The sequence below is a fragment of the Triticum urartu genome, chromosome 7A (assembly GCF_056163025.1).
Source record: "Triticum urartu cultivar PI428250 chromosome 7A, HENAU_Tu73, whole genome shotgun sequence".
NCBI classification, from domain to species: Eukaryota; Viridiplantae; Streptophyta; class Magnoliopsida; order Poales; family Poaceae; genus Triticum; species Triticum urartu.
The window spans coordinates 138,860,611-138,932,699 of NC_141879.1; the positions used below are offsets into that span (position 1 = coordinate 138,860,611).

The following is a 72,089-nucleotide window of genomic DNA, read 5'->3' on the forward strand; positions in this document are numbered from 1 at the left end:
TTTGGCAGATGGATGTCAAAACTGCATTCCTGAATGGATTTCTGGAAGAAGAGTTGTATATGATGCAACCGGAAGGTTTTGTCGATCCAAAGGGAGCTAGCAAAGTGTGCAAACTCCAGCGATCCATTTATGGACTGGTGCAAGCCTCTCGGAGTTGGAATAAACGCTTTGATAGTCTGATCAAAGCATTTGGTTTTATACAGACTTTCGGAGAAGCCTATATTTACAAGAAAGTGAGTGGGAGCTCTGTAGCATTTCTGATATTAGATGTGCATGACATATTACTGATTCGAAATGATATAGAATTTCGGGATAGCATAAAGGGATACTTGAATAAGAGTTTTTCAATGAAAGACCTCGGTGAAGCTGCTTACATATTAGGCATAAAAATCTATAGAGATAGATCAAGACGCTTAATTGGACTTTCACAAAGCACATACCTTGACAAGATTTTGAAGAAGTTCAAAATGGATCAAGCAAAGAAAGGGTTCTTGCCTGTGTTACAAGGTGTAAAGTTGAGTCAGACTCAATGCCCGACCACTGCAGAAGATAGAGAGAAAATGAAAGATGTTCCCTATGCTTCAGCCATAGGCTCTATCATGTATGCAATGCTGTGTACCAGACCTAATGTGTGCCTTGCTATAAATTTAGCAGGGAGGTACCAAAGTAATCCAGGAGTGGATCACTGGACAGCGGTCAAGAACATCCTGAAATACCTGAAAAGGACTAAGGATATGTTTCTCGTATATGGAGGTGACAAAGAGCTCATCGTAAAAGGTTACGTTGATGCAAGCTTTGACACTGATCCGGACGATTCTAAATCGCAGACCGGATACGTGTTTACATTAAACGGTGGAGCTATCAGTTGGTGCAGTTCTAAACAAAGCGTCGTAGCGGGATCTACATGTGAAGCGGAGTACATAGCTGCTTCGGAAGCAGCGAATGAAGGAGTCTGGATGAAGGAGTTCATATCCGATCTAGGTGTCATACCTAGTGCATCGGGTCTAATGAAAATCTTTTGTGACAATACTGGTGCAATTGCCTTGGCAAAGGAATCCAGATTTCACAAGAGAACCAAGCACATCAAGAGACGCTTCAATTCCATCCGGGATCTAGTCCAGGTGGGAGACATAGAGATTTGCAAGATACATACGGATCTGAATGTTGCAGACCCATTGACTAAGACTCTTCCATGAGCAAAACATGATCAGCACCAAGGCTCCATGGGTGTTAGAATCATTACAGTGTAATCTAGATTATTGACTCTAGTGCAAGTGGGAGACTGAAGGAAATATGCCCTAGAGGCAATAATAAAGTTATTATTTATTTCCTTATAATCATGATAAATGTTTATTATTCATGCTAGAATTGTATTAATCGGAAACATAATACATGTGTGAATACATAGACAAACAAAGTGTCACTAGTATGCCTCTACTTGACTAGCTCGTTAATCAAAGATGGTTATGTTTCCTAACCATGAACAATGAGTTGTTATTTGATTAATGAGGTCACATCATTAGTTGAATGATCTGATTGACATGACCCATTCCATTAGCTTAGCACCCGATCGTTTAGTATGTTGCTATTGCTTTCTTCATGACTTATACATGTTCCTATAACTATGAGATTATGCAACTCCCGTTTACCGGAGGAACACTTTGGGTACTACCAAACGTCACAACGTAACTGGGTGATTATAAAGGAGTACTACAGGTGTCTCCAAAGGTACATGTTGGGTTGGCGTATTTCGAGATTAGGTTTTGTCACTCCGATTGTCGGAGAGGTATCTCTGGGCCCTCTCGGTAATGCACATCACATAAGCCTTGCAAGCATTGCAACTAATGAGTTAGTTGCGGGATGATGTATTACAGAACTAGTAAAGAGACTTGCCGGTAAAGAGATTAAACTAGGTATTGGATACCGACGATCGAATCTCGGGCAAGTAACATACCGATGACAAAGGGAACAATGTATGTTGTTATGCGGTCTGACCGATAAAGATCTTCGTAGAATATGTAGGAGCCAATATGGGCATCCAGGTCCCGCTATTGGTTATTGACCGGAGACGTGTCTCGGTCATGTCTACATTGTTCTCGAACCCGTAGGGTCCGCACGCTTAAGGTTACGATGACAGTTATATTATGAGTTTATGCATTTTGATGTACCGAAGTTAGTTCGGAGTCCCGGATGTGAACACGGACATGACGAGGAGTCTCGAAATGGTCGAGAGATAAAGATTGATATATTGGAAGCCTATGTTTGGATATCGGAAGTGTTCCGGGTGAAATCGGGATTTTACCGGAGTACCGGGAGGTTACCGGAACCCCCCGGGAACCATATGGGCCTTAGTGGGCTTTAGTGGAAAGGAGAAAGGGGCAGCCCAAGGTGGGCTGCGCGCCTCCCCCCTCCCCTAGTCCCATTAGGACAAGGAGAGGTGGCCGGCCCCCTCTCTCTCTTTCCCCCCCGAGGAATCCTATTCCAACTAGGATTGGGGGGGGGCATCCTACTCCCGGAGGGAGTAGGACTCTCCTGGCGCGCCCCTTGTGGCCGGCCAGCCTCCCCCCTTTGGTCCTTTATATACTGAGGTAGAGGCACCCTAGAACACAGAATTTGATCCACGTGATCTATTCCTTAGCCGTGTGCGGTGCCCCCAGCCACCATAGTCCTCGATAATACTGTAGCGGAGTTTAGGCGAAGCCCTGCTGCTGTAGTACATCAAGATCGTCACCACGCCATTGTGCTGACGGAACTCTTCCCCGACACTTTGCTGGATCAGAGTCCGGGGATCGTCATCGAGCTGAACGTGTGCTCGAACTCGGAGGTGCCGTAGTTTCGGTGCTTGATTGGTTGAATCGTGAAGACGTACGACTACTTCCTCTATGTTGTGTCAACGCTTCCGCAGTCGGTCTGCGTGGGTACGTAGACAGCACTCTCCCCTCTCGTTGCTATGCATCACATGATGTTGCGTGTGCGTAGGAATTTTTTTGAAATTACTACGAAACCCAACAACGACGAAGATAGCATTATTCCCTCTCTTGGTCTTGGGAAACCCAGTAATGAACTCCATACTGATTTTATCCCATTTCCACTCAGGAATAGCCAAAGGTTGTAGGGTGCCAGCAGGCCGTTGGTGCTCTGCTTTAACACGACGACAGACGTCACAACTAGCAATGTATTGAGCAATTTCTCTCTTCATTCTAGTCCACCAAAACCTCTGGCGTAGGTCTTGATACATCTTAGTACTACCGGGATGAATGATGAGAGGGGATTCATGAGCTTCCTTAAGGATCAGTCACCTCAGGTTTCGTGCCTTGGGAACCACTAAGCGGTTTCCAAAGTATACGACACCTTGATCATCAACGGAGAAACAATTCACGACTCCTTTCTTAATGTTTCTCTTAATACGAGAGATTCCCGGATCTACCTTCTGTGCCTTGATGATCTGATCCGTAAGGGTAGGTTTCGCCACCAGGGTGGACAGGAATCCTCGAGGAACAATGTGAAGATTAAGCTTACAAAATTCCTCATGGAGAAGTGGTTGACTTTGTTGTAACATCAGGTTGTTACAATAAGATTTACGACTTAGCGCATCAGCCATGACATTGGCTTTGCCCGGGGTGTAAGTTATTCCTAAGTCGTAATCCGAGATCAACTCGACCCAACGTCGTTGTCTGAGATTCAAATCCGGTTGGGTGAAGATATATTTCAAACTTTGGTGATCGGTGAAGATCCCGCAACGATTATCGAGAAGGTAATGTCGCCAAGTTTTGAGTGCATGGACTACAGCTGCAAGCTCTAGATCATGTGTGGGATAGTTTTCCTCATGTGGGTGTAATTGCCGTGAGGCATAGGCAATTACCTGACGATCTTGCATGAGTATGCAACCTAGTCCTTGTCGCGAGGCGTCGCAATAGATAATAAAGTCCTTGGAGAAATCTGGTGGTACCAGTACGGGGGCAGATGTCAGGCGTCTTTTCAGTTCCTGAAAGCTGAACTCGCACTGTGGGGTCCACTCGAACTTTTTATCTTTCTTGAGGAGTTCAGTTAGAGGTTTAGCAACCTTGGAGAAATTCCCGACGAAGCGGCGGTAGTAGCTCCCTAAGCCAAGGAAGCTCCAAACTTGCTTGACCGTCTCAGGTGGAGTCCAATCAAGGACGGCTTGAACTCGCTCGGGATTGACAGCAATACCCTTACCAGAGATTACATGGCCTAGATAGGTCACTTCTGGCAACCAAAATTCACACTTGGAGAATTTGGCATAAAGGAGATGCCGTCGAAGTTTCGTCAATACCAGCCTTAGATGTTCGGCATGTTCCTCTTCATTCTTGGAGTAGATGAGTATATCATCGAGGTATACTATGACGAATTTATCCAAATACTCCATGAAGACCGAGTTCATTAACCGAGAGAAGGTGGCTGGGGCATTGGTTAAACCAAAGGACATAACACTGTACTCGTATTGTCCATAACGAGTAACAAAGGCCGTTTTGGGAATGACCCCATTTCTGATTTTGATTTGATGGTAGCCCAACCTCAAATCCATCTTGGAGAAGACTGAGGATCTAGCGGCCTGGTCATACAGATCGTTGATCCTGGGAAGCGGATACTTGTTCTTGATAGTGACCAAGTTGACAGGTCGGTAATCTAGAACCATCCGATCCGTTCCATCCTTCTTCTTGACGAAGAGGACGGGGCAAGCCCAAGGAGAGGAACTAGGACGGACGAAACCCTTTTTCAAGGACTCATCGAGTTGGTTCTTAAGCTCGGCTAGTTCTAAGGGTGCCATCTTATAGGGTCTTCTAGAAATTGGAACGGTTCCTGGAACAAGGTCTATCACAAACTTGACATCCCTGTCAGGTGGAACACCTGGCAGTTCTTCTGGAAAGACATCCAAAAAGTCCCGGACTACCGGAATATCTTCAAGGTCTGGAAGGGGGTTGGCATTTAGGGAGTAAAGCTGGCGCTTGGCCACTCGAGTTAAGACATTGACTGTCTTGCCCGATGGGTGAGTAAGTTGAACGGTTCTAGTGGCATAATCAATCTTAGCATAATGAGCTGACATCCAGTCCATACCCAAGATGATGTTTATGTCCGAGGACTTTATTAAGGATGCAAGGAAGACAAGTCTATCGACAATAATTTCATTCCCATGGCTTACTCTAGAGGTTTGCCATCTAGAGCCAGGGGTTTGAATTTCCATGGTAGTGGGCATGTCATAGAATGTTGTGTTATGCAATCGAGCATAGCTCTCAGATATGAATGAATGAGATGCTCCAGTATCGAAAAGAACAGATGCCGGATGGCAATTAACAAGGAGCGTACCAAGGACGACGTTAGGATCCTCATGAGCCTCCTCGGCTGAGACATAGTTGACATGGCCACGTGCGGTGGTGACCGGCTTGGCGTAGAATGTCTTTCCCGCTGGCTTACCACGACCAACAGACTTTCCAGACTGATTGGGGTTGTTGTTCTGGGGACACTCTCGACTATAGTGTCCTGGCTCTCCACACTTGAAACATGTCACAACATTGGGGCGTGGAGCAGCATTAGCAGCGGGGCCACCATAGGGCTTGGACGGTGCAAACTGCTGGTTGGGACGAGGCGCCTCAAAGGATGGCCTCGGAATGAACCTGGGTGGAAGTGCCGTGCTTGGAATCCACGCCCGGCGCTTCTGAGACCCAGAGCCGGATGAAGAGCCAAAATCACGAGAGTGCTTGCGTGAAGCGTCATAGTCAGACTGGCCTGTCTCAACACTGATGGCTTTATTGACCAGCTTCTGAAAGGAGGTGCACTCATGCAGACGAAGATCACGGCGAAGCTCGGGGCTAAGTCCCTTGCGGAACCTTGCCTGCTTCTTAGCGTCGGTGGATACCTCTTCAGGAGCATATCGTGCCAGATTCCCAAATTCACGACTATATGCATCCACAGTCAGTCTTCCTTGGGTGAAATTGCAGAACTCTTCCCTCTTGCGATCTATGAGACCTTCCAGGATGTGATGCTCACGGAAAGCCTCACTGAATTCAGTCCAAGTAGTGATTTGGCCGACCGGGCGCATAGCCTCAAAGTTTTCCCACCAAAGGCTAGCAGGGCCTTCGAGGTGATAGGCAGCATAAGTAACCTTATCAGCTTCGGCTACGTTGGCAGAACGTAGCTTGTGTGTGATGCTACGGAGCCAGTCATCCGCGTCGAGGGGCTCGACGAAATGATTGAACTTTGGTGGGTACAACTTGATGAAATCATTGATTGACACTAAGTCATTTCGCTGATGGCGTGCAGTGTTCTTCTCAATCCGCTCCAGCAAGCGGTTAGTCTCATGCTTGTTTCTTTCCGCCTCCAGCATCACTTCGGCCAGAGAAGGCGGGTGAGGCAGATTTTGACCCCTAACTGCACTAGCTTCCCCCTGCTCCGAGGCAGCAGGGTTGCTGCGGGTGTTGACCATCCTAGGAGAAAACAAGACAACGGTTTAGATAAGGATGGCACAAACTTAGCAAGGAAGTGCAGAATGTAATGGATAACATGGAATGCTAAGATGTGCATTGCACGACATGGTAATATAGAAACTGCCATATATATACCATTGGTCATACACACCGTACATAGTTTAGTACAAGCCCAAGCTAGAGTACAACTACGGTGAAAGACACTACATCTCATCGAAGGCATTCCAAGCTCCTATACATTATTTTTCTACACCTCCGAAGTGTGATACACACCAAGTTGTATCCCACGGTCATGCAGGACTGTGGAGAATACAACTACTACAATACTAGTGAAACTACTACTAGCTCAGACGGCTCCGTAGTAATCCTCATAGAAGTCGCCACCAAGGCCTGGAAGTGGAACATGATCATCTGGGAACAGACGGTCCTGCGGAGCCTGCGGACCATAGGGACTCGGATGTGGCCTTGGTCCCACAGGTGGTGGCAGACGGGGACCATGAGGAGGGGTGATGCCTCGTACATCGCGCCAGTCCATACAATCTGGCAATCCAGACCGTACAGGGTACAGATCCCTCATGTCCATGTATCCTGCCTACACCGCAGGTGCAAACCGAGTCAAAGTGGCCTAATGATCAGAACGAGTGTGGAAAAGCTTCATACGCAAGGCCCGATTTTCGCGGTCCTAATCCTCGAGCATCTCGGAAGTGGTGCGGAGTAGTGACTCCTCATGTGTAGAGTCATAGTACAAGGCCTGATAGTACCCCTGTGCTCCGGGAAGTGAGGCTGGCATGTATCGGAAATCGGTGTTCTGTAGCAAGGCAGTCCTAGCTCGAATGATAGTCATCATTGAATAGGCTGCATCCTGCACCGACATCTCAATAGTGACCCCAAGTCCATAGGAACAGTGAAGGGGCTCAGTGGCTCTAGGATAAGAGGGATATATCCTGACGGTACAGAGGTACTGGCTCTGGTTGAAGTCTCTGAACTGCTCCTCGACGGTATATTCCGGATACCACCGATAGCCTGACTCAACCATCACTCGAACCAACATGGCCGTGTGGCCGGGCACATCAAGGCACCGGGTCAGACGAACCACTTGGTTCTGCGAACGGGTGGCCATCTGAAAGCACAGAATAATGCAAAGGCATTAGAATTTTCTAGGGAAAATCAGACAACATAATGGCTATAAATGCTCAGAAAAAGATTTGAGACATCCACAACAGTTTGCAATACCACTCAACAACATCATACCAAGGTTCTGATTCAACTGGCAACATACTAAAAGTAGTAGAAACTGTACTGAGGCTTGTGACAACAATCCTATAAGCTACTACGGATTAGTAAAACGTGAACCTGATAGAAGAAGAGAGCCTAGTCCTTAACCCACATTGAATGAGAAGAGAATGACTCAGATCAGAGGGCATAAGGTAAAGGAGTAAAAGAGCCTTACGTTCCCTCCCACAATCAATTCCCCTACATATAACTAAAGCATTTCTACACTCAACATCGACCGGTTTGGCTCAACTAACCTACATGCGGTCCAGCTCTGATACCAACGCTGTCAGGACCCCAATTCCATGTCACATAGATCTAGCCGCTAACATCTCATATCACATTGCGGCCTCACGCACGGTATCCCCACGGGTGTCGCCTTACCATGGCCCGGGACCGTTTGCGCCTTTTGGCTCACGTATATGATAGTGTCGCTAGCATCCATATGACACAGAATGCGGGCCGACATGGCTAGTTGTGAACCCAAAGCGGCACAGACCTATGGAGACAGGCATACATGAATCACATCGAGCATGTCAGTCATCAGCGAGTGACTCTGGGCTGTAGCACTGGGCTAACAGGACTCCGAGGAACCCGGGCTGTAGCAGGCTAGGCAGGACTCCGGAAGTCACCGCGTGACATTTCCCCAAAGGGACAGACATAGGAACGAAGTGAAACACATGCCAGCCAGTCAAGTGCCCTGAGCAGTAGTGCTGGGCTAGCAGGACTCCGGTGAACCGGGCTGTAGCAGACTACTATGGCTCGAGGAGCACTAGACTACATTTCCCCATAAGAAAGGCTGCCAAGGATAAACAACTAGATTGTCGGATCCCACACATACCAAGCATTTCAATCATACACACAATATGCTCGATATATACAAATACAACATGGCATCACAACAAAACTCTACAACTCAAGTACTTTATTTAAAGGCTTCAGAGAGCCATACATAACATGTTCATACAGGTAGGGGTCACATGACCCGACACTCAAGTCATACAAGCACATGCGGAAGCAAATAGTCTGAGTACAGACACTAGAAAGAAAGAAGGCTTCTCGAAGCCTGTCTATCTACATAGGGCCCTCCATGGCCAGGATCACCACCCGGGTGGCAAGTCACTCATCGATGTCGAGATCTACATAAAACCCATCGGAGGGGGCGGTGTTGTCGTCTGAAAACAGTAATTAAGCAAACATGAGTACAAAGGTACTCAACAAGTCTCACATCAGAACCTACTATACATGCTCATTCTCAAGAAGGTGGTGGAGTTATTGCAGCAAGCCAGCTTTGACTCTTGGCTAAGCTATCCTACGGGACACCACTAGTAAAATAGTTTTCGCACACGAGTCCACTAATCACCAACACAATACTCCACCGGGGATCCTCCCTCATCATCCTACGAGAGGGCCATCCTCGGTACTCACACTTATCTTGAGTATTTTAGTAGTATCCATTAACTTGTCTATGAACTGTATAGGCAACCAAGTAGTCCTTTACCGTGGACGCGGCTATTCGAATAGATGATGTTAACCCTGCAGGGGTGTACTTCTTCATACACGCTTTCACCACTTACCGCCGTTTACATGACATGTACTCGGCAACCTTCAAGCAGAAGCCCAACGAGGGTGTCGGCCACGGCCTACCTAAACACTCAAGTCTCTAGTCCAGGTTTATTGCCTATCCAGGTTCCATCCGCAGGGAGTCCGCCCGAGGTTTCCACATACGGCCCCGAACGATGTGAACAGGGTCCCGAGACGTCAAACGGGCGCCCGGCATACCCGGCCACGGTGTATCTACCGCAACATAGCCCACCCTGAAGGAAATATGCCCTAGAGGCAATAATAAAGTTTTTATTTATTTCCTTATATCATGATAAAAGTTTATTATTCATGCTAGAATTGTATTATCCGGAAACATAATACTTGTGTGAATACATAGACAAACTAAACGTCACTAGTGTGCCTCTACTTGACTAGCTCGTTAATTTAAGATGATTATGTTTCCTAACCATAGACATGTGTTGTCATTTGATTAAATGGATCACATCATTAGGAGAATGATGTGATTGACATGACCCATTCCATTAGCTCAGCACCCGATCGTTTACTATGTTGCTATTGCTTTCTTCATGACTTATACATGTTCCTATGACTATGAGATTATGCAACTCCCGTTTGCCGGAGGAACACTTTGTGTGCTACCAAACGTCACAACATAACTGGGTGATTATAAAGGAGCTCTACAGGTGTCTCCAAAGGTACATGTTGGGTTGGCGTATTTCGAGATTAGGATTTGTCACTCCGATTGTCGAAGAGGTATCTCTGGGCCCTCTCGGTAATGCACACCACATAAGCCTTGCAAGCATTGCAACTAATGAGTTAGTTGCGAGATGATGTATTACGAAACGATTAAAGAGACTTGCCGGTAACGAGATTGAACTAGGTATTGAGATACCGACGATCGAATCTCGGGCAAGTAACATACCGATGACAAAGGGAACAAAGTATGTTGTTATGCAGTCTGACTGATAAAGATCTTCGTAGAATATGTGGGAGCCAATATGAGCATCCAGGTTCCGCTATTGGTTATTGACCGGAGACATGTCTCGGTCATGTCTACATTGTTCTCGAACCCGTAGGGTCCGCACGCTTAACGTTACGATAACAGTTTCATTATGAGTTTATATATTTTGATGTACCGAAGTTTGTTCGGAGTCCCGGATATGATCATGGACATGATGAGGAGTCTCGAAATGGTCGAGACATAAAGATTGATATATTGGACGGCTATATTCGAACACCGGAAGTGTTCCGGGTGATTTCAGAGAAAACCGGAGTGCCGGAGGGTTACCGGAACCCCCCCGGAGAAGTAATGGGCCTTATGGGCCCTAGTGGAGAGAGAGAGGGGCTGCCAGGGTGGGCCGCGCGACCCCTCCTCCTCTGGTCCGAATTGGACTAGGAGAGGGGGGCGGCGCCCCCCCTTTCCTTCTCCCTCTCCCCCTTCCTTTCCCCCTCCTAGTAGGAGTAGGAAAGAGGGGAGTCCTACTCCTACTAGGAGGAGTACTCCTCCTCCTTGGCGCGCCCAAGGTCCGGCCGGCCTCCCCCCTTGCTCCTTTATATACGGGGGCAGGGGGGCACCTCTAGACACACAAGTTGATCCTCGTGATCGTTTTCTTAGCCGTGTGCGGTGCCCCCTTCCACCATACTCCTCGATAATATTGTAGCGGTGCTTAGGCGAAGCCCTGCGACGGTAGAACATCAAGATCGTCACCACGCCATCGTGCTGACGGAACTCTTCCCCGACACTTTGCTGGATCGGAGTACGGGAATCGTCATCGAGCTGAACGTGTGCTAAAACTCGGAGGTGCCGTAGTTTCGGTGCTTGATCGGTCGGGCCGTGAAGACGTACGTGTTGGGTTTCATGGTAATTTCAAAAATTTTCCTACGCACACGCAAGATCATGTGATGCATAGCAACGAGGGGGAGAGTGTTGTCTACGTACCCAACGCAGACCGACTGCGGAAGCGATGACACGACGTAGAGGAAGTAGTCGTACGTCTTCACGATCCAACCGATCAAGCACCGAAACTACGGCACCTCCGAGTTCGAGCACACGTTCAGCTCGATGACGATCCCCGGACTCCGATCCAGCAAAGTGTCGGGGAAGAGTTCCGTCAGCACGACGGCGTGGTGACGATCTTGATGTACTACAGCAGCAGGTCTTCTCCTAAACTCCGCTACAGTATTATCGAGGTATATGGTGGCAGGGGGCACCGCACACGGCTAAGGAATAGATCACGTGGATCAACTTGTGTGTGTAGAGGTGACCCCTGCCTCCGTATATAAAGGAGTAGAGGGGGGGAGGCTGGCCGGCCAAGGAGGAGGTTGCAGGAGAGTCCTACTCCCTCCAGGAGTAGGATTCCCCCCCCCCCCAATCCTAGTCGGAATAGGATTCGTGGAGGGGGAAAAGAGGAGGAGGGGGCCGGCCACCTCTCCTAGTCCTAATAGGACTAGGGGAAGGGGGAGGCGCACAGCCCATCTAGGGCAGCCTCTTCTCTTTTCCACCAAGGCCCACTATGGCCCATATAGCTCCCGGGGGGTTCCGGTAACCCTCCCGGTATTCCTGTAAAATCCCGATTTCACCCGGAACACATCCGATATCCAAACATAGGCTTCCAATATATCAATCTTTACGTCTCGACCATTTCGAGACTCCTCGTCATGTCCATGATCACATCCGGGACTCCGAACAACCTTCGGTACATCAAAATGCATAAACTCAAAATGTAACTGTCATCGTAACCTTAAGCGTGCGGACCCTACGGGTTCGAGAACAATGTAGACATGACCGAGACACATCTTCGGTCAATAACCAATAGCGGGACCTGGATGCCCATATTGGCTCCTACATATTCTATGAAGATCTTTATCGGTCAGACCGCATAACAACATACGTTGTTCCCTTTGTCATCGGTATGTTACTTGCCCGAGATTCGATCGTCGGTATCCAATACCTAGTTCAATCTCGTTATCGGCAAGTCTCTTTACTCGTTTCGTAATACATCATCTCACAACTAACATATTAGTTGTAATGCTTGCAAGGCTTATGTGATGTGTATTACCGAGAGGGCCCAGAGATACCTCTCCGACAATCAGAGTGACAAATCCTAATCTCGATATACGCCAACCCAACATCTACCTTCGGAGACACTTGTAATGCTCCTTTATAATCACCCAGTTACGTTGTGACGTTTGGTAGCACCCAAAGTGTTCCTCCGGCAAACGGGAGTTGCATAGTCTCATAGTCATAGGAACATGTATAAGTCATGAAGAAAGCAATAGCAACATACTAAACGATCGTGCGCTAAGCTAATGGAATGGGTCATGTCAATCAGATCATTCAACTAATGATGTGACCTCGTTAATCAAATAACAACTCATTGTTCATGGTTAGGAAACATAACCATCTTTGATTAACGAGCTAGTCAAGTAGAGGCATACTAGTGACACTTTGTTTGTCTATGTATTCACACATGTATTATGTTTCCGGTTAATACAATTCTAGCATGAATAATAAACATTTATCATGATTATAAGGAAATAAATAATAACTTTATTATTGCCTCTAGGGCATATTTCCTTCAGTCTCCCACTTGCACTAGAGTCAATAATCTAGATTACACTGTAATGATTCTAACACCCATGGAGTTTTGGTGCTGATCATGTTTTGCTCGTGGAAGAGGCTTAGTCAACGGGTCTGCGACATTCAGATCCGTATGTATCTTGCAAATCTCTATGTCTCCCACCTGGACTAGATCCCGGATGGAGTTGAAGCGTCTCTTGATGTGTTTGGTCCTTTTGTGAAATCTGGATTCCTTTGCCAAGGCAATTGCACCAGTATTGTCACAAAAGATTTTCATTGGACCCGATGCATTAGGTATGACACCTAGATCGGATATGAACTCCTTCATCCAGACTCCTTCGTTCGCTGCTTCCGAAGCAGCTATGTACTCCGCTTCACATGTAGATCCCGCTACGACGCTTTGTTTAGAACTGCACCAACTGACAGCTCCACCGTTTAATGTAAACACATATCCGGTTTGTGATTTAGAATCGTCCGGATCAGTGTCAAAGCTTGCATCAACGTAACCTTTTACGGTGAGCTCTTTGTCACCTCCATATACGAGAAACATATCCTTAGTCCTTTTCAGGTATTTCAGGATGTTCTTGACCACTGTCCAGTGATCCATTCCTGGATTACTTTGGTACCTCCCTGCTAAACTTATAGCAAGGCACACATCAGGTCTGGTACATAGCATTGCATACATGATAGATCCTATGACTGATGCATAGGGAACATCTTTCATATTCTCTCTACCTTCTGCAGTGATCGGGCATTGAGTCTTACTCAATTTCACACCTTGTAACACAGGCAAGAACCCTTTCTTTGCTTGATCCATTTTAAACTTCTTCAAAATTTTGTCAAGGTATGTGCTTTGTGAAAGTCCAATTAAGCGTCTTGATCTATCTCTATAGATCTTAATGCCTAATATGTAAGCAGCTTCACCGAGGTCTTTCATTGAAAAACTTTTATTCAAGTATCCCTTTATGCTATCCAGAAATTCTATATCATTTCCAATTAGCAATATGTCATCCACATATAATATCAGAAATGCTACAGAGCTCCCACTCACTTTCTTGTAAATACAGGCTTCTCCGAAAGTCTGTATAAAACCAAATGCTTTGATCACACTATCAAAACGTTTATTCCAACTCCGAGAGGCTTGCACCAGTCCATAAATGGATCGCTGGAGCTTGCACACTTTGTTAGCTCCCTTTGGATCGACAAAACCTTCTGGTTGCATCATATACAACTCTTCTTCCAGAAATCCATTCAGGAATGCAGTTTTGACATCCATCTGCCAAATTTCATAATCATAAAATGCGGCAATCGCTAACATGATTCGGACGGACTTAAGCATCGCTACGGGTGAGAAGGTCTCATCGTAGTCAATCCCTTGAACTTGTCAAAAACCTTTCGCGACAAGTCGAGCTTTGTAGACAGTAACATTACCATCAGCGTCAGTCTTCTTCTTGAAGATCCATTTATTCTCTATTGCTTGCCGATCATCGGGCAAGTCAACCAAAGTCCATACTTTGTTCTCATACATGGATCCCATCTCAGATTTCATGGCTTCAAGCCACTTTGCGGAATCTGGGCTCACCATCGCTTCTTCATAGTTCGTAGGTTCATCATGATCTAGTAGCATGACTTCCAGAACTGGATTACCGTACCACTCTGGTGCGGATCTTACTCTGGTTGATCTACGAGGTTCAGTAGTATCTTGTTCTGAAGTTTCATGATCATTATCATTAACTTCCCCACTTATTGGTGTAGGTGTCCCAGAAACAATTTTCTGTGATGTACTACTTTCCAACAAGGGAGTAGGTACAGTTACCTCGTCAAGTTCTACTTTCCTCCCACTCACTTCTTTCGAGAGAAACTCCTTCTCAAGAAAGTTTCAGAATTTAGCAAGAAAAGTCTTGCCTTCGGATTTGTGATAGAAGGTGTATCCAATAGTTTCCTTTGGATATACTATGAAGACACATTTCTCCGATTTGGGTTCGAGCTTATCAGGTTGAAGCTTTTTCACATAAGCATCGCAGCCCCAAACTTTAAGAAACGACAACTTTGGTTTCTTGCCAAACCACAGTTCATAAGGCGTCGTCTCAACGGATTTTGATGGTGCCCTATTTAACGTGAATGCAGCCGTCTCTAGAGCATAACCCCAAAATGATAGCGGTAATCAGTAAGAGACATCATAGATCGCACCATATCTAGTAAAGTACGATTACGACGTTCGGACACACCATTACGTTGTGGTGTTCCGGGTGGCGTGAGTTGCGAAACTATTCCACAGTTTTTCAAATGTACACCAAACTCGTAACTCAAATATTCTCCTCCACGATCAGATCGTAGAAACTTTATTTTCTTGTTACGATGATTTTCAACTTCACTCTGAAATTCTTTGAACCTTTCAAATGTTTCAGATTTATGTTTCATTAAGTAAATATACCCATATCTGCTTAAATCATCTGTGAAGGTGAGAAAATAACGATATCCGCCACGAGCCTCAATATTCATCGGACCACATACATCGGTATGTATGATTTCCAACAAATCTGTTGCTCTCTCCATAGTACCGGAGAACGGTGTTTTAGTCATCTTGCCCATGAGGCACAGTTCGCAAGTACCAAGTGATTCATAATCAAGTGGTTCCAAAAGTCCATCAGTATGGAGTTTCTTCATGCGCTTTATACCGATATGACCTAAACGACAGTGCCACAAATAAGTTGCACTTTCATTATCAACTCTGCATCTTTTGGCTTCAACATTATGAATATGTGTATTACTACTATCGAGATTCAATAAGAATAGACCACTCTTCAAAGGTGCATGACCATAAAAGATATTACTCATATAAATAGAACAACCATTATTCTCTGATTTAAATGAATAACCGTCTCACATTAAACAAGATCCAGATATAATGTTCATGCTCAACGCTGGCACCAAATAACAATTATTTAGGTCTAATATTAATCCCGAAGGTAGATGTAGAGGTAGCGTGCCGACCGCGATCACGTCGACTTTGGAACCATTTCCCACGCGCATCGTCACCTCGTCCTTTGCTAGTGTCCGCTTATTCCGTAGTCCCTGTTTCGAGTTGCAAATATTAGCAACAGAGCCAGTATCAAATACCCAGGTGCTACTGCGAGCTCTAGTAAGGTACACATCAATAACATGTATATCACATATACCTTTGTTCACTTTGCCATCCTTCTTATCCGCCAAATACTTGGGGCAGTTCCGCTTCTAGTGACCAGTCTGCTTGCAGTAGAAGCACTCAGTTTCAGGCTTAGGTCCAGACTTGGGTTTCTTCTCTTGAGCAGCAACTGGCTTGCTGTTCTTCTTGAAGTTCTCCTTCTTCTTTCCTTTGCCCTTTTTCTTGAAACTAGTGGTCTTGTTGACCATCAACACTTGATGCTCTTTCTTGATTTCTACCTCCGCAGCTTTCAGCATCGCGAAGAGCTCGGGAATAGTCTTGTTCATCCCTTGCATATTATAGTTCATTACGAAGCTCTTGTAGCTTGGTGGCAGTGATTGGACAATTCTGTCAATGACGCAATCATCTGGAAGATTAACTCCCAATTGAATCAAGTGATTATTATACCCAGACATTTTGAGTATATGCTCACTGACAGAACTGTTCTCCTCCATCTTGCAGCTATAGAATTTATTGGAGACTTCATATCTCTCAATCCGGGCATTTGCTTGAAATATTAACTTCAACTCCTGGAACATCTCATATGCTCCATGACGTTCAAAACGTCGTTGAAGTCCCGATTCTAAGCCGTAAAGCATGGCACACTGAGCTATCGAGTAGTCATCAGCTTTGCTCTGCCAGACATTCATAACATCTGGCGTTGCTCCAGCAGCAGGCCTGGCACCCAGCGGTGCTTCCAGGACGTAATTCTTCTGTGCAGCAATGAGGATAATCCTCAAGTTACGGACCCAGTCCGTGTAATTGCTACCATCATCTTTCAACTTTGCTTTCTCAAGGAACGCATTAAAATTCAACGGAACAACAGCACGGGCCATCTATCTACAATCAAACATAAACAAGCAAGATACTATCAGGTACTAAGTTCATGATAATTTTAAGTTCAATTAATCTTATTACTAAAGAACTCCCACTTAGATAGACATCCCTCTAATCCTCTAAGTTATCACGTGATCCAAATCAACTAAACCAAGTCCGATCATCACGTGAGATGGAGTAGCTTCATTGGTGAACATCACTATGTTGATCATATCTACTATATGATTCACGCTCGACCTTTCGGTCTCCGTGTTCCGAGGCCATATTTGTATATGCTTGGCTCGTCAAGTATAACCTGAGTATTCTGCGTGCGCAACTGTTTTGCACCCGTTGTATTTGAATGTAGAGCCTATCACACCCGATCATCACATGGTGTCTCAGCACGAAGAACTTTCGCAATGGTGCATACTCAGGGAGAACACTTCTTGATAATTTAGTGAGAGATCATCTTATAATGCTACCGTCAATCAAAGCAAGATAAGATGCATAAAAGATAAACATCACATGCAATCAATATAAGTGATATGATATGGCCATCATCATCTTGTGCCTGTGATCTCCATCTCCGAAGCACCGTCATGATCACCATCGTCACCGGCGCGACACCTTGATCTCCATCGTAGCATCGTTGTCGTCTCGCCAATCTTATGCTTCCACGACTATCACTACCGTTTAGTAAAAAAGTAAAGCATTACATCGCGATTGCATTGCATACAATAAAGCAACAACCATATGGCTCCTGCCAGTTGCCGATAACTCGGTTACAAAACATGATCATCTCATACAATAAAATTCAGCATCATGCCTTGACCATATCACATCACAACATGCCCTGCAAAAACAAGTTAGACGTCCTCTACTTTGTTGTTGCATGTTTTACGTGGCTGCTACGGGCTTAAGTAAGAACCAATCTCACCTACGCATCAAAACCACAACGATAGTTTGTCAAATAGACTCCGTTTTAACCTTCGCAAGGACCGGGTGTAGCCATACTTGGTTCAACTAAAGTTGGAGAGACAGTCGCCCGCAAGCCATCTCTGTGCAAAGCACGTCGAGGGAACCGGTCTCGCGTAAGCGTACGCGTAAGGTTGGTCCGGGTCGTCTCGTCCAACAATACCGCCGAACCAAAGTACGACATGCTGGTAGGCAGTATGACTTGTATCGTCCACAACTCACTTGTGTTCTACTCGTGCATATAACATCAACATAAATAACCTAAGTTCGGATGCCACTGTTGGGTTTCATGGTAATTTCAAAAAATTTCCTACGCACACGCAAGATCATGTGATGCATAGCAATGAGGGGGAGAGTGTTGTCTACGTACCCAACGCAGACCGACTGCGGAAGCGATGACACGACGTAGAGGAAGTAGTCGTACGTCTTCACGATCCAACCGATCAAGCACCGAAACTACGGCACCTCCGAGTTCGAGCACACGTTCAGCTCGATGACGATCCCCGGACTCCGATCCAGCAAAGTGTCGGGGAAGAGTTCCGTCAGCACGACGGCGTGGTGACGATCTTGATGTACTACAGCAGCAGGGCTTCGCCTAAACTCCGCTACAGTATTATCGAGGTATATGGTGGCAGGGGGCACCGCACACGGCTAAGGAATAGATCACGTGGATCAACTTGTGTGTGTAGAGGTGCCCCCTGTCTCCGTATATAAAGGAGTAGAGGGGGGAGGCTGGCCGGCCAAGAAGGAGGGCGCAGGAGAGTCCTACTCCCTCTAGGAGTAGGATTCCCCCCCCCCCAATCCTAGTCGGAATAGGATTCGCTGAGGGGGAAAAGAGGAGGAGGGGGCCGGCCACCTCTCCTAGTCCCAATAGGACTAGGGGAAGGGGGAGGCGCATAGCCCATCTAGGGCAGCCTCTTCTCTTTTCCACCAAGGCCCACTATGGCCCATATAGCTCCCGGGGGGTTCCGGTAACCCTCCCGGTATTCCTGTAAAATCCCGATTTCACCCGGAACACATCCGATATCCAAACATAGGCTTCCAATATATCAATCTTTACGTCTCGACCATTTCGAGACTCCTCGTCATGTCCATGATCACATCCGGGACTCCGAACAACCTTCGGTACATCAAAATGCATAAACTCATAATGTAACTGTCATCGTAACCTTAAGCGTGCGGACCCTACGGGTTCGAGAACAATGTAGACATGACCGAGACACGTCTCCGGTCAATAACCAATAGCAGGACCTGGATGCCCATATTGGCTCCTACATATTCTACGAAGATCTTTATCGGTCAGACCGCATAACAACATACGTTGTTCCCTTTGTCATCGGTATGTTACTTGCCCGAGATTCGATAGTCGGTATCCAATACCTAGTTCAATCTCGTTATCGGCAAGTCTCTTTACTCGTTCCGTAATACATCATCTCACAACTAACATATTAGTTGTAATGCTTGCAAGGCTTATGTGATGTGTATTACCGAGAGGGCCCAGAGATACCTCTCCGACAATCGGAGTGACAAATCCTAATCTCGATATATGCCAACCCAACATCTACCTTCGGAGACACCTGTAATGCTCCTTTATAATCACCCAGTTACGTTGTGACGTTTGGTAGCACCCAAAGTGTTCCTCTGGCAAACGGGAGTTGCATAGTCTCATAGTCATAGGAACATGTATAAGTCATGAAGAAAGCAATAGCAACATACTAAACGATCGTGTGCTAAGCAAATGGAATGGGTCATTTCAATCAGATCATTCAACTAATGATGTGACCTCGTTAATCAAATAACAACTCATTGTTCATGGTTAGGAAACATAACCATCTTTGATTAACGAGCTAGTCAAGTAGAGGCATACTAGTGACACTTTGTTTGTCTATGTATTCACACATGTATTATGTTTCCGGTTAATACAATTCTAGCATGAATAATAAACATTTATCATGATTGTAAGGAAATAAATAATAACTTCATTATTGCCTCTAGGGCATATTTCCTTCAGTACGACTACATCAACCGCGTTGTCATAACGCTTCCACTGTCGGTCTACGAGGGTACGTAGACAACACTCTCCCCTCTCGTTGCTATGCATCACCATGATCTTGCGTGTGCGTAGGAATTTTTTTGAAATTACTACGTTACCCATTAGTGGCATCCGAGCCTAGGTTTTATGCGTTGATGTTGTGCACGAGTAGAACACAAGTGAGTTGTGGGCGATATAAGTCATACTGCTTACCAGCATGTCATACTTTGGTTCGGCGGTATTGTTGGATGAAGCGGCCCAGACCGACATTACGCGTACGCTTACGCGAGACTTGTTCTATCGACGTGCTTTGCACACAGGTGGCTGGCGGGTGTCATTTTCTCCAACTTTAGTTGAACCGAGTGTGGCTATGCCCGGCCCTTGCGAAGGTTAAAACATCACCAACTTGACAAACTATCATTGTGGTTTTTGATGCGTAGGTAAGATTGGTTCTTGCTTGAAGCCCATAGCAGCCACGTAAAACTTGCAACAACAAAGTAGAGGACGTCTAACTTGTTTTTGCAGGGCATGTTGTGATGTGATATGGTCAATACATGATGCTAAATTTTATTGTATGAGATGATCATGTTTTGTAACCAAGTTATCGGCAACTGGCAGGAGCCATATGGTTGTTGCTTTATTGTATGCAATGCAATCGCCCTGTAATGCTTTACTTTATCACTAAGCGGTAGCGATGGTCGTAGAAGCATAAGATTGGCGAGATGACAACGATGCTACGATGGAGATCAAGATGTCGGGCCGGTGACGATGGTGATCATGACGGTGCTTCGAAGATGGAGATCGCAAGCACAAGATAATGATGGCCATATCATATCACTTATATTGATTGCATGTGATGTTTATCTTTTATGCATCTTATCTTGCTTTGATTGACGGTAGCATTTTAAGATGATCTCTCGCTAATTATCAAGAAGTGTTCTCCCTGAGTATGCACCGTTGCGAAAGTTCTTCGTGCTGAGACACCACGTGATGATCGGGTGTGATAGGCTCTACGTTCAAATACAACGGGTGCAAAACAGTTGCACACGCGGAATACTCAGGTTATACTTGATGAGCCAAGCATATACAGATATGGCCTCGGAACACGGAGACTGAAAGGTCGAGCGTGAATCATATAGTAGATATGATCAACATAGTGATGTTCACCAATGAAGCTACTCCATCTCACGTGATGATCGGACTTGGTTTAGTTGATTTGGATCACGTGATAACTTAGAGGATTAGAGGGATGTCTATCTAAGTGGGAGTTCTTTAGTAATATGATTAATTGAACTTAAATTTATCATGAACTTAGTACCTGATAGTATCTTGCTTGTTTATGTTTGATTGTAGATAGATGGCCCGTGCTGTTGTTCCGTTGAATTTTAATGCGTTCCTTGAGAAAGCAAAGTTGAAAGATGATGGTAGCAATTACACGGACTGGGTCCGTAACTTGAGGATTATCCTCATTGCTGCATAGAAGAATTACGTCCTTGAAGCACCGCTGGGTGCCAGGCCTGCTGCTGGAGCAACACCAGATGTTCTGAACGTCTAGCAGAGCAAAGCTGATGACTACTTGATAGTTCAGTGTGCCATGCTTTACGGCTTAGAATCGGGACTTCAACGACGTTTTGAACATCATGGAGCATATGAGATGTTCCAGGAGTTGAAGTTAACATTTCAAGCAAATGCCCGGATTGAGAGATATGAAGTCTCCAATAAGTTCTATAGCTGCAAGATGGAGGAGAACAGTTCTGTCAGTGAGCATATACTCAAAATGTCTGGGTATAATAATCACTTGATTCAATTGGGAGTTAATCTTCCAGATGATTGCGTCATTGACAGAATTCTCCAATCACTTCCACCTAGCTACAAGAGCTTCGTGATGAACTATAATATGCAGGGGATGAATAAGAAAATTCCCGAGCTCTTCACAATGCTGAAAGCTGCGGAGGTAGAAATCAAGAAGGAGCATCAAGTGTTGATGGTCAACAAGACCACTAGTTTCAAGAAAAAGGGCACAAAGAAGAAGAAGGGGAACTTCAAAAAGAACAGCAAGCAAGTTGCTGCTCAGGAGAAGAAACCCAAATCTGGACCTAAGCCTGAAACTGAGTGCTTCTACTACAAGCAGACTGGTCACTGGAAGCGGAATTGCCCCAAGTATTTGGCGGATAAGAAGGATGGCAAGGTGAACAAAGGTATATATGATATACATGTTATTGATGTGTACCTTACTAATGCTCGCAGTAGCACCTGGGTATTTGATACTGGTTCTGTTGCTAATATTTGCAACTCGAAACAGGGACTACGGATTAAGCGAAGATTGGCTAAGGACGAGGTGACGATGAACGTGGGAAATGGTTCCAAAGTCGATGTGATCGCGGTCAGCACGCTACCTCTACATCTACCTTTGGGATTAGTATTAGACCTAAATAATTGTTATTTGGTGCCAGCGTTGAGCACGAACATTATATCTGGATCTTGTTTGATGCGAGACGGTTAGTCATTTAAATCAGAGAATAATGGTTGTTCTATTTATATGAGTAATATCTTTTATGGTCATGCACCCTTGAAGAGTGGTCTATTCTTATTAAATCTCGATAGTAGTGACACACATATTCATAATGTTGAAGCCAAAAGATGCAGAGTTGATAATGATAGTGCAACTTATTTGTGGCACTACCGTTTAGGTTATATCGGTGTAAAGCGCATGAAGAAACTCCATACTGATGGACTTTTGGAACCACTTGATTATGAATCACTTGGTACTTGCGAACCGTGCCTTATGGGCAAGATGACCAAAACACCATTCTCCGGTACTATGGAGAGAGCAACAGATTTGTTGGAAATCATACATACAGATGTATGTGGTTTGATGAATGTTGAGGCTCATGGCGGATATCGTTACTTTCTCACCTTCACAAATGACTTAAGCAGATATGGGTATATCTACTTAATGAAACATAAGTCTGAAACATTTGAAAAGTTCAAAGAATTTCAGAGTGAAGATGAAAATCATCGTAACGAGAAACTAAAATTCCTACAATCTGATCGTGGAGGAGAATATTTGAGTTACGAGTTTGGTGTACATTTGAAACAATACGGAATAGTTTCGCAACTCACGCCACCCGGAACACCACAGCGTAATGGTGTCTCCGAACGTCGTAATCGTACTTTACTAGATATGGCGCGATCTATGATGTCTCTTACTGATTTACCGCTATCATTTTGGGGTTATGCTTTAGAGACGGCCACATTCACGTTAAATAGGGCACCATCAAAATCCGTTGAGACCACGCCTTATGAACTGTGGTTTGGCAAGAAACCAAAGTTGTCGTTTCTGAAAGTTTGGGGCTGCGATGCTTATGTGAAAAAGCTTCAACCGGATAAGCTCGAACCCAAATCAGAGAAATGTATCTTCATAGGATATCCAAAGGAAACTATTGGATACACCTTCTATCATAGATCCGAAGGCAAGAATTTTGTTGCTAAAATCGGAAACTTTCTAGGGAAGGAGTTTCTCTCGAAAGAAGTGAGTGGGAGGAAAGTAGAACTTGATGAGGTAACTGTACCTGCTCCCTTATTGGAAAGTAGTACATCATAGAAACCGGTTTCTGTGACACCTACACCAATTAGTGAGGAAGCTAATGATGACGATCATGAAACCTCATAACAAGATACTACTGAACCTCATAGATCAACCAAAGTAAGATCCGCACCAGAGTGGTACAGTAATCCTGTTCTGGAAGTCATGCTACTAGATCATGATGAACCTACGAACTATGGAGAAGTGATGGTGAGCCTAGATTCCGCAAAATGGCTTGAAGCCATGAAATCTGAGATGGGATCCATGTATGATAACAAAGTGTGGACTTTGGTTGACTTGCCCAAAGATCGGCAAGCAATTGAGAATAAATGGATCTTCAAGAAGAAGACTGACGCTGACGGTAATGTTACTGTCTACAAAGCTCGACTTGTCGCAAAAGATTTTCGACAAGTTCAAGGGATTGACTACGATGAGACCTTCTCACCCGTAGCGATGCTTAAGTCTGTCCGAATCATGTTAGCAATTGCCACATTTTATGATTATGAAATTTGGCAGATGGATGTCAAAACTACATTCCTGAATGGATTTCTGGAAGAAGAGTTGTATATGATGCAGCCAGAAGGTTTTATCTATCCAAAGGGAGCTAACAAAGTGTGCAAGCTCCATCGATCCATTTATGGACTGGTGCAAGCCTCTCAGAGTTGGAATAAACGCTTTGATAATGTGATCAAAGCATTTGGTTTTGTACAGACTTTTGGAGAAGCCTGTATTTACAAGAAAGTGAGTGGGAGCTCTGTAGCATTTCTGATATTATATGTAGATGACATATTACTAATCGTAAATGATATAGAATTTTTGGATAGCATAAAGGGATACTTGAATAAGATTTTTTCAATGAAAGACCTCGGTGAAGTTGCTTACATATTGGCATTAAGATTTATAGAGATAGATCAAGACGCTTAATTGGACATTCACAAAGCACATACCTGGACAAAATTTTGAAGAAGTTCAAAATGGATCAAGCAAAGAAAGGATTCTTGCCTGTGTTACAAGGTGTGAAATTGAGTAAGACTCAATGCCCGACCACTACAGAAGATAGAGAGAAAATGAAAGATGTTCCCTATGCTTCAGCCATAGGCTCTATCATGTATGCAATGCTGTGTACCAGACCTGATGTATGTCTTGCTATAAGTCTAGCAGGGAGGTACCAAAGTAATCCAGGAGTGGATCACTGGACAGGGGTCAAGAACATCCTGAAATACCTGAAAAGGACTAAGGATATGTTTCTCATATATTGAGGTGACAAAGAGCTCATTGTAAATGGTTACGTTGATGCAAGCTTTGGCACTGATCCGGACGATTCTAAATCGCAAACTGGATACGTGTTTACATTAAACAGTGGAGTTGTCAGTTGGTGCAGTTCTAAACAAAGCGTTCTAGCGGGATCTACATGTGAAGCGGAGTACATAGCTGCTTCGGAAGCAGCAAATGAAGGAGTCTGGATGAAAGAGTTCATATCCGATCTAGGTGTCATACCTAGTGCATCGGGTCCAATGAAAATCTTTTGTGACAATACTGGTGCAATTGCCTTGGTAAAGGAATCCAGATTTCACAAGAGAACCAAGCACATCAAGAGACGCTTCAATTCCATCCGGGATCTAGCCCAGGTGGGAGACATAGAGATTTGCAAGATACATACGGATCTGAATGTAGCAGACCCATTGACTAAGCCTCTTCCACGAGCAAAACATGATCATCACCAAAGCTCCATGGGTGTTAGAATCATTACTGTGTAATCTAGATTATTGACTCTAGTGCAAGTGGGAGACTGAAGGAAATATGCCCTAGATGCAACAATAAAGTTATTATTTATTTCCTTATATGATGATAAAAGTTTATTATTCATGCTAGAATTGTATTATCCGGAAACATAATACTTGTGTGAATACATAGACAAACTAAACGTCACTAGTGTGCCTCTACTTGACTAGCTCGTTAATCGAAGATGGTTATGTTTCCTAACCATAGACATGTGTTGTCATTTGATTAACGGGATCACATAATTAGGAGAATGATGTGATTGACATGACCCATTCCATTAGCTCAGCACCCGATCGTTTAGTATGTTGCTATTGCTTTCTTCATGACTTATACATGTTCCTATGACTATGAGATTATGCAACTCCCGTTTGCCGGAGGAACACTTTGAGTGCTACCAAACGTCACAACGTAACTGGGTGATTATAAAGGAGCTCTACAGGTGTCTCCAAAGGTACATGTTGGGTTGGTGTATTTCGAGATTAGGATTTGTCACTCCGATTGTCGGAGAGGTATCTCTGGGCCCTCTCGGTAATGCACATCACATAAGCCATGCAAGCATTGCAACTAATGAGTTAGTTGCGAGATGATGTATTACGAAACGAGTAAAGAGACTTGCCGGTAACGAGATTGAACTAGGTATTGAGATACCGATGATCGAATCTCGGGCAAGTAACATACCGATGACAAAGGGAACAAAGTATGTTGTTATGCGGTATGACCGATAAAGATCTTCATAGAATATGTGGGAGCCAATATGAGCATCCAAGTTCCGCTATTGGTTATTGACCGGAGACATGTCTCGGTCATGTCTACATTGTTCTCGAACCCGTAGGGTCCGCGCGCTTAACGTTACGATGATAGTTTCATTATGAGTTTATATATTTTGATGTACCGAAGTTTGTTCGGAGTCCCGGATATGATCACGGACATGACGAGGAGTCTCGAAATGGTCGAGACATAAAGATTGATATATTGGACGACTATATTCGGACAGCGGAAGTGTTCCGGGTGATTTCGGAGAAAACCGGAGTGCCGGAGGGTTACCGGAACCCCCCCGGGAGAAGTAATGGGCCTTATGGGCCCTAGTGGAGAGAGAGAGGGGCAGCCAGGGTGGGCTGCGCGCCCCCTTCCCCTCTGGTCTGAATTGGACTAGGAGAGGGGGGGGGGGGCGGCGCCCCCCTTTCCTTCTCCCTCTCCCCCTTCCTTTCCCCCTCCTAGTAGGAGTAGGAAAGAGGGGAGTCCTACTCCTACTAGGAGAAGGACTCCTCCTCCTTGGCGCGCCCAAGGGCCGGCCGGCCTCCCCCGTTGTTCCTTTATATACGGGGGCAGGGGGGCACCTCTAGACACACAAGTTGATCCTCGTGATCGTTTTCTTAGCCGTGTGCGATGCCCCCTTCCACCATACTCCTCGATAATATTGTAGCGGTGCTTAGGCGAAGCCCTGCGACGGTAGAACATCAAGATCGTCACCACGCCATCGTGCTGACGGAACTCTTCCCCGATACTTTGCTGGATCGGAGTCCGGGGATCGTCATCGAGCTGAACATGTGCTAAAACTCGGAGGTGCCGTAGTTTCGGTGCTTGATCGGTCGGGCCGTGAAGACGTACGACTACATCAACCGCGTTGTCATAATGCTTCCGCTGTCGGTCTATGAGGGTACGTAGGCAACACTCTCCCGTCTCGTTGCTATGCATCACCATGATCTTGTGTGTGCGTAGGAATTTTTTTGAAATTACTACGTTACCCAACACACCCCTAGGGTCAGCGCTACGCACGGCCGCCAACACATAACCTACAAACACCAGAAACTATTTGCAACTCCTAGATAGAGTACTAGGGTGATCAAGAAGCCGAGAGGGTCCATTGGTTTGGGGCCCAACATATGGTAGTAACTAAATCTTAAATCACACATACATATCTCAGTTCTTATGTACGACCTTAATGAAACAACCCACCATGTACTCCTACATGGCCTCTCATTGATACCTTTACCAAATCATGTTCAACACATTCCTCACATTACCGACATAATCATTTCACTCTAGCCCATCACCCAGATGAACCAGACCTGACACAACTCTAAGCATAGCAGGCATAGCAAGGTAGGAAACACAAACATGGCTCAATCAACTCCTACACATGCTAGTGGGTTTCATCTAGTTACTGTGGCAATGACAGGTCATGCAGAGGGTAAGGGTTCAACTACCGTAGCACACATCAGTTTGAAATGATGTTGTCTTAATGTAGTAAATGAGAGCATAGGCGAGAACATGGGATTGTATCGATATGATCAATGGGGATGCTTGCCTGATGGAGTGGTAGTAGGGTACTGCCCTTCAGTTGGATACTCGGAGATATCCTCGGAGGAAGAACCTACCACGAAGGACACACAGAACATAATCAACACATGACAATATGCGACAATATGATGCATGCTATGACATGGCAAAATGATGTGTCCTGCCTAATGCAATGTGAAACAAGTTGAAATGGGTCCATTTGAACCAAAGATTCAAATGGAAGTTAAAGTTCTTATGCATAATAAGTATGTTAGCTTGTTTCACCTAAACAGCAAGGTTAAAGTGGTTTGTCATGCATGAGACCATTACAGATCGATATATTGAATTTTTTTGATCATTTTTCATATATAATTTGTTTGATTTGGAGCTATGGTTGATTTTCTATGATTTTTAGAAGTCTTGGTTATTTTCTGGAATTTCCTATATAAAAATAAATCCAGAAAATGAATAATTGCGTCAGCACTGCGTCACTGTGACGTCAGCGAGTCAAAGGCGCCAGGGCCAGTCAAACCTGACTGGTGGGCCCTGTCTGTCAGTGTCTCAGCTAACTAACATAATTAAGTTAGTACTAATTAACTGTCAGTGGGGCCTGGGCCCACATGTCAGTGACCTAAACTAACTAAAATTAGTTAACACTAATCCTAAAATAATTAACAGGCCGGCCCCACCTGTCATAGGCTCAGGGGGGAGTCAACCTGGGCCCACATGGGTCAGGCATGGTCAACTCGCCGGTCAGCGGGTCAAAGCCTGCCGGCGTTTAGCTGCCGGCGAGGCCAGACGCGGCGGCGCGCTGCGGGATTTGCCCACAGGGCATCATTTGCTGCGCGGAGAGCAGCTACGGGCAGTTGGTGCTCGCCCGCATCCAGCCATGGTGATGGCTTGGCCGGGGAGTGGCCGAAGCATCGCCGGCGATGAGCTTGGCGGAGGCCGAAGCTCAGGTCAGCTCGTGCGCGTGGCTGCAGTGGCCTAGGCGGCGTGGCGCTAGCACCTACAACACCTACGCGATGCGGTGAGCATGCTGGAGGTGCTAGCGGGACCGCTAAGCGGCCGGAGCTACGTCGGCGACGAGCTCAGGCGGCCGTGTGTTCGGACGGAAAAGGCACGGCGGCTATAGAGCTCTAGCGACGAAGCGGAGAGAAGGGGGAGGAGCAGTAGCTCACTGGGAAGCCACAGAGAAGGTCAGCATGCTCGGGGAAGGCTCGGTGCGGTCGGAACGGCGATGGGAGCTCGGCGGCCTGAGGTTCAAGACGACGGCGGCGGGGACGATGCAGGGGCTCCTGTGTCGTGCGGCTTGGCTAGTCGACGGAGTCGACAATGGCGAACCATCCGGACACGGTGAGAGGGCGCGGGGACGGCGTTGGACGTGGCTGCGGCGGGCGGCGGCGACGGTGACGTCTCTGGCGACGTCGGGGAGGGCGAGAGAGAGGAACGAGAGGGAAGAGCGAATGTCTGCGAGGTCGGGGAGAGAGAGGGGGGTCATCCCACGTCGACAGCTCGATGAGGGGAGTGGCGAGGCGGCGGGCAGATGCGTGGCGCGCATGCTGTGCTCGCCGTCGAGCAACTGCTTGCCTGTCTGGCCAAGCCAAGCAACTCGCTGGAGCTTTGGCTGGGCTGGGCCGGCAAGTGGGCCTGCTGAGTGGGCGCTAGGTAAGCTTTTCTCTTTCTCTCTTTCCTGTTTGTTTTCTTTTTCTATTTTTCTGTAACTTTAGGGCTTTATTAAAAATACTTATGCACTTGCTAAAATCCTGAAAATAATTGTGGGCTCTGTTGGGATTATTCCTAACAACCCTCACTTAACTCCAGAATTATTTGGGCATTTAAAATATTTTATAGCATTTAAATGCCCAAATTCAAATACTTATGATTTAATTCAAAGAATCCAGAATGTCCTAGAAAAGAGTGCACCATTTTTGCCAGGGGTTTTAACCCAATCCAGAAATGATGAACATTTTGTGAAGGGCATTTTGGGTTCATTGAAAATAATTTAAGTAAACCCAAGTTGTTTCAGGGGGGGTTGCTAGGGGTTCTGTCATCCCCATTTCAAGTTTCTGTGGAAGTAGACATGATGCAACACTCTAATGCATGAACCAGCTAGGGTGTGACATTGCGTTGAGACAAGAGAAAAGAAATGATTCAATATAAAAAGATGTGTGTGATACACGGCAAACAGGTCTGTAATTAGAAATGTGTGTGAATACCAATAATAAGAGAAACAGTTCCCTAGTGTGGTCCGTGTTCATCTGATCATCATCTCCTTCTTGTGCTAGCTCGATGTTCCTTCTATGTAAGTTTCCATTAATTGATGGCGTTTTATGAACACGCCACCGTTTCCCGCCATTTCCTCACCTGTTTCCTGCCACCCAGCGATATTGCGCATTGGCGGCGCGCGACGCACGGAGGCGACAAGCTTAGCCTGTAGCACATCCACCTTTTCCAAGCATGCCAACCCACCAAAGTGCCGCCTCTGCCATCAACTTCGTCGAGGAGGAAAACAAGCAGGCGCCACGGCCCATCGAGGCCGAGGCGCTCCTCAACAACGCGATGGACGACGCTGTGATGCGTGTCATTGCCAGGGTTGAGCAGACCTTTGGCGCATGGCGGTTGAGCGTCGCGGATCAAGATAGGCATGTCAGCGCCGATAGGCTGCAGCTCGCCGCACAACATGATCCATGGCGTGCCGCAGGGCAAGCTAGGCACGTCCATGCCGATAGGCTGCGGCTCCCCGCACGGTGAGACCGTTGGAGCGCCGCAGAGCAAGAGGTGCGCCGCGCCGCACAACAAGAGTGGATCTATCGGCGCTTGCCTGTTGTTGACACGGCGTGGTAGCTGGGTACATGTCCGGTCAGTACCCCCATTCCTCGCCAGGAGTGGGCAGAGGCCCTCAGCACCGTACTTGCACCAGAGGCCGGCCGCGCCGTATCTGCACCGGACGCCCGCTGCGCCGTTCGCCTTGTCCGTGCCCCGCTGGATGCCAACGCGCTGGTCCGTAGGCTCGACTGCCTCCTTGGACCAGGTGTCCACCTGTGCGCAGTAGAGGAACATGGCCGTCGCATCCTCGAGCTGGTGATCTTCGACGAAATAGCCAACTTGAAGCTCGAGTTCGCGCTCCAGATGTACAGCGAGCGTGTCGGCCGCTTAGACGAACGCCTGCACGAGTTCAGGCAGAGCCAAGAGCTACTGTAGGCAATGGCTGTTGGTCATGGTCTCATGGACGCGTTTTGTTTTGAAAAGTCGTTTCGACGTGGATAGCTATGTATTCACAACAATCATAGTATTGCTCTGTTTATTGCTCTGTTTCAATGTGTGTATATGTTTTCCATTTCTATATGTTCTGTTTCAATGTGTGTATATACACTTTCCATTCTATATATGTGGATGATAACAGCTAGATTCAAATTAGTATACAAAACAGATAGAAAATGGGATTCATAATATATATATATTAATTATTCATTAGTTCATCACAGAATATATATATATATAATATCATCGCATATACGTGATGATACTTAACTACTAGGTACAATGCATAAAATTGAAAACAAAAATACTAAAACTAATAATCCCTCCAGTGGCCAGTATTCCAGCAGCCCCTCGCCAGCAACTCACTGGTGCGCGACGTCTTCCCAGTGCAGAGGCAGTACTCCGTCTCCTTTGCCTCGCAGCGGTTGACGTACCGATCTGCCTCTTGCTGGCGGATGCGCATGGCCGATCTTGCCATTTTGTTAGGCGCCCAGCGGAGCTCCTCGTCGGTGGCACGCTCGAGCTTATCGGCCTACCTCCACGCAGCGATGAGGCGCCCAGCGCCTATGACCTTCCTCGTGAAGTACCCGTCTTCGTACACCTCCTCGGCACGAGGACGCGCCCGCCCCCAAAGCTCCGCGGCCTCCTTTTCCAGGTGGCATCACGGGCTTCACAAGCCGCCTGGTACCTGGCTTCCTCCTCCGCTATCTCCTTCTTGAACGACACTTGCCTGGCTTTCTCAGCCGGCGGCAGCGACTTCCACAAACAAAGATTGTACTAGCCCTAAAACCAATCCAAAGTTGGGGGGTCTGGCGCAACCTCGTCAGGCGGCGCGTAGGGGTCCTCGGGGGGCGGCGACTCCTCGTCGGCGCGTGGGTAGACCGGCGGCGCCATGGCAGAGATTTGAGAGAGCAAGAGAGAGAGAGGGAGAGCGAGGGGAGGATGTAGATGAGAATGCAGGCGGGACGATGTGAGCAAGGTAGTATTTATTGGCGTCCGGAATCTAGATCAACGGGGACAGTACACACGCCGGTCGCCGAAATTTACAAGTATTGTAGTTTGAACTACACACGATTCCCGCAGGAAAAACCGTGTGTGAACATAATAGCCAAAATCTGTGTGTGAACATAATAGCTGACGGTTTCCAATGCAGAACCGTGTATGATTAATGATCCCCGCCACTCACCTACCAAACCTCGAGCCACGAGATAGAGTGCCAATCGTGTGGGGGCCGGTTGTTTTGCCAGATCTTTACACCGTCTGATGATTTTTTAACTTGCGAACAAGTACACAAAAATATAATTTTTCCAACTGTTAAGGTTAGGCATTGCATGTAGATGTAGTTCAAATTTTAATTACGGTCATTAAATGATTAGAAAATCACTTAAATGTCTTCAAAAGGTCAAATGACCCCTGGAATTTTCCAAATTTTCACATGACAGTTGTATTAGTGCACGTTAAACGTAGAAAAAAATTTGAAAGCCGTAAGAGGAAGCTATCTCCCGTTCGTCATCAATCATGCATTGTTCTCTCTCGGAACCATGAATCTTAGTGAGTTGCTCCGGTTTGTGAGGGGTGTGTGTCCAAACTTTCGTCAAACAGGCCAATTTTTTTACCACATCATCTTGGCGGCATGACATCAATTCAAGCAAGGTTTCATGTTTTTCTAATCATTTTTCATTTTTTGGAATTAAAATGCCATGGCACTCCATGCATGTGTGCCCATGCCTTGAGACCAATATGTTTGAAAATTCCTTCTAATTTACTGCACATGGAATTAACTCGACACAAGTAAACAAAAATATGATTTTTCAAACCGTTATGGTTAGGTGTTGCATGTAGATGTAGTTCAAATTTGAATTACGGTCATTAAATGGCTAGAAAATCACTTAAATGTCTTTAAAAGGTCAAATGACTCCTGAAATTTTCAAGAATTTCACATGACAGTTGTATTAGTGCATGTTAGACGTAGAAAAAAATTGAAGGCCATAAGAGGAAGCTATCTCTCGTTCTTCATCAAACATGCATTGTTCCCTCTCAGAACCACGAACCTTCTAGTGAGTTGCTCCGGTTTGTGAGGGGTGTGTGTCCAAACTTTCGTTAGACATGCCAATTTTTTACCACATCATCTTGGTGGCATGACATTAAATCAACCAAGGTTTCAAGTTTTTCTGATCATTTTTTTAATTTTTTGGAATTAAAATGCCATGTCACTCTCCATGCATACGTATGCGTGTGTCCATGTCGTGAGACCAACATGTTTGAAAATTCCTTCTAATTTACTGCACATAGAATTAACTTACACACAAGTACGCAAATATGATTTTTCAAACCATTTTGGTTAGGCGTTGCATGTAGATGTAGTTCAAATTTGAATTACGGTCATTAAATGGCTAGAAAATTAATTAAATGTCTTTAAAAGTTCAAATGAGCCCTAGAATTTTCAAAAAATTCACATTACAGTCATAGTTGCGCACGTTAGACGTAGAAAAAATTGAAGACATAAGAGGAAGCTATCTCCCGTTCGTCATCAAACATGCATTGTTCCCTCTCGGAACCACGAGCCTTCTAGTGAGTTGCTCCGGTTTGTGAGGGGTGTGTGTCCAAACTTTCGTCAAACATACCAATTTCTTTATCACATCATCTTGGTGGCATGACATAACATCAACCAAGGTTTCATGTTTTTCTTATCATTTTTTAATTTTTGGAATTAAAATGCCATTTCACTCCATGCATACGTATGCATGTGTCCTTGGCGTGAGACCAATATGTTTGAAAATTCCTTCTAATTTACTGCACATGGAATTAACTCGCACACAAGTACATAGATATGATTTTTCAAACCGTTTGGTTAGGCGTTGCATGTAGATGTAGTTCAAATTTGAATTACGGTCATTAAATGGCTAGAAAATCAGTTAAATGTCTTTAAAAGGTCAAATGACCCCTATAATTTTCAAAAAACTGACATTACAGTTGTAGTAGTGCACGTTAGACGTAGAAAAAAGTTGAAGGCCGTAAGAGGAAGCTATCTCCCATTCGTCATCAAACATGCATTGTTCCCTCTCGGCACCACGAGCCTTCTAGTGAGTTGCTCCGGTTTGTGAGGGGTGTGTGTCCAAACTTTTGTCAAACATGCCAATTTCTTTACCATATCATCTTGCTGGCATGACATTACATCAACCAAGGTTTCATGTTTTTCTGATCATTTTTTTGGAATTAAAATGCCATGTCACTCCATGCATACGTATGCATGTGTCCATGTCGTGAGACCAATATGTTTGAAAATTCCTTCAAATTTACTGCACATAGAATTAACTCGTGCACAAGTACACAAATATGATTTTTCAAACCATTTTGGTTAGGCGTTGCATGTAGACGTAGTTCAAATTTGAATTACTGTCATTAAATGGCTAGAAAATTAGTTAAATGTCTTTAAAAGGTCAAATGACCCCTAGAATTTTCAAAAAATTCACATTACAGTTGTAGTAGTACAGTTGGACGTAGAAAAAAAATTGAAGGCCGTAAGAGGAAGCTATCTCCCGTTCGTCATCAAACATGCATTGTTCCCCCTCGGAACGACGAGGCTTCTAGTGAGTTGCTCTGGTTTGTGAGGGGTATGTGTCCAAACTTTCGTCAAACATGCCAATCTTTTTCCACATCATCTTGGTGGCATGGCATTACATCAACCAAGGTTTCATGTTTTTCTCCTTATTTTTTTAATTTTTTGGAATTAAAATGCCATGTCACTCAATGCTTAATTGTGTCATAGCCGTTAGACGAATATGTTTGAAAATTCCTTCCAATTTACTGCACATGGAATTAAATCGCAGACAAGTACACAAAATATGAGTTTTCAAACCGTTATGGTCAACTGTTGCATGTACATGTAGTTCCAATTTCAATTATGGTCATTAAATGGCTAGAAAATCACTTAAATGTCTTAGAAGGTTAAATGACCCCTAAGATTTTCCAAAATTTGACATGACAGTTGCATTAGTACAACAAAATTTCTCGTACATTTAAAACACCATCCGTTCCCACTGTACTCCAAATTTGTCTTTCGCAGCTAATAAAAAATATCTACAACATCACACACAGTTGTTTTCTAGGAACCGTTTGCGATGAAAATATCTGGGTCTATTTAAGTCTCCCTCCTTAAGCTTCGCCGGCTTGTCTGCTCCAGTGCCGGCAACCCCCGAATCCACGAATCCCGACCGCCATTCCGGCACCCCCTTCCTGCAAAGAAGACATCGTGGAAACGCTCCATGAAGGCCCGTATGATGGCCGCGTCCCCCCCGAGCGCCGCTGCCTGCGCCGAGAATGTGGCCGCCTATGCCGGAAGTGCCGCCGCATCCGCATTGAGCGCGCCCGCTTCCACTGAGAGGGCGTCTGCGACAGCCGACAGGGCAGCTGCAGCAGTCGAGACGGCTACAGCTACTGCTTCGATGACGGCTGCAAATGCCAAGAGCGCTTGAGCTGCCGTCCGTGCCGCCGATGTCGCCCTGGCCCGGGTCGAGGCCATCCATGCCAAGATCGAGGATGCACACGCCAAGACATTCCACGCCACCTCAGACTCCAGCATGCAACCCACGTCTGAAAAGGCGGCGGTGGTCATGGAGCACCTGCTTCCTCATGAGGTCGCTGAGCGGGAGCTAGAGATGCAGGAGACAACGCAGATCAAGGAGCGCCGGGAGGAGGAGTTGCGCATGGCCGAGGTCCAAGTAGATAAGAGTCTGTCCATCGAGGAATTGGTGGTGGAGTACCAACGCGAGCTCTGGCGCAGCCACTACTACGGGTACTACAACCTTGAGGGCGGCGCCGAGGACGAGGACGAGGACGCGGTCGACTTCAGCAGGGGGGACGCAGAGTGCACCAAGGGCAGCATGTCGCCGGGACAAGTCATCGACATCTCATCTCACACCGGCGATGCATAGGCTGGTGCGGCGGCCGATTTGTTAAAATTATGCGTACTTAGGCTTTTTTTAATGCCGGTATTTTGTTAGAGCAATGTTTAGGTCAATCGGCTCTGTTTAATTACTAAAATTGCTCGATTCAGTAAGTGTGGTGCTACCTCTTGAGCACTGCGTTGGTTTTCCCTTGAAGAGGAAAGGGTGATGCAACAAAGTAGCGTAAGTATTTCCCTCAGTTTTTGAGAACCAAGGTATCAATCCAGTAGGAGTCCACACGCGAGTCCCTCGCACCTACACAAACAAAAAAAACCTCACAACCAACGCAATAAAGGGGTTGTCAATCCCTTCACGGTCACTTACGAAAGTGAGATCTGATAGATATGATAATATAATATTTTTTTGGTATTTTTATGATAAAGATGCAAAGTAAAGAAAGAAAAATAAACGGAAAAGGAAATAGCTTGTTTCACTAGTGGCTTCTCTCGAGAGCATAAGTATTACGGTGGGTAAACAAATTACTGTTGAGCAATTGACAGAATTGAGCATTGTTATGAGAATATCTAGGTATGATCATGTATATAGGCATCACGTCCGAGACAAGTAGACCGACTCCTGCCTGCATCTACTACTATTACTCCACACATCGACCGCTATCCAGCATGCATCTAGAGTATTAAGTTCAAAAGAACAGAGTAACGCTTTAAGCAAGATGACATGATGTAGAGGGATAAACTCATGCAATATGATATAAACCCCATCTTGTTATCCTCGATGGCAACAATACAATACGTGCCTTGCTACCCCTACTGTCACTGGGAAAGGACACCGCAAGATTGAACCCAAAGTTAAGCAGTTCTTCAATTGCAAGAAAGATCAATCTAGTAGGACAAACCAAACTGATAATTCGAAGAGACTTGCAAAGATAACCAATCATACATAAAAGAATTCAGAGAAGATTCAAATATTGTTCATAGATAAACTTGATCACAAACCCACAATTCATCGGTCTCAACAAACACACCGCAAAAGAAGATTACATCGAATAGATCTCCACAAGAGAGGGGGAGAACTTTGTATTGAGATCCTAAAAGAGAGAAGAAGCCATCTAGCTAATAACTATGGACCCGAAGGTCTGAAGTAAACTACTCACACTTCATCGGAGATGCTATGGTGTTGATGTAGAAGCCCTCCATGACCGATGCCCCCTCCGGCGGAGCTCCGAAAAAGGCCACAAGATGGGATCTCACGGGTACAGAAAGTTACGGCGGTGGAATTAGGGTTTTGGCTCTGTATCTGGTAGTTTGGGGGTACGTATGTATATATAGGAGGAAGAAGTACGTCGGTGGAGCAACGTGGGCCCCATGAGGGTGGAGGGCGCGCCTGGGGGGGGGGGGGGGTAGGCGCGCCCCCTACCTCATGCCCTCCTGGTTGCTTTCTTGACGTTGGGTCCAAGTCCTCTGGATCATGTTCGTTCCGAGGATCACGGTCCCGAAGGTTTCATTCCGTTTGGACTCCGTTTGATATTCTTTTTTTGCGAAACTCTGAAATAGGCAAAAAAACATCAATTCTGGGCTGGGCCTTCGGTTAACAGGTTAGTCACAAAAATAATATAAAGTGTATAATAAAGCCCAATAATGTCCAAAACAGGATATAATATAGCATGGAACAATAAAAAATTATAGATACGTTGGAGACGTATCAAGCATCCACAAGCTTAATTCCTGCTCGTCCTCGAATAGGTAATGATAAAAATAGAATTTTTAATGTGGAATGCTACTTGGCATAATTTCAATGTAATCTATATCTATATCTATATCTATATCTATCTATCTATATCTATCTATCTATCTATATCTATCTATCTATCTATATCTATCTATCTATCTATCTATCTATCTATACCTATACTAATTTTCGACTCCCTAGAAAATCCCACATTAACTAGAAATTAAGAGCCGTTAATGTTGTGGGGCCACTTTTTACGGCCTAGATTAACCCGTCTAATTCTCTGTCGTATAACTGTAAAAAGGAAAAAAAATAAAAGGCCCACGAACCAATCTGTTTGTAACATATATATATATACCTATACTAATTTTTGACTCCCTAGAAAATCCCACATTAACTAGAAATTAAGAGCCGTTAATGTTGTGGGGCCACTTTTTACGGCCTAGATTAACCCGTCTAATTCTCTGTCGTATAACTGTAAAAAGGAAAAAAAAATAAAAGGCCCACGAACCAATCTGTTTGTAACATATATATATATATACCTATACTAATTTTCGACTCCCTAGAAAATCCCACATTAATTAGAATTAAGAGCCGTTAATGTTGTGGGGCCACTTTTTTACGGCCTAGATTAACCCATCTAATTCTCTGTCATATAACTGTAAAAAGGAAAAAAAATAAAAGGCCCACGAACCAATCTGTTTGTAACTAAACTAGAATCCTAACTACGCAATCATCCCTTCAAAAGAAAAAAAAACCAGCCCTCCCTATCCTTAATTAACTCTCTCTCCCGTGTAAACACGTCACTTTTACCCAAAAAAATGTAAACACGATCCCTTCATCTCTCTGTTCTCTCTCCCCCGTATATTCCTCTCTCTCTCTCCCTCACACGTATCTTCCTGTCCCTCTCCTCTCTCTCTCCCTCTCTCTCTAAACCCTAAAAACTATCTTGCCGACCCTTCCTTTCTCAGAAGAAATTTCCGCGCATCACATCTCTCCATTCTCTCTGTTCCCACAGGGAAAACGAAATCATCTTCTCTACACAAACTGAAGCAAGGGAGTTTTCGGCATGGATCCAGCTGATCAATGATCGTAATGCATCAAATTTTGGCTCCTCATCTGGATCTAAAAAACATCGGGATCAGGTTTGTTTCTCACACTATTTTTACCAAGATTTGATCAAAGTTTCATACTCCTTCTTTCCAATTTGTGCATTGAATAAAATTCAAAAATTGTGTTCCTTTGATCTGTTATATTAATGTTATCCTTTCTTTGTTTTCTGCAATTTAGCATCTAAAACAGTGGCGACAACACAAAACAAACCCGGAAAGTACGCGGACACATATTGATATATCAGTTCACATTATTGAATATCCGCAACACTGTATGGAATATTTTTCATAGGTTCAGAACCTACAAGTAAGCACTTTCAATTTGGCAGCTTTTTTAGTTTCTTTCCAAGATAATTGGTGTAGTTGATTGATTGCTTGACCAAAGAATTGAACGTCACAAACTGATTAGAAATGGACCAGTTTGTGGGTTCCAAGTTTCTAATTATTATTCAGATGATATATGTAGTTGGGCAGTGCTACATCTTCGGTTTTTCCAATCTCCTCAACTTATATGCTTGATCACACTGTAATCCATGATGGACGATGCAGTGGAGAAGGGTTGACGCAAGGCAAAGCTCCAGGTTCCGTTTGTTAATCTGGTTTATCTAGCGTCCGACTATCGGTCATCTCAGCAAACTATGTGGGCAGGTGTTTCTCAATGGGCAGGAGTTTCCTCTCCACCTGTGCATCTCCATGGTCACTCCCAGCTGCCGGTAGGTAGGCCCATTATTGTCTTTAGTACGGCCCTAACAACCACCAGCATACCGATTACAGCCTGTCTATTTCTAAAAAAATTCCTGCACTTTTCTTGCACCAGGGAAAAGACGAGAATCAGACCAACTAGATAGGTTGGTGTTCACTCTAATGTGAATTCATGTATACTCCTCTTTAAGTTTTACTGTCTGTCAATTTTTTTCGTTCAATAGTTAGTTTGATCCTCTATTTACAGTTTAATGCCGACTAGCAAAACATCTTACTTCTTTTAGCAAAACGAATCTATAGGTTTTCCACCAACAACAAATGCAGATTTGCATTGAACAGACTCCATGTACGTGTTACAAGACTGAACGGCCCAAATCCTTTCTTCGAATTGACACATGTGGGGAAAAAGCATGCACTTCCCTTGAGCAGGGAGAAGATGAGAATCAGACCAACTATATAGGTTGGTCTTCTCTCGAATCTGCCTTCAGGTTTACTCCTCCTTAAGTTTTACTTTTTGTCGAAATTTGCCGATCTAGGGTTAGTTTGATCCTCTATTCACAGTTTATGCCCGATAAGCAAAATATATTACTCTTTTTAGCAGAACTAATTTATCTTGGTGTTCACCAACAAACATATGAAGATATGCTTTCAACGAATCCCATGTATGTGTGTTGCTCGATAGATAGGCCGAAAACCTGTGCTAATAATTGTTGCTCATGGAATTTTCACTCACAAAGAAGAAGAAACTCAATAGCATCTACATTGATTGATCATTTTTTCCTACAGATTGTGCACTATTCATAGTTTTATTTCCACAGTCATACCATGGTTTATCTGTCTATCATTAGAGCACATGCATTAGTGACCATACGGTATCTCTTCATTTTCTGTCATATGGAATCCACTATTTGAATGCTCGAGAAGATGATTAGTCTTACCTACGATCAGCATTAAGACGAATTACTGTGTTTGTACATATGTTTCTCGACTGTCAGGACAGTGGGTTTAGGAAAGTTGATGCGAGCGGCGTCTATACAGCGGATGCTGGATGCACACTTAGCGGAGATGTCGATGCAATGGCACGGGACGAGGGATTCATATGCGGTGGCAGCTAAAGGCTGCGGCAGGGTAGTCCGGCATGGGCTCGCGGAAGACTGGAAATCTGGAAGACGATGGGCGAGGAGGACATAGAGAGGCAAACCGGACACGGTGAGGGTCAGATACATGGCACGTCTACACGTTTTTTAGAGGTTGCTTCTACATTTTTTGTTGTTGGACTACGAACAACAGAATGTATACAGTTTGCATGTCTCCATATCTAGGACTTTAGCCACAAACAACATTTTAGATGTCATCTACAGTTTTTTTTATTGAACAGATTGGGAGTTTAAAATAGCTTGAGATATAAGTTATTTAAATTATATTTAAGATTTTCATGGAGGATTTCATGAGTCGATACTGCATAATAATATTGTTTTGAAATACGAGACAGAAAACAAAGCGGGTTCCTCTACTTGGGAGATCGAGGAGATCGAAAGCAACTTTGAACATGCATCTACCTTTTCTACTATGATGTTCTATGATTTTTATACCTATTGCATTCCAAATTATATTTATAATAAATATTTTACGGAAGTTAACACGGGTTTGGTCAGGTTTTTGTAGAAGCATGTTAGCGATGATAAACTAATTGGGAAGAAAAATCAAATGACTAGAACCAACAGGACAGTTGTATTGCACATATGATGGTAATGAGGATAGAGATGGATCCATATTCAAGGAATCAAGACTTCAGATAAATCTTACATTAACTCGCATATGTGGCGCGTACGTAAAATACCAGTATAAATATTGATGTTGCACATTGAAAGAAAAAAAGAAGTTAAATTATTCGAAGACCGACAAAAAGGTACTGTCACTAACAATGGAACTAAAAGGATAAACATGTAAGATTTTTTGGTGCATTTCCATGTTCTTTCATAATATAAGTTTCATAGTGTTTTTAATAAACAATCAGCAACCAAAGAATTTCTGAAGCTAGAAGCATCAAGACGTCGAAAGATAAGCGGTGTATTGATGTATATTTTAATAAAAACAAGGATTTAACAGAATATATGGGAGCGTACGATTTGTACTTTACATATATACTTCGTTGTTAATCCCTTTCTTTTGTGTCACGAAGTAAGAAAAAAACATTGGCCATCTGCTCTCATCACCACCAAGCATAACATAGTACACGACCTAGCACACCTTGACATCATCGGGAAGTGCAGTTCTCTCCCAGGTGTCTACTCCATGTGCTAGCTAGAGTCGCATACATTGTTTAAATCTCACTATACACTTTGTTTTGATTACAAATTAACAAGGTAATTAGATCAATTGGGCATGGTAACTAATGACGGGTTAAAGGAAGGTACATCTACTAATAATCTACATTGCCAACCAAGAGAGCACTCCACCTAGCTCTATCACGTGTAACCAACCATGACAAAAATCTGGAATAGAATTAAATATTATTTTCACAGTGAGGAGATACAGATAAGCATAAGTCATACTTGACAATACACACGGCTACACATGAAAATAGGAAACGTATTCTGTACATCCTAGAGTTGAACCAAATTTTAATTATGCACTAAAGGTAAGTGTTTTATGCAACGTGCACCAAGTTGAATAAATTCATAGGCCAGTTTTCAAATAGGGCGACATACTTTTAGAATTGCTATAAATACATTATAATATGTACTGAAACAAATGGATAAATGAGAAATCATGTAAGTGCCTTCTATGAAAATTAATGTTAGCAGCAACAATCAGATGATTAAGTTACTAAAGAAATCATCAAGTAATAATAGCTAACTTATAAGGTATGTTTATAAATGCTCAAAGGTAGTATTTTCATGCTAGCCCGTGCGAATGCACGGGTTGACGACTAGTTCTCTTAATTGTGGTATGAATATTCAGATCCGAAAGATTCAAGACAAAAGTTAAATATTGACATAGAAATAATAACACTTCAAGCATACTAACTAAGAAATTATGTCTCTTCAAAATAACATGGCCAAAAAAAGTTATCCCTACAAAATCATATAGTCTGGCTATGCTCCATCTTCACCACACAAAGTATTTAAATCATGCACAACCCCGATGACAAGCCAAGCAATTGTTTTATACTTTTGGTGTTCTCAAACTTTTTCAATCTTCACGCAATACATGAGCGTGAGCTATGGACATAGCACTATATGTGGAATAGAATGGTGGTTGTGGAGAATACCAAAAGGGAGAATATAGTCTCACATCAACTAGGTGTATCAACGGGCTATGGAGATGCCCATTAATAGATATCAATGTGAGTGAGTAGGGATTGCCATGCAACGGATGCACTAGAGCTATAAGTATATGAAAGCTCAACAAAAACAACTAAGTGGGTGTGCATCCAACTTGCTTGCTCACGAAGACCTAGGGCATTTTGAGGAAGCCCATCATTGAAATATACAAGCCAAGTTCTATAATGAAAAATTCCCACTAGTATATAAAAGTGATAACATAGGAGACTGTCTATCATGAAGATCATGGTGCTACTTTGAAGCACAAGTGTGGAAAATAGATAGTAGTATTGTCCCTTATTATTATTATTTTGGGACTTTTTTATTTGGCCTTTCTCCTTTTTTTGGGACAATACTCTATGCATGATGATCATCACACTTCTATTTATTTACAACTCAATGATTACAACTCGATACTAGAACAATGTATGACTCTATATGAATGCCTCCACTGGTATACTAGGATAGCAATGATGCATGAGTGACTTGTACGAAAGAATTATGAACGGTGGCTTTGCCACAACTAAAATGTCAACTACATGATCATGCAATGCAATATGACAATGATGGAGCGTGTCATAGTAAATGGAACGGTGGAAAGTTGCATGGCAATATATCTCGGAATGGCTATGGAAATGCCATGATAGGTAGGTATGGTGGCTGTTTTGAGGAAGGTATATGGTGGGTGTATGATACCGGCGAAAGGTGCGCGGTATTAGAGAGGCTAGCAATGATGGAAGGGTGAGACTGCGTATAATCCATGGACTCAACATTAGTCATAAAGTACTCACATACTTATTGCAAAAATCTATTAGTTATCGAAGCAAAGTACTACGCACATGCTCCTAGGGGGCTACATTGGTAGGAAAAGACCATCGCTCGTCCCCGACCGCCACTCACAAGGAAGACAATCAATAAATAATTCATGCTCCAACTTCTTCACATAACGGTTCACCATACGTGCATGCTACGGGAATCACAAACTTCAACACAAGCATTTCTCAAATTTACAACTACTCAACTAACACGTCTCTAATATCACCATCTCCATATCTCAAAACAGTTATCAAGTATCAAATTTCTCATAATATTCAACACACTCATAAGAATTTTTTCATTAATCTTGAATGCCTAACATAATTAAAGCAAATTACCACGCTGTTTTGTAGGACTCTTAAAATAATATAAGTGAAGCATGAGAGAACAATAGTTTCTATAAAACAAATCCACCATCGTGCCTTAAAAGATATAAGTGAAGCACTAGAGCAAAAACTATATAACTCAAAAGATATAAGTGAAGCACATAGAGTATTCTAACAATTTCCGAATCATGTGTGTCCCTCTCAAAAGGTGTGTACAGCAAAGATGATTGTGGTAAACTAACAAATAAAGACTCAAATAATACAAGACTCTCCAAGCAAAACACATATCATGTGGTAAATAAAAATATAGCTCCAAGTAAAGTTACTCATGGAAGTAGAGGAAAGAGGGGATGCCTTCCGGGGCATCCCCAAGCTTGGGATTTTAGGTGTCCTTAGATTATCTTGGGGTGCCATGGGCATCCCCAAGCTTAAGCTCTTGCCACTCCTTGTTCCATAATCCATCAAATCTTTTACCCAAAACTTGAAAACTTCACAACACAAAACTTAAAGTAGAAAATCTTGTGAGCTCCGTTAGCGAAAGAAAACAAAACACCACTTCAAGGTACTGTAATGAACTCATTATTTATTTATATTGGTGTTAAACCTACTGTATTCCAACTTCTATATGGTTTATAAACTATTTTACTAGCCCTAGACTCATCAAAATAAGCAAACAACACATGAAAAACAGAATCTGTCAAAAACAGAACAGTCTGTAGTAATCTATAGCTAACGCAAGTTCTGGAACCCCAAAAATTCTTGTCGGAGTAAATGACCATGGGTAGCCTAGCCGGCTTCCCCTGGTACTTCAGAAAAATTACAGACCGATCAAGCCTCCAAGCGTCCAAGACACGGGGCCGCCTTCCCCTAGCCGGCTACCTCTCAAGCCGGCTGCGCGAAGGCGGCCCAGTCCTGAAATCTTTGAGAAACAAGACCACGAGAAGGCCGACTCCTAGGAGCCGGCCCCTCAGCAGGCGGCTAAGATCTTGCCCTCAGAGTCTGCACCCACATAACGGCGACAAGACGGGGCGTGGCTACAGAAAAGCCTGCCACCCCCGAATCCCGGCGCACGCCTGGCCACAATGCACCGTACGGGGCGGCCATCCCCGTCCGGCGCAGCACTGTTGCCACAATGATCGTGATGTCACCCACGGGGAGCGGCCAGTACGACCCGTGGGTGGCGGGCCCCCTTGGTCAGGGAGATCCCAAAGGCGGCTGGGCTTCCCGCAGCCAGCCAGGGATATGGCCGGCTTCCAATAGCCGGCCAACTTTCTCCCTCCAAGGAGGAGCTTCATTAAGGAGACAAGAGAAGGTAAGGTTACAGTGATGAGCTGCCTCGCGGCGGCACTGTAGCCATGCTTACCACGATAAAGCCATCGTCACCAGGGGCAAGGTAACAGTAACCAGCCCCTGACAAGACCCCTGGGCGGTGGGGCCGGCCTGTCGGCCAAAGGGTCAGCAGTCGGCGGGCCCACCAGTCGACGGGCCCCACCAGTCGGCGGAGAAGCCAGCGGGCGTAGACACAGTCGGCTGGGGCCCATGCCCAGCCGGATTACCATTGTACCCCTGGGGGGTAGGCCTATATAAACCCCCCAGGGTTCCCATGCAGGGGAGATCGCTCTTTGGATAGATTTTAGACACCACAAGGAGAAGAGGAGCGGGCTAGCCTGGCCCTCCTTCATCCTTTCACCAAACAACTCAAGGAGCATTCTGTAGCTACCCTTCGAGCTAGTGATCATGCGGAGACCCCGCAGAGCAGCATTAGGGGTGTTATCTCCACGGAGAGCCCTGAAGCTGGGTAAGATTCGCCGGCATGCATGTCTTCGCCTTATCCCGTTTCCAGGCACCGGCAATGTTTTATTGGCTCCCACAATGATAAGCCATCCATTGGCATATGTCGCACCAACCACCCGACATTTGGCGCCCACCGTGGGGCTAGGTGCACTGTCGTCCGGAGACCTGCTCTGGACGGGAACCCTTTTCCTTCCCAACGTGCGTAGCCAGCCTGGCACGCCCGATGGCGCTTGCCCCGACGCGCTGCAAGACGTCGCCGACGCCTGTGCGGCGAGCTGCCTCGCCGATCTTCTTGGCGAGGCTCGCATCTCTGACGAGTCCGCATCCGACGCGGGCACAGACTGCCCCGAGAGCCACCTCGTCAGCCTCCTCGATCAACTCCACGTCTCCGGCAAGCTTGCCGCGGACTTGGAGTCGGTTGGCTCCACCGACCCAATGCTTGTCGACTTCGACACGACATCCCTTGACGCCTTCCCCACCAACGTGGTGGTCATCAACGGTCCTCTTCCTCGAGCCGACAGCAGCGGCAGTGCCATCACCGAGGTACTGGTCATCAGCCACGACGCCCCCTCAGGCGAAAACGCCCACGACGCTCTGCAGACGGCGCTGCACGACTTGTCCGTCCCGGTCCCGGCCGACACTGACGCCAAGACATTGGAGGCGCGCCGCCTCGCCCTCGTTGCGGAGGGCCAGAGGCTCGCCACCATGAGACGCCTCACTGAGGCTCATCAGCGCGAGGTCGACCATGCCGCCTTCAGCACGCCGCCTCCCGATGGGCCGAGCCGCGTCAGTATCGTCAAGAAACACGGTGCGGCTATCGCCGACATGCTGGGAGCAGACCACCCAGTCTATGCCACACCTCTCGAGAACTTGCGCGCCGCCCAGGCGGCCGCAGACGAGTTGAATGGGCTGGGGCCTGATGAGCTCCCTTATATGACCAGACGCATCCAACAACTTACCGACGTGGCCACAGAGTGGCATGAAGCCGGCGTCCGCGCTGAGAGTCCTCCCTCGCGCCGAGAGCAAGGAGCGATGTCCCGAACACCGATCGCGGGCAACACCCGCGTGAGAAAAGAAAAGGAGCCGGCTGCCAGCCGCAGCCGGACTCGAATCTCCATCGAGCGTGACGCCGAGGGCTGCCCTCGAGCCGTGGAGTGGCGGGGCAACCCTCCTCCTCCTCCGCCTCGTGGGGAAAGATACCCTACCCCGCCGCCTGTCATGCATCCGACTCTCAGAGGCCGGCTGGGTCGCCGCGAAGGAGTCGGCGAGAATGATGCCCGCCACCGTATCGACCGCCTTGCGCGATCCCTGGCTCTGGAAGAAGAAGATGAGGTCGTCCCGTCTTGCTTCGGCCCCCGCATCCGCGACGAGCCCTTCCCCAAAGGGTTCTCGCTCCCAAGAGACACGCCCAAGTACAACGGCTCTGTGAAGCCGGAGGATTGGTTGATCGACTACTCCACCGCGGTTAGCATCGCAAACGACAACAGGCGTGTTGCCGTAAAATATGTGCCCCTCATGCTCCAGGGCACGGCGCGCACCTGGCTTAACAGCCTCAAGCCTTACAATGTCAACAACTGGCTAGACTTCACTGAAGCCTTCATACGCAACTTCACCAGCACCTACAAGCGGGCTCCTAAGCCCCGACAGCTCTCCTTGTGCGCCCAAGGGCCCAATGAATCGACTCGCGACTACCCCACGCGCTGCTTGGCCGACCCGCCCTGGCCAAGTTCATGGCTATACCCCATTATGCCTACCTCAAGATGAAGATACCAAGTTCCAAGGGCATCATCACCGTAGCCGGAGACTACAAGAAATCCTCCGAGTGCGCGGCTACCAGCAGCCGGCTGGCCGAGTCCCTTGTAATTGCTGAAGAGAAGAAGATACTGGACCGAGTCGTGGCCATGACCGGCAAGCAGCCAACCTTGCCCCCCGACCCTAAGGAATGTGGTGCCCAAGGGTCTTTTCAGCCGGCCAAAGAAACAAAGAGGGCACCTCTGGACCCAGATCACCAAGAAAGGTTTGCCACCATCGGGGCAAACCTGGACAGGAAATAGGAAGGCGAGCTCGCTGATTTCCTCCGTGAGAATCGAGACATTTTCGCATGGTCCCCCAAGGACATGCCGGGTGTGCCGAAGGAATTCGCCGAGCACAAGCTACATGTCCGAGAAGGTGCGAAACCAGTCAAACAGCCTCTCCGCCGACTATCGGAGGAGAAGAGAAGGATTGTAGGAGAAGAGATAGCCCGGCTTCTGGCAGCCGGCTTCATTATGGAAGTTTTCTTCCCAGAGTGGCTCGACAACCCGGTCCTCGTGCTGAAGAAAAATAACAAGTGGCGCATGTGTATAGACTACACTAGCCTCAACAAGGCTTGCCCCAAAGATCCCTTCGCTTGCCAAGGATTTATCAAGTAATAGACTCCACAGCCGGATGCGAGCTGTTGAGCTTCTTGGATGCTTACTCAGGCTACCACCAGATAAAGCTGGATCCGGCTGACCGCCTAAAAACCGCCTTCATCACACCACTCGGAGCCTTCTGCTACCTGACTATGACATTCGGCTTGAGAAATGCCGGTGCCACTTTTCAGCGTTGCATGCAGAAATGCCTCCTCAAGCAGTTCGGCAGAAATGCTCACGTCTATGTAGACGATATTGTGGTGAAGACGGAGAAGCGCGACACCTTGCTGGAAGACCTCAGAGAAACATTTGAAAACTTGCGCCGATTCCAAATCAAGCTCAACCCCGAGAAATGCGTGTTCGGAGTACCAGCCGGCCAGCTCCTAGGCTTCCTGGTCTCCGAACGCGGCATCGAGTGCAACCCAATGAAGATCAAGGCCATAGAGAGAATGGAGATTCCCACCAAGCCGCCGGATGTCCAGAAGTTCACCGGATGCTTGGCTTCCCTGAACCGCTTCATCAGCCGGCTCGGAGAGAAGGCCCTCCCCCTCTACCGACTCATGAAGAAGTCCACTCATTTTGAGTGGAACGACCAGGCGGACCAAGCCTTCCACGAGCTAAAGAGGATGCCGACCACGCCGCCTGTCTTGGCGGCACCGGCTGAAAAGGAGCCCATGCTCCTTTACATTGCCGCTACTAGCCGGGTGGTCAGCACTGTCATCGTAGTCCAGCAACCAGAAGAAGGCCGGGCTCAGCCGGTTCAGAGGCCGGTGTATTATTTAAGCGAAGTCTTATCCACCTCGAAGCAGAATTACCCACACTACCAGAAGATGTGCTATGGTGTGTACTTCGCTGCCAAGAAGCTCAAGCCCTATTTTCAAGAGCACCCCATTACGGTCGTATGTACTGCCCCACTTGCCGAGATCATAGGCAGCCGGGATGCATCCGGCCGAGTGGCCAAATGGGCCATTAAGCTGGCCCCCTACGCGATCTTCTACCAGCCCCGCACCGCCATTAAATCCCAGGAACTGGCCGACTTCCTCGCCGATTGGGCCGAAACCCAATACATGCCGCCGACTCCTGACTCCACTCACTAGCGGATGCACTTCAATGGGTCCAAGATGCACACCGGCTTGGGAGCCGGCATCGTCCTCACCTCTCCCAAGGGCGACAAGCTCAAGTATACATTGCAAATTCATTTTGCCACCTCCAACAATGTGGCCGAGTACGAGGCGCTCATACACGGGCTCCGGCTAGCCAAAGAACTCGGCATCCGCCGGATCTTGTGCTATGGCGACTCGGATTTGGTGGTCCAACAGTCATCCGGTAACTGGGACGCCAAAGACGCAAACATGGCGAGCTATCGTTTCCTCGTCCAGCAAATCAGTGGATATTTTGAAGGATGTGAGTTCCTTCATGTACCACATGCCGATAACATGCAAGCGGATGCCCTGGCACGAGTAGGATCCACCCGGCAAGCCATACCAGCCGGCGTTTCTCTCCACCGCCTCCTCAAGCCGTCTATCATGCCGTCTCTAGAGTCCGATTCCATCTTCGTGTCGCCTGACCCCAACGCAGTCGGATCCGACTTGGGAAACCAAGCAGGCGGCACGGGGACTCCAACAGGCGGCCCAGGGACTGCCATAGTCGCACCCGACCCGGGGAATTCGGAACTCGGCCCGGGGACTACTGCAGCCGGCCCGGGGACTACATCAACACAACAGGCGATGGCCGACTCCGACTCCAACTCTTCACTACCCAGCCCACCCGCCCCTATCACAGTGGCAGTCCTGACAATAGAAGAAGTCACAGCCCATCCTGGGCCTAGCCCATCCTCAACTTCTTAGTAAACAGAGAGCTGCCAACCGACAAGATCTCGGCAAGCCAAGTTCAACGCCGAGCCGGAGCCTACACAATCGTCAACAGAGCGCTTGTTAGGCGCAGCGTCACTGGAGTCTTCCAGCGCTGTGTCGAACCAGACAAGGGCATAGCAATCCTCAGAGACATCCACCAAGGCGAATGTGGCCACCACGCAGCCTCAAGATCACTCGTCACCAAGGCTTTTCGCCACGGATTTTTCTGGCCGTCTGCCTTGGAAGACGCCAAGGAACTAGTAAAAAACTGCAAAGGGTGCCAGGTTTTTAGCTCCAAGCAACACCTGCCGGCTTCTGCACTCAAGGCCATCCCCCTCACCTGGCCCTTTGCCGTCTGGAGGCTGGACATGGTGGGCCCGTTCAAGACGGCGCGTGGCGGCATGACACATCTGCTCGTCGCTGTGGACAAATTAACCAAGTGGATTGAGGCGAAGCCGATCAAAAAGCTGAATGGGCCGACTGCCGTCACATTCATCGCAGATATTATAACCCGGTATGGCGTACCACATAGCATCATCACCGACAACGGCACAAATTTTGCAAAGGGAGCACTGGCACGTTTCTGCGCAACAAGCGGCATCCGGCTGGACCTAGCGTCCGTTGCCCACCCGCAGTCAAACGGCCAGGTCGAGCGAGCAAACGGTCTCATCCTCTCCGGCATCAAGCCCCGACTGGTCGTGCCACTGGAGCGTTCGGCCGGTTGCTGGCTCGACAAGCTGCCGGCCGTCCTCTAGAGTTTGCACACTACCCTAAACAAATCGACCGGCTTCACCCCTTTTTTCCTTGTATATGGTGCCGAGGCCGTCATCCCAACTGACATCGAGTTCGACTCGCCTCGGGTCACCATGTACACAGAGGCGGAAGCCAAGGAAGCACGAGAAGACGGCGTTGACCTGCTGGAAGAGGGCCGGCTATTAGCTCTCAGTCGGTCCGCCATCTATCAGCAGGGTCTGCGCCGCTACCACAGCCGGAAGGTCAAGCCAAGATCTTTCCAAGAGGGCGATCTTGTGCTCCGGCTGATCCAGCGAACAGCTGGCCAGCACAAGCTCTCGGCCCCTTGGGAGGGCCCCTTCATCATCAGTAGAGCTTTAGGCAACAACTCCTACTACCTACTCGACGCGCAGAAGCTGAAGGCACGCAAGAGAGACGATTCCGGCAAGGATTCGGACCGACGTGGAACGCCAATCTCCTCTGAAGATTTTACAGTTAAAAAGCAGTACGTAGCACGCTACCTTCTGTATTAAGTATGAGACAAGGGGTGCCCTGAGGAGTACTCGGGGACTACCCTCTTTTGTTTATGAAAGATAAGTATCACGCATACGATTATGTTGCTACACTTGCTTTCCTCGTCCGGCACCGGGTTCGACCAGTCGGCCCGGGGACGCGCCACCTCAAGTTATATCTAAAGTTCCACCGGCAGCCAGACAAGTAGTGTGCCGGCACCCAAGCCCCCTCTTGCCAAAAGTCGCAGCTCGAAGAAATGATTGTCCGACTGGCAAGAGCCAAGGGCAGGAAAGGATGCCCACGCGAAAAACGGCCAAGGACTAACGAACTTATATAACACGAGCCGGCGTCCCACCCCGCCAGCCGACTACTAGAGCAGTCGGCTGGCCGGCTTCCCGTTCACCTTGCTGCAAATCTGAAAAAGCTCAAGTACTTGCCTTCCCAAAAGGACCAAGTCCTTCTCCAGCCACAGACTGCAGAGCAGCTGTCCGGCTGGGAAGGCGGTGGCCAAGGGAAGGTGGCAAAGGAAAAAGCCAAAGGATAAAAAGCAAACGGAAGCCAAACACATGCATAATATTTACACAAAAGACCTTCGAAAGGCCAGCATTCAACATAGTCTGAATACACCCCCCGTGGGTGGAACTGTGCAAATTTAAAAGATTGTTCAAAGAAGTAACAAGCAGGAAAGCTAGGACGGCGGATCAAGCTAGGGGACTAACAGGCGAGTTGGGTAGGTTGGCGGAGTCGGCGGTGCCGGCTGGAGGAGTGACCGGCTGGCGAGTCTCGGCATCATTGTTGGAAGCACGATCGGGCTGAGGCGGGCTGGTCGCTTCACCATCCGGCGCAACGTCTTCATCATCCTCTCCCTCTTCCTCTTCGCCCTCATCACTGGAGGCAATCTCCTCCGCCGAGTCCTCACCTTCGGCCAGGTTCAGCCTGAACCACTCCTCCGGCTGAGCGACGGCAGCGTCATCCACCTCAGGAGCAAAGGCGCTGGTATCAGTATACTCGGCAGTCGCCGAGGTATGCTGGATGATAGCCGGCTGCACCGCCTCCAGCTCCTCGTCAGCCTCCTGCCGCCAGGTGCTCAGCTAGTCCAAGTTCAGCCCAGGATACCAAGCCCGGACGAACTCCAGAGCCCGCCTAGCGCCGGAGCGGGCCGCTAACGCCTTCCAAGCCTCGAAGCGGCCGACTGCGACCTCTAGCCAGTCGGCGGTCCGACTTGGGGTGCGCGGAATCACCTCGCCAGGACAGAGGGCGGCCAGCACTTGCGCTCCGGTGCGCTGAAGACGGCGGAGCATGCGATGGGCCGGCTGCAGGCGGTCTTGAAGCCCCAGAAGCTGCTCCTCAAGTGACCGGCTGGCATTCGGCGCAATCTCGGCCCCCGCCTGCCGTCGCGCGTCGCGGTAGGCCTCGATGGCTTGGGTGGCGGCGGCTGAGTAGCCGGGGAAGTAATCTGCACAAAGAGGAAAGCAGTGACACAAAATCAAAAAATGAATCAGATAGTAGAAGGCAGGCAAGGAAGCAAAGAAGAAGGCGGCCTACCATCAATCACGTCTTCCACCTGGCTGTAGCCTTGGCTCAGCGCCTGCCTCATCTCGTCCCGGTTTGCCGCCTCGGTCTCGTACTCGGCTTTGAGGGCGGCCTCGTTGTCCTGCGCCGCCTTCAGGGCCGCCTTGTGGCTCTCCTCCTGGTCGGCCAGCTTCTTGGCCAGGCGGTCACGCTCTTGAGCCAGGGCGGTGCGCTCGGCCTCCTTGGCACGAAGGGCGGTCTGGGCTCCGCTCAGCTGGCTCCTCAAGTCGGCATTGGCCCCTGCAATATAAAGAAAGAAGTCGTCAGGAAAAGATCCGACCCGACTACTCGGTAGTCGGCCCGAATCTCGGGGACTACACCCAGTGGGCGCGCTGACGCGCCCCCACTTAAAAGAAAAACGAAGCGCTTACTCCGGCTCTCGGTCAGATCAGTGGCTTTCTGATTCAACTCCTGGGCCTGGGAGTTGAAGGCGGCAGCGCGGAGGTTGTGATACTCCTGCAGAGAAGACAAGGGACGTGAGTAAGAACAAGATGGTAATCAAGCTTTCCAATAAGTTCCAAGCCGCCTGCTCAGCAGCCGACTTGGAACTCGGGGACTACACCTAGTGGGTGCGCTGACGCGCCCCCACGGAAGAAATTAAAAGCAATCAAAGGAGCAGGAGGACTCACCCGAATAACCGGCCGCGTCATGAGAAACTCCTGGGTGTACTGCTTCAGCGCGGTGCCTTGGGCCTGAAGCCGGTTTCGGATGGCCTGCGCCGCCACATTCAGCACGACTGTCCCGCCGCCCGGCGTCCACCCGGACGAGCTGTCGCTGGCCGCCTCTAGGTCCTGGGCCGACGAGTCGGTGTCCACGGTCTTTTGCGCGTCCGGCGCTGAAGTCGCCTTCCCTGCGCGCCGACGAAGCAGTGACGAGATCACAAGATCCCCTCCCACGGTCGGCTCATCCCCAGCCGGCTGTGCTGGCGGCACTTCAGGCCGGCCTCCTCGGCCCGCTCCAGTCGGCGATGATGGCGCCGCCTCCCTCTCCATCTCCGGCTGGCTACGGCCGGCCTCCTCAAACGGGGGCACAGGGGTGTCGGGAGCCGTGGCGCGGAGGGGAATGACAAACTGCGGAGGCTGGTTCTGCAGGGCCTCCGCCTCCCTCTCCGCATCTGCGGCCTCCGCTTGGGCCTTGGCGGCTCCGACGGCTCGCGCCTCCGCTGACTTCTGCTTCGCCTCCCAAGTCGCCCTCCGCTCCTCCGCCTCCCGCTCCTCCCGCGCTTCCCGCGCGTTCCGCTCTGTTGCCTCTAGGAGGTCGGCGCGGGGATCTACCCGGCGCGAGCTTGAAGACCCTCCTACGGCTCCGACTATGGAGGCGGCCAGGGCTCGCCCAAGGGAAAGAGGGAACCTGTTTGATAAGTTGAGAAAAGGGTTTGGAAAAACATCAACCGAAGAAGAAGAAAAAAGAAAGGCATGAGAACAGCGACACTTACGCTGAGACCGCCTGCAGGTGCTTCACCACCTTGCGGAAGCGAGCTGCCTTCGCGGCCGCCTCGTCCCGTTTGGTCGCCGCCGCGGTACTCTTGGGCTTCTTCGGCCGACTGCCGAAGTGGGTCGATGCGGCCCGGCGCTTCTGCATGCCGCCCTGGGTAGTCGGCCCGACGGATGGGCCCGCACCATGGTGATCGGGCGCCGGCCGGCGGCGCACGATGACTTCGGCCTCGTCGTCATTTGGCCAATCCTCGAGGTCGGCCCTGAGCCCGGACCCGCCTACGTCGCCGCCTTCCCCCACGACGTCATCTTCCATGGCGGCCGCCCCCAGGTTTGGATCGTCTACGTCATCCATTGTACGGTCGGGGAGGAACTGGCGTTCCACCCCTGCGGCCTCGGCTGCTGGCGGAAGAATGGGGTTTTGCCAAACAAAGGCCGGGTGGTCAGGAGTTGGCCACCATGAACTCGGCAATAAGCAAAGATAAAGAGGAAGAGAAACTTACCACGGGCGGAGGATTGGCGCGAGAGTACAGCACCTTGCCATATTGCCACTCCTCGGTGAGCTTGCAGTTGGAAATGTAGTTCACCATGTAAGACACCTCGGCGTGAGGCATCTCCTTGGTGCTTAACCGGCACGGGTCGAAGCGGCCGCTCATCTGGCAGATCATATGAGGTCGGCCCTGAAGCGGGAGCACCCAACGCTCCATGAAGGCGGACACCAGGTCGGCCCCAGACAGACCCTCCGACTGGATCATCACCCGGAGCCGGTCAACGGAGGCGGACCCGCCTGGAGACAGCGACCTGGACCGGAAGGACCATGAAGGCTGCCTCCCAGCCGGCGAGCCAGCTATGTAAGCCGGCAGGTTGACGAAGTCGCCCTGCGAAGCAATATTCTTCACATAAAAGTAGGACTTCTGCCAGAGCTTCACCGACTGGATCAGCGGGATGAGCGGAAACGGGTTGTTGTCGCTCGCCCTCCGCATGGTGATGATGGCACCGCATGGGGCGGGCACGCCCGCGATGACGGTGCCGAGCTTGCACTGAAAGAACTCTCCCCATAGTTCAAGAGTGGGGAGGACGCCGAGAAAACCCTCGCACAGGGTGACGAAGGCCGACAGCAGCATCACCGCGTTGGGAGTGAGGTGATGCAGCTGGAGATGATAAAATTCAAGGAACAAGCGGAGGAACCCGCTCGCCGGCAGGCCGAAGCCGCGCAGGCAGTGCGAGCGGAAGATTACCCGCTCGTCCTCTTCCGGCGCCGGCGAGATTTCCCTCTCCGGCGCGAGGCAGACCCACACAAGATCCGTGCCCGGCAGCCGCCACGTCCGACGGAGGAAGTCGACGTGGTCATCGTGGACGTTGGAGCCGTCCCAGGAGCTCGACAACGCCATGGTAATGGCGCGCCGGTGAGAAAGGTGCGGCGAAACGAGGGTGCACAACCCAACTGCGACGAAGCAACGGCGAGCCAAAAAGATTGGCGGGAAGGCCGAGCGGCGGCAGGTAGCTGTCGTGACAAGAGGAGGAAGAAGGAGGGGGCAGAGCGAGGGAGAGCGCGCGAGCGTTTGGCGCTCCCCTCCTCTCCCCCTACTTATAGCCTCGTGCGGCGAAGCCGAGGAGGCAGGACGTGGGGGGATGTGGGATTAACTGCACCCACTCCCCCACGCATCGTGATTATTGCGCCATTACGGTGTGGGGAAACCGCTGCTGGGGCACGCGCAGTCCGTCCAGGCCGCAGAAGATCCGTGTGTGGGCCGAGGCCCTGTAGTGGCGGGCCCCCGACTGCGGCGGCGTCCCGTCGCGCGCGTGGGCTGGCAGGCCCCTCCAGCCGGAGGATGCCACGTGGCGCGCGGACAACGAGCGGTCAGCTCACACCCGGACTCGCGCGCCGACTGACACCCGCCTTCAAACTTCGAGATCTCTAAGAGACGGCGCGCCTAGTTGAAACCGGCTTCTAGTTCCCGGCTCCTCAAGATAGGAAGCTGACTGAGCTCCTCGACTTTTTTCTGCCTTGGAGCCCAACCAGCTTCGGGGACTACTGTCGGAGTAAATGACCACGGGTAGCCTAGCCGGCTTCCCCTGGTACTTTAGAAAAATTATAGACCAATCAAGCCTCCAAGCGTCCAAGACACGGGGCCGCCTTCCCCTAGCCGGCCACCTCTCAAGCCGGCTGCGCGAAGGCGGCCCAGCCCTGAAATCTTTGAGAAACAAGACCACAAGAAGGCCGACTCCTAGGAACCGGCCCCTCAGCAGGCGGCCAAGATCTTGCCCTCAGATTCTGCACCCACATAACGGCGACAAGACGGGGCATGGCTACAGAAAAGCCTGCCACCCCCGAATCCCGGCGCACGCCTGGCCACAGTGCAACGTACGGGGCGGCCATCCCCGTCCGGCGCGGCACTGTTGCCAAGATGATCATGACGTCACCCACGGCGAGCGGCCAGTACAACCCGTGGGTGGCGGGCCCCCTTTGTCAGGGAGATCCCAAAGGCGGCCGGGCTTCCCGCAGCCGGCCAGGGATATGGCCGGCTTCCGATAGCCGGCCAAATTTCTCCCTCCAAGGATGAGCTTCAATAAGGAGACAAGAGAAGGTAAGGTTACAGTGATGAGCCGCCTCGCGGCGGCACTGTAGCCATGCTTACCACGACAAAGCCATCGTCACCAGGGGCAAGGTAACAGTAACCAGCCCCCGACAAGACCCCCGGGCGGTGGGGCTGGCCTGTCAGCCAAAGGGTCGGCAACCGGCGGGCCCACCAGTCAACGGGCCCCACCAGTCGGCGGAGAAGCCGGCGGGCGTAGACATAGTCGACTGGGGCCCACGCCCAGCCGGATTACCATTGTACCCCTGGGGGTAGGCCTATATAAACTCCCTAGGGTTCCCATGCAGGGGAGATCGCTCTTTGGATAGATTTTAGACACCACAAGGAGAAGAGGAGCGGGCTAGCCTGGCCCTCCTTCATCCTTTCACCGAACAGCTCAAGGAGCATTCTGTAGCTACCCTTCGAGCTAGTGATCATGCGGAGACCCCACAGAGCAGCATTAGGGGTGTTATCTCCACGGAGAGCCCTGAAGCTGGGTAAGATTCGCCGGCGTGCATGTCTTCGCCTTATCCCGTTTCCAGGCACCAGCGATGTTTTATTGGCTCCCACAATGATAAGCCATCCATTGGCATATGTCGCACCAACCACCCGACAATTCTAAAATAAATTGCTGGGCGTGAGTAATTTATCTATTAATCATCTGCAAAAAGAATTAACTAAATAGCACTTTCCAAATAAAAATTGAAGCAATTCTCGTGAGCACTAAAGTTTCTTTTTGTTACAGCAAGATTAAAAAGACTTTCCCCAAGTCTTCCCAAAGGTTCTACTTGGCACAAACACTAATTAAACACAAAAATCACAACCAAAACAGAGGCTAGATAAATTATTTATTACTAAATAGGAGCAAAAAGCAAGGAATAAAAATAAAATTGGGTTGCCTCCCAACAAGCACTAACGTTTAACGCCCCTAGCTAGGCATAAAAGCAAGGATAGATCTAGGTATTGCCATCTTTGGTAGGCAATCCATAAGTAACTATCATAATAGATTCATATGGTAATTTAATTTTCTTTCTAGGGAAGTGTTCCATGCCTTTCCTTAGCGGAAATTGGAATCTAATATTCCCTTACTTCATATCAATAATTGTACCACTCGTTCTAAGGAAAGGTCTACCAAGAATAATAGGAGATGAAGGATTGCAATCTATGTCAGGAACAATAAAATCTACGGGCACATAATTCCTATTTGCAACAATAAGAACATAATTAATTCATCCCATAGGTTTCTTAATAGTTGAATCCGCAAGGTGCAAGTTTAAAGAGCAATCATCAAAATCACGGAAACCTAGCAAATCACACAAAGTCTTTGGAATCGTGAAAACACTAGCACCCAAATCACACAAAGAATAGCATTCATTATCTTTAATTTTAATTTTAATAGTAGGTTCCCACTCATCATAAATTTTTCTAGGGATAGAAACTTGCAACTCAAGTTTTTCTTCATAAGATTGCACCAAAGCATCAATGATATGTTTGGTAAAGGCTTTATTTTGGCTATAAGCATGAGGAGAAATTAGCACGGATTGCAACAAGGAAATACAATCTATCAAATAGCAATTATCATAATTAAATTCCTCGAGATCCAAAATAGTGGGTTCATCGATATTTAAAGTTTTGACTTCTTCAATCCCACTTTTAACAATTTTAGCATCACGATCTAAAGACTCCGAATTTTTGGAACGTCTTCTAGGTAAAGGTGGATCATATTAAGTCCCATCATTATCAAGATTCATATTGCAAAACAAAGATTTAATAGGGGACACATCAATAACTTTTAGATCTTCATCTTTATTATCATGGAAACTAGAAGAACACACTTTTATAAGCAATCTTTCTTAGCACACATCCTAGCGGTTCTTTCTTTGCACTCATCAATGGAAATTCTCATGGCTTTGAGAGACTCATTTATATCATGCTTAGGTGGAATAGATCTAAGTTCCAAAGAATCAATATCAAGAGAAATTCTATCAACGTTCCTAGCCAACTCATCAATCTTAAGCAATTTTTCTTCAATCAAAGCATTGAAATTCTTTTGCAAAGTAATAAATTCTTTAATATTAGATTCAAAACCAGAGTAAATCTTATTAAAATTTCCATAATAATTGTTGTAGGAATTACCATAATTATTAGAGGAATTACTAGGATATGGCCTAGGATTAAAGTTTCCTCTATACGCGTTGTTACAGAAATTATTCCTACCAACAAAATTCACATCCATAGATTCATTATTATTCTCAATTAAAGTAGACAAAGGCATATCATTAGGATCATAAGAAACACTTTTATTAGCAAATAATTTCATAAGTTCATCCATCTTTCCACTCAAAACATTAATTTCATCTCTCGCATGCACTTTCTTATTAATAGATCTTTCAGTGTGCCATTGAGAATAATTAACCATAATATTATCTAGGAGTTTAGTAGCTTCTCCTAAAGTGATTTCCATAAAAGTGCCTCCTGCGGTCGAATCTAAAAGATTTCTAGAAGCAAAATTCAATCCGGCATAAATTTTTGTATAATCATCCATAAATTCAAACCATGTGTAGGGCAATTACGTATCATTAATTTCATCCTCTCCCAAGCTTGTGCAACATGTTCATGATCAAGTATCTTAAAATTCATGATACCGTTTCTAAGAGAGATGATCTTAGCGGGAGGAAAATACTTAGATATAAAAGCATCTTTGCACTTATTCCACGAATCAATACTATTTTTAGGCAAAGACGAAAACCAAGCTTTAGCACGATCTCTAAGCGAAAAAGGAAATAGCTTCAATTTAACAATATCATTGTCCACATCTTTCTTCTTTTGCATATCACATAAATCAACAAAGTTGTTTAGATGGGTAGCGACATCTTCACTAGGAAGGCCGGAAAACGAATCTTTCATGACAAGATTCAGCAAATCAGCATTAATTTCACAAGATTCAGCATCGGTAAGAGGAGCAATAGGAGTGCTAATAAAATCATTATTGTTGGTATTAGTAAAGTCACACAATTTGGTATTATCTTGAGCCATCGTGACAAGCAAGCAATCCAACACAAAAGCAAACAAAAGACGGGTAAAAAGAGGCAAATAGAGAAAGAGGAGGAGGAGGGAGAGAGAGGGCGAATAAAACGACAAGGGTGAAGTGGGGGAGAGGAAAACAAGAGGTAAAGGGCAAATAATGTAATGCGGGAGATAAGGGTTTGTGATGGGTACTTGGTATGTTGACTTTTATGTAGACTCCCCGGCAACGGTGCCAGAAATCCTTCTTTCTACCTCTTGAGCACTGCGTTGGTTTTCCCTTAAAGAGGAAAGGGTGATGCAACAAAGTAGCATAAGTATTTCCCTCAGTTTTTGAGAACCAAGGTATCAATCCAGTAGGAGGCCACGCACGAGTCCCTCGCACCTACACAAACAAATAAAATCCTCGCAACCAACACAATATTTGGGTTGTCAATCCCTTCACGGTCACTTACGAAAGTGAGATCTAATAGATATGATAAGATAATATTTTTGGTATTTTTATGATAAAGATGCAAAGTAAAGAAAGCAAAATAAATGGAAAAGGAAATAGCTTGTTGACGGAAGATTAATATGATGGAAAATAGATCTTGGGGCCATAGGTTTCACTAGTGGCTTCTCTCGAGAGCATAAGTATTACGGTGGGTAAACAAATTACTGTTGAGCAATTGACAGAATTGAGCATAGTTACGAGAATATCTAGGTATGATCATGTATATAGGAATCACATCCGAGACAAGTAGACTGACTCCTGCCTGCATCTACTACTATTACTCCACACATCGACCGCTATCCAGCATGCATCTAGAGTATTAAGTTCAAAAGAACAGAGTAACGCTTTAAGCAAGATGACATGATGTAGAGGGATAAACTCATGCAATATGATATAAACCCCATCTTGTTATCCTCGATGGCAACAATACAATACGTGCCTTGCTTCCCCTACTTTCACTTGGAAAGGACATCGCAAGAATGAACCCAAAGCTAAGCAGTTCTCCAATTGCAAGAAAGATCAATCTAGTAGGCCAAACCAAACTGATAATTCGAAGAGACTTGAAAAGATAACCAATCATACATAAAAGAATTCAGGGAAGATTCAAATATTGTTCATAGATAAACTTGATCATAAAACCACAATTCATCGGTCTCAACAAACACACCGCAAAAGAAGATTAGATCGAATAGATCTCCACAAGAGAGGGGGAGAACTTTGTATTGAGATCCAAAAAGAGAGAAGAAGCCATCTAGCTAATAACTATGGACCCGAAGGTCTGAAGTAAACTACTCACACTTCATCAGAGAGGCTATGGTGTTGATGTAGAAGCCCTCCGTGATCTATGCCCCCTCCGGCGGAGCTCCGAAAAAGGCCCCAAGATGGGATCTCACGGGTACAGAAAGTTACAGCAGTGGAATTAGGGTTTTGGCTCCGTATCTGGTAGTTTGGGGGTACGTAGGTATATATAGGAGGAAGAAGTACGTCGGTGAACAACGTGGGCCCCATGAGGGTGGAGAGCGCGCCTCAGGGGGTGGGGGTAGGTGCGCCCCCTACCTCGTGCCCTCCTGGTTTCTGTCTTGATGTAGGTTCCAAGTCCTCTAGATCATGTTCATTCCGAAAATCACGTTCCCGAAGGTTTCATTCTGTGTGGACTCCATTTGATATTCTTGTTCTGCGGAACTCTCAAATAGGCAAAAAACAACAATTCTGGGCTGGGCCTCCGCTTAATAGGTTAGTCCCAAAAATAATATAAAAGTGTATAATAAAGCCCAATAATGTCCAAAATAGGATATAATATAGCATGGAACAATCAAAAATTATAGATACTTTGGAGAGGTATCATGTGGTCTGTCTGCTGTACGCTCTTTTGTGTGCCCAAATTAGCAAGCGATGTTAAATTATGCAATGACGTACCCGGGGAAATTTCCACCAAAATTTGAATTATCAAACTCATCCCATGCACGAAAAGCAGAAGAACCGTTTGTGATGCACACAATCATTCAAAGTGGAAGGTCCGGCGGCACCGCGCGCCAAGTTTCCCTCCACATTTCCAAAATTTTGGCCTACCGCCAAAATATCTACCCCCCCTTTTCTCCCCGACCACAAGTCACATTTCCCCTGTTTCCTCCTTCCTTCCTTCCTTCCTAAGATATAGCTACTTCCTCGCTCTTGCCGTCTTGCATCCTACCGCCGGGGTCGCCATGGTCTTCTTCAAAGACCTCTCCAGCGGTTCCTCCACCGGCGACGACTCCTTCACCACCCGGATATGCCTCTCTTCTCTCTCTCTTGGGCTATGACTTGGAATGAATGATTTTTACCCAGCGGTCGATTTGAGTCATTTCTTCCTCTTGTAGCTCCCTAGGACCATCAGTGGCAATAGATGGAGCGGGGTGGCTGAAGATCTATCTGCTCGTTGTCACCATCAATCTCCATCCGTGAAGCGAGTTGCTTTTGATTCTGTGGACAGTGGGAGGAAGTCTCTGGCATGTGCGGAGAAGGTTAGACCCTCTTTCATTGTTACAAATCATTTGTTAGATGTGATTCAGACATTGTCACGGTCCCAACCCATTCATACCACACCTTTAACCAAATGCATCCTAAGACAGTGTCACAGTTTGTACCTAGTATCTTAAATTGTTGCCATCTCATCAGCGGTGCCATTAGAAAATTATTTGGCACCGCTTCAGCAGTTTGTGCATCCAACTTTGGTCCACACATCCGAGCAGCCAAGCAGTAAAATACTAAATCTTTAATTATGGCACAAAGGAACTAGGCATCGGAGCAACTACGTGCTTCAGAGTCCGAATTCCTGTTTCTTTTCGCTGCATCGGCTCGCCAGTGCATGGTACCAGTGCGAGATTTAGCAACAGTTGTCTTTACCCCAGTTTTGGCATACATAGTGGACGACCTTAGTGCTATTAGTTCTATGTTACTAAAATTGTGCATGTACACACCTGTTAGTATCAATTTGCTGTCATCCAAACACTGTCACTATGTTGTTGCAGTTATATTTACCTTCCTCATAGACTGTTCAATTTGTTATTTATTGTACATGAGTAAGAACTTGTAGCATCGTTTTAGTTAATTATAGCTTCTGATGTTCCAGAAGTTGGTTGTTGTCTCAATACCAATTATTTCATTTGCACATTGATCTTATTGAGAAGATATGCCATAATTAACATGTTTCTTCAGTTTTCAGTTTTTCAAAATAAGCATTGGTGATTTTCTATGTTGCTATAAACCCATTTCCCCTACAATTGTTACTGATCTAGTTTTAAATATTATAGGATGATAAGAAGTGTTCTTACTTGGAGTGGGTTGATCAAGAGTGGCCATTGTCTTTGAAGATGTGCCTAGCGAAGCTCTGGAGTATGTATGAGGAAGAGAACAGACGTAGGCTTAGAGAAACTGTTGTCAACACTGAAGAATATTTGAAGATGCGGGATAAAAAGTTGAAGGTGGAGAATGAGCTTGGATTTTTTAAATCAGACTTTGCTAAGATGGTGTTGGCAAAGGAGGAGGCACTTTCCCTGTTAGCCCGTGCAAAACAGGTACTTACTGAACTGAAAGCAGAGGTGGATAAGACGAGCCTAGATGATCTTGATTAGGGAAATGAATATATTGTTCTTATGAAGTTGAACTAGCTATATGTTGTACCGTGTTGTTTACATGTAGCTACCGTACTGTGATGTTATAATATATTTATGTGCCTGATATGAAATTGGCAAACAGCTGTTCGATATGAAATGTGAATTTACATAATACTAGAATTATTGATCGTAAACTAATAAACCTGCTAAATGTGCCATGGACCTTTGCAAACGGTTCTAGCAGTAAAAGCGCTTGAGATGGATAGCCTAATGCCACACAGTTTTCTTCATCAAATCGTGTGTGATATAGTTGATAAAAGCTAACAGTTAACCAAGGCAGGCCGTGTGTGATAGTTACACCTTTCACACACAAGCCAAGAAATAAAACTGTGTGGGATGTACATACGAACGGAAATGTTTTCCCTGGATTGACTGTGTGGGATGTACATAAGAACGGAAACGTGTTCCTTGGATTGACTGTGTGTAATATAGATACGAACAGAAATGTTTTTCTGGGATTCACCGTGTGGGGTGTACATACCTACGGAAATGATTGTCTCGGATTACCATGTGGGATGTACATACCTACGGAAATGATTGGGTTTCGATGCCTCGCTCGATTTCACATGACCCCAGCCTGTGTCCCAGGAGGGCCTATCCCTGACGATTTCTGGGTCATGTCGGAAGGACCCCCCTATCTCCCACACTCACCTGGCGACGGTTCCAAATGTCGTCGTGGAAAGGGGTTAAAAACTGTTTGTTTAGGACTGACGCGCACCAGTGACCTGAGTGCCTTCGTGAGGGTAAGTCGTTGCATGAAAAGTTTTTCATGCTCATGCAATGCACGACCCATCGCTTACATGCTCTTAAGCACTAGTACATGACCCCCTTATTAGCACTTAGCAGTGTTCGAAAGTTCCTACAAGCAACGTTCGGCCGAAGCACTACTACTACGTTCTCACTACCCTTTTTTTTTACAGAAAATGAAGTGTTTGAGGCATGATACATCTTTGTCGTATCTACTTTTCCAAACACTTTTGCCCTTGTTTTGGACTCTAACTTGCATGATTTGAATGGAACTAACCCGGACTGACGTTGTTTTCAGCAGAATTGCCATGGTGTTATTTTTGTGCAGAAATAAAAGTTCTGGGAATGACCTGAAATTCAACGGAGATTATTTTTGGAATATATAAAAAATACTAGAAGAAGAATCCACGTCAGGGGGCCACACCCTGTCCACGAGGGTGGGGGGCGCGCCCCCTGCCTCGTGGTCCCCCTAACGCTCCACCGACCTCAACTTCAACTCCATATATTCACTTCCGGGGAGAAAAAAATTAGAGAGAAGGATTCATCGCGGTTTACGATACGGAGCTGCCGCCAAGCCCTAAACTCTCTCGGGAGGGATGATCTGGAGTCCATTCGGGGCTCCGGAGAGGGGAATCCGTCGCCATTGTCATCATCAACCTTCCTCCACAAATTTCATGATGCTCACCACCGTGCGTGAGTAATTCCATTGTAGGCTTGCTGGACGGATATGGGTTGGATGAGATTTGTCGGGGATATACCCTGCGGTATGACCCGGCTGGAAATATAACCCGGTTGACACTTGGCAATTCACTGGCGGCCCACCCTGACCAGACGGTTTACAAGCAACCCGCCTGAACATTATGACTCACTGGTAACCGAGCGGGCGAGATAGACGGATGACAAGGCCCAAGGCCCAGAAGGCCGGTTTATGTTAAAGGTGGGCTGGTTTAAGAGGAAAGGCGTGAGGAACATTTCCCTTACAAGGAGTCAAGACCCGGACATGTATCCAATTTGTATTATAACATAGACTAGTCCTAATCCTAATAGGACTCCACATGTAACCCACCCCTCTAACTTATATAAGGAGGGGCATGGCTCCCCAAGAGGGACAAGCAAGAAGAAACAATCTCTAGGGCTAGATACAAAGAGCCGGTTTACCGGTGACTCCCTCATGATGATAATGAGATCTAGCCACAAACAGCATGTAGGGTTGTTACCGGATGATGTTTCCCGGGGCTCGAAGCTCTCTAAATCCTTGTCTTGTGTTGCGTCTCTCGATTCCGCTCAACCCCTCTCAAGCTACCACATAGATGCGTTGGCCTCATGACTAAGTCCTCACACTAAGACATCTGCCGTGACAATTCCACGACAAGATTTATCATGTAATCGAGTTAGTTTTGTTAGGGTTTGATCCCTAGTATCCACTATGTTCTGAGATTGATGTTGCTATGACTTTGCTATGCTTAATGCTTGTCACTAGGGCCCGAGTGCCATGATTTCAGATCTGAACCTATTATGTTTTCATGAATATATGGGAGTTCTTGACCCTATCTTGCAAGTCTATAGTCACCTAATATATGTTATGATCCGCTAACCCCGAAGTGACAATAATCGGGATACTTACCGGTGATGACCGTAGTTTGAGGAGTTCATGTATTCACTATGTGTTAATGCTTTAGTCCGGTACTCTATTAAAAGGAGGCCTTAATATCCCTTAGTTTCCAATAGGACCCCGCTGCCACGGGAGGGTAGGATAAAAGATGTCATGCAAGTTCTTTTCCATAAGCACGTATGACTATATTCGGAATACATGCCTACATTACATTGATGAACTAGAGCTAGTTCCGTGTCACCCTATGTTATAACTATTGCATGATTGATCGCATCCGACATACTTATCCATCACTGATTCATTGCCTACGAGCTTTTCATATATTGTTCTTCGCTTATATACTTTTCTGTTGCTACTGTTACAATCATTATAAAACCAAAATTGCTACCGTTACTTTTACCACTATTACCACTACTATCATATTACTTTGCTACTAAATACTTTGTTGCAGACATTAAGTTTCCAAGTGTGGTTAAATTGACAACTCAGCTGCTAATACTTGAGAATATTCTTTGGCTCCCCTTGTGTCGAATCAATAAATTTGGGTTGAATACTCTACCCTCGAAAACTGTTGCAATCCCCTATACTTGTGGGTTATCAAGACTATTTTCTGGCACCGTTGCCAGGGAGCATAGCTCTATTCTTTGAGTCACTTGGGATTTATATCTGCTTATCATTATGAAGAACTTGAAAGATCAAAGAACCAAGATTTTTCCCTCAACTACGAGGGGAGGTAAGGAACTGCCATCTAGCTCTGCACTTGATTCACCTTCTGTTTTGAGTAAACTTGCGACACCTACACATGCTATTGATTCTGATAGGTCGCATGTTAGTGATGATGTCACTTCTGCTTTGCATGATACTCATGATGAAACTACTTCTATGCTTGATAATACTGTGCCACTAGGTGGATTTCTTGATGAACAACTGGCTAGGGTTAGAGAGAATGGAATTATTGAAACTGATAATATTGATGAAAGTGATGATGAAGATTCTCCCCCTAGATATGAATTGTCTGTTGTGCCTGAGGGTTATGTTATGGATGAAGAAACTGGTAGAGACTTCTTAGCTTGCAATGATAGATCTGATCTTAAGAAATTATTAGCTAAGCTTGAAGAAAAGTCTTTGAATGCAAGAATGAAATATGACCCTGCTTTTGATACTTCACCTATCTTTATTACTGATAATGATTATGATTTCTCTGTCGATGCCGAGTTAATTACTTTGGTTGAATATGATCCTTTTTATGGCTATGAATCTGAAACTGTTGTGGCACATCTTACTAAGTTAAATGATATAGCCAACCTGTTCACTAATGATGAGAAAACTCGCCATTACTTTATCCTTAAGTTGTTTCCATTCTCATTAAAGGGTGATGCTAAAACCTGGTTTAATTCTCTTGATCCTGGTTATGTGCGTAGTCGCCAGGATATGATTTATTACTTCTCTGCTAAATATTTCCCCGCTCATAAGAAACAAGCTACCTTAAGGGAAATATATAATTTTGTGCAAATTGAAGAAGAGAGTCTCCCACAAGCTTGGGGGAGGCTTCTTCGATTACTTAATGCTTTGCTTGATCATCCTCTCAAGAAAAATTAAATACTCGATATCTTTTATAATGGACTAACCAATGCTTCCATAGACTACCTGGATAGTTGTGCTGGTTGTGTTTTCAGGGAAAGAACTGTTGATCAAGCTGAATTGCTATTGAATAATATGTCGACTAATGAAAATAATTGGACACTTCCTGAACCAACTCCTAAGCCAACTCCGAAGAAAAGGGGTATTCTATTTCTCAGTCCTGAAGATATGCAAGAGGCAAAGAAATCTATGAAAGAAAAAGGTATTAAAGCTGAAGATGTTAAGAATTTAGCACCTATTGAAGAAATACATGCTGTTGTTAACCCGACCCAGGTAGTAAAGGTAAATTCTCTCTATATATTTGATAAATGTGAAATCCCATCTACTAAGTTTGCTAGCCAATGCTTGGACGAGTTTGATGACTTTATGGTTAAGCAAGAAGACTTCAATGCTTATGTTTGTAGACAATTGAAACATAATGATTATATGATTGAACACTTGAGTGATTATACGTCTAGATTTAAAGGTGAATTTAAAATTATTAGTAAATATGCTTCTATGGTTACCACTCAAGTAGAACAAGTACTTAAGTCTCAGAGTGATTTTCTCAATGAATTAAATAATAAGAAGAATGATAATGCTGTTAGAGTTATGACTAGAGGATGTAAAATGACTCAGGAACCTTTGTATCCTGAGGGCCACCCCAAGAGAATTGAGCAAGATTCTCAGAGAATTAATGTTTATGCACCTAGTTCTTCCAAGAAGAAGAAAGAGAAAAATGATAGGACTTTGCATGCTTCTAGTGAACCTGTTATTGACACACCTGAGAATCCCAATGATATTTCTATTTCTGATGCTGAAACACAATCTGCTAATGAACATGAACCTAGTGATAATGTTAATGATGATGTTCATGTTGATGCTCAACCTAGTAATGATAATGATGTAGAGATTGAACCTGCTGTGGATCTTGATAACCCACAATCAAATAATCAATGTTATGATAAGAGAGACTGTGTTGCTAGGGAGCACGGTAAAGGAAGAGAACCATGGGTTCAGAAACCCATGCCTTTTCCTCCTAAACCATCCAAGAAAAAGGATGATGAGGATTTTGAGCGCTTTGCTGAAATGATTAGACCTATCTTTTTGCGTATGTGTTTGTCTAATATGCTTAAAATGAACCCTTATGCTAAATACATGAAAGATATTGTTACAAATAAAAGAAAGATACCAGAAGCTAAAATTTCCACCATGCTTGCTAATTATACTTTTAAGGGTGGAATACCAAAGAAACTTGGAGATCCAGGAGTACCAACTATACCATGCTCCATTAAAAGAAACTATGTTAAAACTACATTATGTGATCTTGGAGCCGGTGTTAGTGTTATGCCTCTCTTTTATATCGTAGACTTGATTTGAATAGGTTGACACCTACTGAAATATCTTTGCAAATGGCTGATAAATCAACTGCTATACCTGTCGGTATTTGTGAGGATGATCCTGTTGTGGTTGCAAACGTTACTATTTTAACGGACTTTGTTATTCTTGATATTCACGAGGACGATAGTATGTCGATTATCCTTGGTAGACCCTTTTTAATACTGGAGGGGTTGTTATTGATTGCAATAAAGGAAATGTCACTTTTCATGTTAATGGTAATGAGCATACGGCACACTTTCCGAGGAAACAACCTCAAGTCCACAGTATCAATTCTATTGGAAAAATTTCAACAATTACTATTGGAGGTTTTGAATTTCCTCTTCCTATTGTCAAGAAGAAATATGATATTCTTATTGTTGGGGATGTGCATATCCCCGTTGAGGTAACCTAGTGTTATTCGAAAATTCTCCAATTTCATGTTATTCGAAATGAGTTTGTTAACAAGACATGATCAACCTTGTTAGTGGATTCCTTTTGATGAGCATGAGATGGATGAATTTAGAAAACACAACTATCTGTACCCTCTTTTTACTTTCTGTTATTTATACTAAATAAAGCAATAATAGTATTTTTTGTCTATTTTTTGAATTATCCTTGTAATAAAAAATACCCTGAAAATGAAATATGATTTTTTTAGAATATTTGCGGATTTTAGGAACTAAGAACACAGCAGGGGGAGCAGCCACGTGCCCACGAGGGTGGAGGGCGCGCCCCCTGCCTCGTGGACCCCACGTGGGTCCCCTCCACTTATCCTTGCACCCACACACTTCGTCTTGCTCCAGAAAAAATCATCCACCAGCTCAAACCCGAGTTCTTGCTCATCTTGTTGCCATTTTCGATCTCCTTGTTCAAAGCTCCATTACAAAACTGCTCTGGGGGATTGTTCTTTGGTATGTGACTCCTCCAATGGTCCAATTAGTTTTTGTTCTAGTGCTTTATTCATTGCAAATTTTTGCTGCTTAGGTGACCCTGTTCGTGAGCTTGGATGTCAAATTTATGTGGTCAAAATTAGTTTTAATGCATGATATAGCCTCTAGGCACTTGTAGGAGTAGTTGCTGTCAATTTTGTTGAGTTTGGTTCACCTTTATTTTAAGTTACTAAAAATTTCAGAAATTTTCAGAAAAAGATGAAGAGATTTTTGAGGGGCTCATCGAGCCGAAGCTCCAAGGATAGGCAAATGAAGAAAATAAGAAGCCAAAGTATAATCTCCCTCGTACCACGAAGGTTCGGCCGTGTGAATGGCCATGTGATGAGTTCTTGAAAGAGGCCGGGATACAGGAAGATTTTTATCAATTGGCTGAGAATGCAGGCCTCACCGACTTCCTCCATGATAACCCACAAGTATAGGGGATCGCAGCAGTTTTCGAGGGTAGAGTATTCAACCCAAATTTATTGATTCGACACAAGGGGAGCCAAAGAATATTCTCAAGTATTAGCAGCTGAGTTGTCAATTCAACCACACCTGGATAACTTAATATCAGCAACAAAGTATTTAGTAGCAAAGTAATATGATAGTAGTGGTAACGATGGCAAAAGGGTAACGGTAGCAAAAGTAATATTTTTGGTGTTTTGTAATGATGATAATAATAGCAACGGAAAAGTAAATAAGCGAAGAACAATATATGGAAAGCTCGTAGGCATTGGATCGGTGATGGAGAATTATGCCAGATGTGGTTCATCATGTAACAGTCATAACCTAGGGTGACACAGAACTAGCTCTAATTCATCAATGTAATGTAGGCATGTATTCCGAATATAGTCATACATGCTTATGGAAAAGAACTTGCATGCCATATTTTGTCCTACCCTCCCGTGGTAGCGGGGTCCTAGCGGAAACTAAGGGATATTAAGGCCTCCTTTTAATAGAATACCAGACCAAAGCATTAACACATAGTGAATACATGAACTCCTCAAACTACAGCCATCACCAGGAGTGGTCCCGATTATTGTCACTTCAGGGTTGCCAGATCATAACACATAGTAGGTGACTATAGACTTGCAAGATAGGATCAAGAACTCTCATATATTGATGAAAACATAATAGGTTCAGATCTGAAATCATGGCACTCGGCCCTAGTGACAAGTATTAAGCATAGCAAGGTCATAGCAACATCAATCTCAGAACATAGTGGATACTAGGGATCAAACCCTAACAAAACTAACTCGATTACATGATAAATATCATCCATCCCATCACCGTCCAGCAAGCCTACGATGGAATTACTCACGCACGGCGGTGAGCATCATGAAATTAGTGATGGAGGAAGGTTGATGATGACGATGGCGATGGATTCCCCTCTCTGGAGCCCCGAACGGACTCCAGATCAGCCCTCCCGAGAGAGTTTAGGGCTTGGCGGCGGCTCCATATCGTAAAATGCAATGAATCCTTCTCCCTGGTTTTTTTCTCCACGAAAGTGAACATATGGAGTCAAGGTTGAGGTCGGTGGAGCGTCAGGGCGCCCACGAGGCAGGGGGCGCGCCCAGGGGGTAGGGCGCGCCCCCACCCTCGTGGACAGGTGGTGGCCCCCCTGACGTGGATCTTTCTTCCAGTATTTTTTATATATTCCGAAATAATTCTCCATTGATTTTCAGGTCCTTCCGAGAACTTCTATTTCTGCACAAAAATAACACCATGGCAATTCTACTGAAAACAGCGTCAGTCCGGGTTAGTTCCATTCAAATCATGCAAGTTAGAGTCCGAAACAAGGGCAAAAGTGTTTGGAAAAGTAGATACGACGGAGACGTATCAACTCCCCCAAGCTTAAACTTTTGCTTGTCCTCAAGCAATTCAGTAGATAAACTGAAAGTGATAAAGAAAAACTTTTACAAACTCTATTTGCTCTTGTTGTTGTAAATATGTAAAGCCAGCATTCAAGTTTTCAGCAAAGATTATGAACTAACCATATTCACAATAACATTTAGGTCTCATGTTTACTCATATCAATGGCATAATCAACTAGCGAGCAATAATAATAAATCTCGGATGACAACACTTTCTCAAAACAATCATGATATGATATAACAAGATAGTATCTCGCTAGCCCTTTGTGAGACCGCAAAACATAAATGCAGAGCACCTTTAAAGATCAAGGACTGACTAGACATTGTAATTCATGGTAAAAGAGATCTAGTCAAGTCATACTCAATGTAAACTAACAGTAATGGATGCGAATGACATCGGTGCTCTCTAACTGGTGCTTTTTAATAAGAGGATGATGACTCAACATAAAACTAAATGGATAGGCCCTTCACAGAGGAACGCAGGGATTTGTAGAGGTGCCAGAGCTCGGTTTTGAAATAGATATGAATAATATTTTGAGCGGTATACTTTCATTGTCAACATAACAACCAAGAGATGGCGATATCTTCCATGCTAAAATTTCCACCATGCTTGCTAATTATACTTTTAAGGGTGGAATACCAAAGGAACTTGGAGATCCAGGAGTACCAACTATACCATGCTCCATTAAAAGAAA

The 72,089-nt window shown here is 46.1% G+C and overlaps 1 long non-coding RNA gene and 1 pseudogene across 1 annotated transcript; both read left to right on the top strand.

The window, feature by feature from the left end:
- Window positions 1-38,326: 38,326 nt before the first annotated feature.
- Window positions 38,327-39,968, top strand: LOC147958589 (uncharacterized). The gene is made up of 3 exons (XR_015612044.1): window positions 38,327-38,560; window positions 38,706-39,375; window positions 39,530-39,968. It is a non-coding gene; the product is annotated as an uncharacterized LOC147958589 (long non-coding RNA).
- A 5,466-nt stretch (window positions 39,969-45,434) lies between these two features.
- On the top strand, window positions 45,435-46,200 carry LOC147958590 (uncharacterized; annotated as a pseudogene).
- Window positions 46,201-72,089: the final 25,889 nt, after the last annotated feature.